This window comes from Chrysemys picta, chromosome 7, assembly GCF_011386835.1.
Source record: "Chrysemys picta bellii isolate R12L10 chromosome 7, ASM1138683v2, whole genome shotgun sequence".
Classification (NCBI taxonomy): domain Eukaryota; kingdom Metazoa; phylum Chordata; order Testudines; family Emydidae; genus Chrysemys; species Chrysemys picta.
Genome location: NC_088797.1, coordinates 59,913,852 through 59,984,997, shown reverse-complemented (window position 1 = coordinate 59,984,997; position 71,146 = coordinate 59,913,852). Strand labels below are relative to the sequence as shown.

The following is a 71,146-nucleotide window of genomic DNA, read 5'->3' as shown; positions in this document are numbered from 1 at the left end:
GATTTCCCCCCTCCCCCGGCAGAGCAGAGCGAGCGGCTGGGAGGGCTGCAGGAAAGTCCCGGGCTGGACTCCGGAGCAGCTGTAGAGGAGCTCCTCCCTGCATTCTGAGCCGGCAGCTCTCCCCTGCAGCCCGGCTCCGGCAGCACTGTGCAGGGCCAGGGACCGGGTTTTGTTGTGCTGGGGAGCGCAGCCACGTGTCCGGCTCGCACAGAGCCCAACACCCTGTTCTGAGCAGCAGGGTAAGGGGGCCAGGGGGCAGGAGAGGGGGCAGGGAGGTTCTGGAGGGGGCAGTCAAGAAACGGGGGGGGGCTTTTGGGGGGGAGTGGAGAAAGTTTTGGGCAGTCAGGGTACAGGTAGGGGGTAGGGTCCTGGGGGGCAGTTGGGGGGGTCTTAGGAGGGGGCAGTTAGGGGACAAGGAACAGGGAGTCTTAGGTAGGGGGTGGGGTTCTGGAGGGCAGTTAGGAGCAGGGGTCCCAGGAGGGGGCAGTCAGGGGACAAGGAGCGGGGGGGGGCTGGGAGTTCTGGGGGGGAGATGTCAGGGGGCAGGAGTGGGGAGAGGGATCGGAGCAGTCAGGGGACAGGGAGCAGAGGGGTTTAGATGGGTTGGGAGTTCTGGGGGGGGGCTGTCAGGGGGTGGGGAGTGGTTGGATGGGGCGTGGGAGTCCCAGGGGTCTGTCTGGGGGTGGGGGGGTGGATAAGGGTTGGGGCAGTCAGGGGACAAGAGGCAGGGAGGCTTAGATAGGGGCAGGGGTCCCGGGGGGCAGTTAGGGGCAGGGGTCCCAGGAGGGGGCAGTCAGGGGACAAGGAACGGGGGGAGGGTTGGGGGTTCTGGGGGGGCGGGAAGTGGGAGGGGCAGGGGTGGGGCTAGGGCGGGGCTCCTCCCGTCCTCTTTTTTGCTTGCTGAAATATGGTAACCCTAATGGACAGGGCCCTGGTAACTTTCTCTATGGTTGGGATGGATGATACTGTTAAGCAAGTGTGAAATCAAGACTTGAAGCCTCTATCACTCAAGGGTTTGGGAGGGGTTTAAACAAAGGAAGGGCCTAGCTTGGAGTGAGACTGGAAATGTCCTGAGGTAAAGTTCAGCTATATTTGAGCTGAGGGTGACTAAAAAAATGTAGAGTAACATTCACTTAAAATGGGGAAATGTTCTCCTCTCCTTAACTCTGAAACAGCTGGACAGTTTTGTGCTAAACTCTCTACAATAAACACACAAAATTCAACTCTGGGCTGAGAGTAAGCAGGGATGATTTCAGCCAGCAAAGAGAATTTTTCCAAAAGTTATGAGCATGTGAAAACAAGGTTATAATGCAAAAGTCTGATTCAAAACCTTTTAGTCTCTTTGCATACCCCTGGCAGGTAAAATCATCTGGGGTCTGATTTTTTTTTCAAAGTTGCTAAGTACCTGCAATCTTCTATTTATGTCATTTAGAGCTATTGGCACCCAGCACTTCTCAAATCAGGCCCCAAATATCTACTTTAAAATCAGTAGGAATGTGCAGCCACCTTTTAAAGTATGAAACACAACAACTTACCATTCTTGCAAAGTCCTTGGTCTCAAAGGAGCAGACAGCCCGTGGGAAGTCTATGTTTGCAATGTATTTATATAAACTTATATACGGTGTGAAGATAAATTGTTTGCAGTGCCAATCCTTTAGCAAACACAATGATGCAAATCGCTCTGATAGAGGTTTCTGTGAATGATTTTACAGAGGTGGACATCATTAAAATGTTTAGCCAATTATCAGTTTCGTTCCGAAATGAAAGGGAAAGATTTTTGTGCACCTGACACGGAGCTAGATGGCAGCTGTGTGGGGTTTTGAGTCAAGTGTTATCAGGACTAGCAAGTGATGATAAGGATTCATATCAGACTTTATTGCCAACACTTCCCGGGCCCCAAGGCTTGTATGAAGCACTAACCTTTCAGTCCAAGCAGCAGCAGTTGCATGCAGGAATCCAGTCATACAACGACTATGCGCAAACTGAGCCGAATGGTTAATCCTAGGAAAAGCCTTTGCGGGGGATATTAAGTGGAAAGAAGGATTACCCCACTCTGCAGGGATCACCCCAAACTGCCCTCTTCCTGGTCTGCCTGTAGCCCGGGCCGCACATTCGCAAGGCTGGTATTTCTCAGAGCGCCACAGTCTGGCACGCAGGGAACAGATTCACCTCTGGGGCCAGTGGTGGTATTTCTGTCTCTGGGCTGGTATCAGTGAGAGGGAGAGCCGCTGGAGGAATCCGGCTGTTAATGGCAGGGGTATCGTTTGGAAGTGTCTAGCACTGCAAAAGCCACGTGTCCTTTTCAACACTTGAGAACAGCTATGGCTACAGGGGACTTGTCACTAAAGCTGAGAATCCCTGCAGAGTTGGGGGGAGGGATAGCTCAGGGGTTTGAGCATTGGCCTACTAAACCCAGCGTTGTAAGTTCAATCCTTGAGGGGGCCATTTAGGGATCTGGGGCAAAAATCTGTCTGGGGCTTGGTCCTGCTTTGAGCAGGGGGTTGGACTAGATGACCTCCTGAGGTCCCTTCCAACCCTGATATTCTATGATTACAGAGTGGATTCTGCAGGCTCAGTTCACAGGGATTGGCCCTACACCCTCTTCTGTGGCAGAGGCCTTCAGCCATTGCAGAAGTCAAACTTCCAAGAAATCACCCCCCCTTCCTACCCTGTAACAGCTCCCCCTAGTGGGAAGGTGGGTCCTTGTGGAAAAGGGAAGGCCCTTGCGGATGGGGTGGGTCCTTGGAAGCCTGGATTCTGTGTATGGAACCTAGCTGTCCCCTTCCTCAGACTCCTCAGAGGGGGCCAATTGGCCATGTTCCCAGGCTTCTAGCTTTGGGAGGCTAGAAGAGTCCATCTTTTGGGAGGCTAAAAGATTCCATCTTTTACTGCAGCCCAATATGACAGGGACAAATTCTGCTGCACAAAGCTTAGCACAGTAGCTAAGGAGCCGAGTCATGTACAAGGTGACTGTCACCCAAGGCAGTGCAGTGCAATGGACCCTGCATGGGACTCAGATCCCGCTCACAGGAGCAAAAGTCCAAATAGCACCAGGGAGGCAGTGCAGCCTAGAGGGTAGGGCACTGGCCTGGGAGTCAGGAGACCAGGCTTCTATTCCTGCCTTGGCCACTGGCATGCTGGAGAGCTTGGGCAAATTGCGGTGCTTCTTATGCCTCCATTTGCCTTTCCGGCCTGTGTCTGTGTGGCATGTAAGCTCTTTGAGGCAGGGCCTGTCTCTTGCTATGTCTTTGCACAGAGCCTGGCCTGTCTCAGCTGGGGCCTCTACCATACAAAGATAACACATACTACTATTGGATTCCTGCCTATAGAAGCTAACTCGGGGCTGCTCCCCTGCCTTCCTTGGGGGAGAGACTGCTCCTGAGGTACCGTTTATAACTTGGAAGAGCTCCGGTCTGGATGGTGCCCCTCTGGCACTAAGGGAGGAACGGCCACTGCTGCAAGAGCTGACTGCCTAAGAAGACAAAGCCAGACCCAGGGTGCAGTACTGGGTTACAGCATAGCAGCAGGGAGATCGGGGTGATGGCAGCACGGGGGAGGGCATTGCCATGTCTCTGTTGGTGCAAACAGATGTTGGTTTGTATTTATTTGTCAAAGACGTTGAGGTTTTGCCAAGCGGGGGAGGGCTGTTGGGGTAAGAGGAGGGGTACAGGAAGAGGCAGGTAGAGAGAGTAGTGGGGTGAGAGAGGCTAAGCACAATGGGGAACGTGGGGTGGGGTGCAGTGGTAGGAGGGGGGTGAGATGAACAGCAGCCCAACAGCCAATAGCAATACAGCAAATCTGGGGGAGTGCGCGACACATCCAGAGCCTGAGAGTCACAGTCGCGGATGCCAGGGGACTGCCACTGCCCCTCCCAACCAGTGGCTGCTCCTTCTCTTTTGGATGGGGCTTTCCTAAGCCCGGTGACCCAGGAGGTCCCTCTGGGTTCAGCAGAGGGATTGTGGGAGATGGCAGGCCCTTATAAATGACCTCTACCCGGTGCTCTAGCTCGTGGGTGCTTGTTCTGTGTATCTGTAGGGAGAGCTTCAGCAGATGCATACAGGCATTCGACTTGCATCTGAAGAAGTGAGGTTCTTACCCACAAAAGCTTATGCTCCCAATACTTCTGTTAGTCTTAAAGGTGCCACAGGACCCTCTGTTGCTTTTTACAGATTCAGACTAACACGGCTACCCCTCTGATACTTGATACAGGCATTATACTCTCCCACAAAGGAACAGCGTAAGGAAGTCTATGGACTGGAGGGATCTGACTGGAGAGTCCATGGGGAGGTTCTGTCCCCTGGTGACCAAGCATGGACCAGAAACACACAGTTGCTGATGGACTGAACCCAGTTCTTATACATGGAGGCACGGCATCTTATACCTCCAAAATCAGCCCACAGCAAGGACGAGGACTAGCAGGGACTTCTCACCAGCCCCCATCTCACCCCTCGGGCTGTTGGTGGAGACTCCCTGTAAATCAGCACCCACCCCTCCTATCAGTGTTCCTGACCGGCCCTTGCTCGTGCAGACCTTGGCAAAAAATCAGCACTGAGCTGAATGTCAGAAAACAAATTCAGATGCAACTTTGGCAATTTAGGATTTGGAGGAATATTTTTGCATCCAAAATATATTTTGCACTCCTACCTCCACCGTGTATCTTGTATCTGTGTCCCTGTTAAAGGCATGCAGACAGGCTCAGAATTCAGGCAGCAGAAATTGAGATAAAAGAAATGGGAGCTCCATGAAAACTTGCAAAATATTTCATGGCTCCCCACTAGTGATAATGAAGGGCCAGATCCCCAGCATAGTTGAGCTAGTCTGTACCAGCTGGGGATCTGACCCCAAGACTTGCAGCCTTAGGATCTTTCACCCTCTTCTACCCCTTGGGCAGATTTGGGCAATTGTTTAACTCGGTTGCCATCACAGCACCGTACTTCTGCCAACATTAGGCCAAAAGAACCATGCATGTACATGTAGCCTTTGCTAGGAACCAGAGGGTCATTTGTAAGGTATGAGGGACTTTGGGATCTGGGAAGGCCAGCCAGGACCGAGGGAATTCTGGGAACCATCTGTCTCATTCTGTGTTCCGTAAAATGTTGCTTCTGTTTGCCTTATTGATAATTCCATTCCTCCCATTGTTCCCCTTCCTCAATAAACTTCAGTCCTTGCACATCACTTGAGCAGCTGTTCTCTATTCTGAATGTTCTCTGGAAACAATAAACCTCTATGAAGGCGATACGGCATATGTCAGCTGCATGTGGTACACACCCACTGTGTACACACTTAAGGGAATGTGCAAGACACACTCCTGACTCATGCCCTCTGGAAGTCTGGACCCTGGTAACAGACCCAGGGCCGGCTCCAGGCACCAGCCCGGGGGTTTGGGCGGCCCAGCCCAGCCCGGCGCTCTGGGGGTTTGGGTGGCACGGCGCGGCATGGCACGGCGCTCGGAGGGGTTTGGGCAGCCTGGCACGGCACTCCGGGGGTTTGGGCAGCCTGGCCCGGCGCTCGGGGGGGGCGCGGGTTTGGCCAGCCCGGCCCGGCGCTCGGAGAGGTTTGGGCAGCCCGGCACGGCACTCCGGGGTTTGGGCAGCCTGGCCCGGCGCTCGGGGGGGGGCGGGGGTTTGGCCGGCCCGGCCCGGCGCTCGGAGGGGTTTGGGCGGCTCGGCGCAGCGTTCCGGGGGTTTGGGCGGCGCGGTGCTCGGGGGGGGGGGCAGGGGTTTGGCTGGCCTGGCCCAGCCTGGACCAGCGCTCTGGGGGTTTGGGTGGCCCAGCGCGGCGCTCGGGGGGAGGGGGGCGAGGGTTTGGCCGGCCCGCCCCGGCCCGTCATGGCGCTCGGGGGCGGGGGTTTGGGTGGCCCAGTGTGGCGCTCCAGGGGTTTGGGCAGCCCGGCGAGGCGCTGAGGGGTTGGGCGGCCGGGCACGGCACTCCGGGGGTTTGGGTGGCCTGGCGAGGCGCTGAACGGGGTGGGGGGGTTTCAGCGGCGTGGCACTTGGGGGGGCGTGTTATGGCGGGGTGGCGCTCTTCTTTTTTGCCTGGGGCGGCAAAAAAAATTGGAGCCGGCCCTGAACAGACCCTTAGGCTAGGTACCACTAACTCATGAATCCAGCCTTATCACACACAGCAGGGTTACCAGGGGGGATTTCCTGGCTACAGCTTTAATTCTTATTGGTGCTCTGGGATCCTGCAGCTCATTTGAGCAGAGATGAAGATGCAGAAGGATCCTTTTGTACATAGATTGCTCAGGGCTGCAGGCTGGGTCCTTTCTGTTTTATTTTAACTACATCACAACAGAGTAGGGTGGGGGGGAAACTCCCACTGACTGAACAGGAAGTAAAGGAGAGGTGGGGCATACCTCCATTCCTTAATACCCTGGATAACCCAGTTAACCCCTATCAAGAACGACCGCTTTCCTACAGTTCTAGGGTTACCATATTTCAGCAAGCAAAAAAGAGGACGGGAGGAGCCCTGCCCTAGCCCCGCCCCTGCCCCTCCCACTTCCCGCCCCCCCAGAACCTCCAACCCTCCCCCCATTCCTTGTCCCCTGACTGCCCCCTCCTGGGACTCCTGCCCCTAACTGCCCCCCAGGACTCCACCCCCTACCAAAGCCTCTCTGCCTCTTGTCCCCTGACTGCCCCAACCCTTATCCACACTCCCACCCCCAGACAGACCCCTGGGACTCCCACGCCCCATCCAACCACTCCCCACCCCCTGACAGCCCCCCCCAGAACTCCCAACCCATCTAAACCCCTCTGCTTCCTGTCCCCTGACTGCTCCGATCCCTCTCCCCACTCCTGCCCCCTGACAGCTCCCCCCCAGAACTCCCAGCCCCCAACCCCCCCGCTCCTTGTCCCCTGACTGCCCCCTCCTGGGACCCCTGCTCCTAACTTCCCTCCAGAACCCCACCCCCTACCTGTACCCTGACTGCCCAAAACTTTCTCCACTCCCCCCAAAAAGCCCCCCCCTGAACTCCCGACCCCCCCCGTTTCTTGACTGCTCCCTCCAGAACCTCCCTACCCCTTCTCCTGTCCCCTGGCCCCCTTACCCTGCTGCTCAGAACAGGGTGTTGGGCTCTGTGCGAGCCGGACACATGGCTGCGCTCCCCAGCGCAACACAAAACCCGGTCCCTGGCCCTGCACAGTGCTGCCGGAGCGGGGCGCGGGGCTGCCGGGGAGGAGCTGCCGGCTCAGAATGCAGGGAGGGAGGAGGAGCTCCTCTACAGCTGCTCCGGAGTCCAGCCCGTGACTTTCCTGCAGCCCTCCCAGCCGCTCGCTCTGCTCTGCCGGGGAGGGGGGAAATCCCGGACATTTTGAGTGATTTACAAATTCCCCCCGGACGCTATTTTTAGCACAAAAAGGAGGACATGTCCGGGTAAATCCGGACGAATGGTAACCCTATACAGTTCTCTCTCACACACCCTGCTGGCGATAGGAAAGTCAGACTATTCTCTGAGCCCAGGAGACCTGGAAAACCACTGGCTCTACCGGGTATGTGTCTGCTGCTGCCACCCTTTGCAACGCTCTGCAAGATCGGGGAGCAGCCACCTGGAGACACTAGGAAGTACACCACTGAGTCCCCTACAGACTGGGTGTTGAGGCTACTAGGCCCTCCTTCTCAGAAGACAATTAAGGTAACCTTAGTGTGTGAGTGCAGTAAGGGAGAGGGGGCGCAGGGAGTATGGGTGGAGAAATGGGAAAGGACCATGCAAACACCTGAGCCCCGCTCTGCAAACATCCATGGACCTTCTGATCTTTTCTGCCTGTTGTGGCATTTCTGTTCTACGCCCAGTTTGGTATGTGCCTTGTGTTTATCTTTGTTCTGTATGTTGTGTGTGTTACTGTGCACATTGTGATTTGCATTACAGGCATTTCAAAGGCTTTGCTATCCTCTTCCATCGCTACAAGCCTTGTGGAATCTGTTTTGGGTGAGTGTCAGGGGGAAAGGGCTGAAACTTGGTGAACTTGTTAGTTTATGCTTGTGAAGGCAGAATGGGTTTGTTAGTCACTGTCCAAAGATAAAAAAACTAACCAGGCACCGTCTGCCTCCTCCAGCGTTCTAGACCAAGCACCTGCGCCAGCTATCTCCACTGTAGGTTCCTTCAGATGTTCTAGGTTCAAGTTTTAGAGGGGTTGGTCTTCTCCACCAACAAGTAGCTGCAGGGCTCCTTATGGAAGGTGAGTTTACATTTCTCTTCATCAAAGCCAACAGGACAAGAAGACGAGAAAAGCTAACATTGGGAAGGAAAACAAGCATTGGTGTGAGAGGTGTCAGCCTAACTCTGACAACGGCTAAACACAATCAATCACCGGGTCATAGGACAGCTTTCCAGATGTGTCCTCACTATCTTTGAACTGGCAATTTGTTTTAAACCAAAACCCCCTGTAAATAGAGAGAGCCCCTGCCTCAGAGAGTTTACAAGCTCAGTGTGAGGCTACAGATAATCAGGGGATAAAACAAATAGAACAAGGAAGTGATATTAGTCAGCAAGATAGGCAATGATGCCAGCAAACCAGCTGTCTAGCGAGTGTTGAGCATTTTGTGCATTGCAGCAGAGAAGAGTTTTACTTCAGTGGGAACTCTAAATGTCCCCCATCACCGTGGCATCTGAATACCTCACAACCACTAATATTTGGATCTTCCCAATATGAGAGTGCTACTAGCTCATCTTATGGTTAGGGAAATGAAGCTCACAGAGACTTAAGTCCAAACCCTCAAGGGTATTTAGGCTCCTAACGGCCGTTATTTCAATGGAAACTAGGTGCCTTCTAGAGAGTCTGGGCCCAAGCAACTTTGCCCAAGGTCACACATGAAATTTGTGTCAGAGCAGGGTATTGAACATGGGTTTCCCAAAGTACTACACAAGAGTGCTAACTACTGAACCATCCTGCCTCTCTGAGCACCGGTTCTATGTGTCTGCTGCTGCCACCCTTTGCAACGCTCCGTGAGATAGGGGAAGCAGCTACCTGGAGACTCTAGGAAGTGCACCAATGAATCCCCTACAGACTGGGTGGTGAGGCTACCGGGCTCTCCTCTTCAGAAGACAATTAAGGTAACCTTAGGGCACGTCTTCACTACCCGCCGGATCGGCGGGTAGCAATCGATCTATTGGGGATCGACTTATCGCGTCTAGTGACGACGCGATAAAATCGATCCCCGATGGCTCTGCCGTCAACTCCGGAAATCCACCGTGGCAAGAGGCGGAAGCGGCGTCGACGGCGGAGCAGCAGCGGTCGACTCGCCGCCATCCTCACAGCCAGGTAAGTCGACCTAAAATATGCAACTTCAGCTACGCTATTCACGTAGCTGAAGTTGCGTATCTTAGGTTGACTGCCCCCCCCCCCCCGTAGTGTAGACCTAGCCTTAGTGTGTGAGCGCAGTAAGGGAGAGGGGGCACAGGGAGTATGGGTGGAGAAGTGGGAAAGGGCCGTACAAACACCTGAGCCTCGCTCTGCAAATATTCATGGACCTGATCTTTTCTGCCTGTTGTGGCATATCTGTTCTATGCCCAGTTTGCAATGTGCCTTGTGTTTATCTTTGTTCTGTATGCTGTGGATTCACTGTGCACATTGTGATTTGCATTACAGGCATTTCACAGGCTTTGCTATCCTCTTCCACTGCTACAAGCCTTGCAGAATCTGTTTTGGATGAGTGTCGGGGGGAAAAGAGCTGAAAATTGGTGAACTTGCTAGTTTATGCTTGTGGAGGCAGAATGGGTTTGTTAGTCACTGTCAAAAGATAAAAACCTAACCAGGCACCGTCTGTCGCCTCCAGCGTTCTAGACCGAGCACCTGCGCCAGCTATCTCCACTGTAGGTTCCTTCAGATGTTCTAGATTCAAGTGGCAAACATTGCTGGGTCTGGAGAGGTGCAACTCTTGCAAGCAGCTGTGCAGGATTTGACTTTGGGGGGCTGCAAGGTGTCGTCTGACCCTGCCATTGTAGTTGTAAGCAGAGTCAGGATGAGCTCTACCCTGACATCTGGTGGTGAATTATGGCGAGTGTGGAAAAGAACTCCAGGGGCTGATCTTGTTTGCATAGGCACACCCACTCGCCTGGCATGAAACAACAGCAACTCAAAGTGGTTACTTTGGCTGGTGTGGGATCCCCAGTTTTCTCTGTTATTGGGGCAGGAAGAATAAAGTTTTGTTACTCTGATTCTGTGAATCAAGGCCAGTGGAACTGTTGTATGACAGAAGGACTGAGTGAGTCCTTCACCATTATCTAAGTAGCACTTGCTTGACAAGGGGCATGGGTTACAACTCCCAGTGAATGGAGAGAGGATGGGGATAGGTATTTGTACCTGATGGTATGGGTGCCTTCTGAGGGCTTCACACACCCCAATTGCACTACCTTTTCTCTCCACTGTTGAATGTCAGAGCTAACTTTGATTCTATTAGGAGTCTAGTTACAGGCTGCTGAGCTGAATTCACTTTGGGGCAATAGTGCACTAGCACTGGGGCTCCCCTACTATGAGCTGAAATTGCTAAGAGCTGAAATCACAAAAGTGCTAAAGTTCTTAAGAGGTGAGATCACTGAGTGCTGTGTTAACTAGTGGGGGAGCCTGAAGCTATATTGCTAAGCAGCTGGCGGAGCAATTTGTGGGGATGACTGGAGGAGCAGTGAGCAGCGTGGGGCCGGTTGGAACGGCCCAAGGAACGGCGAGCGGAGCTGTTTGCGGGGACGGCTGCAGCGGCTCACAGGTCGGTGAGCAGAGCAGCTTGTAGAGCGGAGCAGTTTGTGGGATGGCAGGAAGTGGACTGGCTCGTGGTGAAGGCTGTGGCGGAACCCCACGGAGAGACGGCCGGCCGGCCTCGGATCACGTAAGGTGCCCCTTAACACCCTGTGTGCCCCCCCCTTTTACTCTGGGGTTGCACTGACCAGAGGGTCTGCCCAGAGACTTTGGGGTCTGTTGGACTTTTGGGACTTTGGGTGGTTGCTGGACCCAAGAGACTTTGGGGGTGTTGGACTTTGGGGACTCTGGGTGATTTTTGGGTTGCTGGATTCAAGAACCCAACGGGAAAGGACACAGCCCAATTTGCTGGGGTGGGTTTTTTGCTCATGGTTTGTGTTATGAATCCTGTTTGTAGTGTTTTTCCAATTTAATGCTGATGTCGTTTACCTCATGTTATTAAACATTTTCTGTCACACTCAGACTCCGTGCTTGCGAGAGGGGAAATATTGCCTCTTAGAGGCACCCAGGGGATGGTATGTAATTGTCCCAGGTCACTGGGTGGGGGCTCGAGCCGGTTTTGCATTGCGTTATTGAAACGGAACCCCTAGATACAGAACCCGGCCCGTGTTGCTGCCAACTTAGAGGGGCAGAAGGGTTACATAGTGTACAGGAATAGGGCAGTATAACAAGATAGGCATCCTCCCAGTCCACAAAGGACCCTCGGCCATGCCCAAAGCCTCTTCTAGGCAGCTTTGATGTCCCAGTCTTAAGCAAAACAGACAGTTCCTAATCTCAGTCTGGCCTACAGTCCCTGGAGGATCTCTGGCAGTCCTGCTTTCTGCAGCTCCCTCACTGACTCAGTGTCTTATAAAACCAAATCTGGGTCAGCTGATGCAGCACATGAGCACTGGCCCTATTCCCTCATAGAGGCCTTGTCAACGTTTGACAAGAACTATTCCTTTAAATTGTTTGAGCCCTCTCATGGCGCTTACTGTGTTCTGGTTTAGAAGCTGCCAGACCCCAATCAGAGCAGTGTGTATCTAGCTGGGCCTTGCACGTTTCTGTATAGTTAGTAAACATGGTTACTTGGGACCCAAGTGGGCCGAGGTGGCTTCCTCATATTGTCCCCTTGTGGGGTAATCAGCAGTAGACACAACAGTCACATCAGGAGCCCATGTCTCTGGGCTGAAACCCTGGACCTGTTGAAATCAATGGATGTTTTGCATTGGCATCACTGGAGGCTGGGTTTCAACTCTGCTTCTTTTACAGTCAGAGCTGAACCTGACAAACAGTATCTAAGTATCATCTTCCAAAGCAGCTCAACAATTATTAAAAGCGTTCCAGGAATGCTGGTGCTCCCCTTGTCACTCCCTGTCCGTCTAATAGCAAGGAGGGAGAAGAAGGGACCCCATAATTTCTTAAGAAGGAAAAAACTCAGACGTTTTTGATGCTTTAGCTGCCTGTTTTATTTAACCATTCATCAGCCAAGATCTCTGGGCAGAGCTCAGTTACGATGACAGACGTAGAATAATATAGAAACAACGCTGATCGCCAAGATATGAGAATAAAGAAGGTTACGCAGTTGATAGGAAAAGTACAGCATGCTGGTGGCAAATCTTAAAACAGCATCTACAATTACTAGGATCCAAGAAAGGAATTCCTCCATGAGTGACTTAAACCTGGAAGGGAGGTTCTTCCAAGGAGGTTATTCCTTAACCCACCATGGCCATGAACGGACAAGTTTTAGAGGGATTGGCCTTCTGCACCAACAAGTAGCTGCATGACTCCTTATGGAAGGTGAGTTTATATTTCTCTTCATCAAAGCCAACAGGACAAGAAAAGCTAGCATTGGGAAGGAAAACAAGCATTGGTGTGAAACGTGTCAAGCTAACTGTGACAACAACTAAACACAATCAATCACCAGGTCATAGGACAGCTTTCCAGGTGTGTCCTCACTATCTTTGAACTGGCAGTTTATTTTAAACCAAAACACCCTGTAAATAGAGAGAGCCCCTGCCTCAGAGAGTTTACAAGCTCAGTGTGAGGCTACAGATAATTAGGGGATAAAACAAATAGAACAAGGAAGTGATATTAGTCAGCAAGATAGTCAAACATCCCAGCAAACCAGCTGTCTAGCGAGTCTTGAACGTTTTGTAGCCATCACAGCAGAGAAGAGTTTTACTTCAGTGGGCACTCTAGATGTCCCCACTTTGGCATCTAAAGACCTCACAACTGCTAACATTTTGATCTTCCCAATATGACAGCTGGGGAAGTGCTACTAGCCTCATCTTATAGCTAGGGAAATGGGGCTCACAGAGACTTAGGTCCAAACCCTCAAGGGTATTTAGGCTCCTAACGGCCCTTATTTCAATGAAACCTAGGTGCCTTCTTGAGGATCTGGGCCCAAGCAACTTTGCTCAAGCTTACACATGAAATTTGTGTCAGAGCAGGGTATTGAACATGAGTTTCCCAAAGTACTACACGAGAGTGCCAACTACTGGATCATCCTGCCTCTCTGAAAAATTGAGGTATTACATCCCCTCTGATCATGAAAAATCCAATGGGCATTTTTCTCAAAGGGAGCAGTACTGGGCCCAATTTCAATTAACTCCATTCTTCAATCTTAAATTCCCCATATCATTTCAGCTGGACAAATTATTTCTCATTACTTCCTGTGTGGATTTAGCCACCTGTGACCATCTTCTACCCCAATGTAAACCATGGAATTGCCAGTGTCAGGAGAAGTTCTAAAAAAGCCATGCAACATACAGCCATGCAACAAGATGAGTGCCCAGCAAGGCTGCCTCCAACACCAGTGGGTAAGATGTAAGCTGGTGTCTTTGTGGAGTGAAAACTCTTTGAGGCAGGGCCTGTCTCTTGCTATGTCTTTGCACAGAGCCTGACCCGTCTCAGCAAGGATAACACATACTACTATTGGATTGTGGCCTATAGAAACTAGCCCAGGGATGCTCCCCTGCGTTCCCTGGGGAAGGGGCTGCTCCTGAGGTACCATTTATAACTTGGCTAAACCCCAGTCAGGATCGTGCCCTTCTGGTGCTGAGGACAAGCACCAAGGGAGGAACGGCCACTACTGCAAAGACCTGACTGCCTAAGAAGACAAAGGCAGACCTACGGTGCGGCATCGGGTACAGCATAGCAGCAGGGAGATCTGGGTAATGGCAGCATGGGGGAGGGCATCCCTGGTATAAACAGGAGGGGCAGAAGTTCCCCAAGAATGGGGGGGGCCACAGAGGGCTAGGAGGGGGAGTGAGGGGAGATACTAAGCAGGGCGGTAACCAGAGTGTGCGGCTGGGCTCTTCATAGGCAAGGCGGGCGGCAGAGCTCTGAGCTGTGCCCCAAGACACTGTTGCCTTTCCCCCGAAGGAGCACAGCTGTGCAGAGGTGGCCCAGGTCGGGAAGGAGGGCAGGGAAGGCTGCTGGGCAGCCAGCCAGCACCCTGGCTCCCAGAGCACAGCGAGCCAGGGGCCCAAGCCTGCCAGGCAGACCCACCAGCTTCCAACCCACCAGCTCCTGGCAGGAGATGACAGTTTCCCCCCACATGTGCCCCTCCATGCATCGCCTCCAGGGGAACAAATATGCTTTCTTACCCCGGGCGCTAAAATAACTAGTTGTGTCTCTACTACTGAGACTCTGTTGGGGGGTGAGGGGGAACCGGCTACAGCCCAGGAAGGAAGGTCCTGGGGTTTTCTATCTGGTCCTGGGCCCATTCAAGCCCCTCTGGGTCCCACTCCCTGTGCCCCAGCCCAGTCTCAGGTGCCATGGAGACAGCTCCAGAGCCTGCTGGTCCCTTTATTGGTGTGGGGATGCTCCTCCCAGCCTGTAGCTTCTTCTCGTTTGGAGGGGGAAGGGGGGACTTGCTAGGCCCAGTGCCTCAGGAGATCCCTCTGGGTTCGGAGACTGTGGAGGCTGGAAGGCCCTGACTCACCCCCTGTAACCAGTGCTGTTGCTGGTGGATGCTTGCTCTGTGGATCTGTCAGTGGAGTTTTAGCAGTTGCATACAGGCACTATGCCTACCTGCTGAAGGAATAGCCCAGGGAAGCCTATGGACTGGGTGGATCTGACTGGAGAGTCTGTGAACAGGTACTGGTCCCTGAGACCCAGCACTGACGAGAAACACACAACCACTGATGGACTGAACTCAGCTCTTGTACATGAAGCCACGGCCCCTTTTCCCTGACTCCAAAATCAGCCAGAGGAGGGACAAGGACGATCTAAGACCTTTCATTGTTCCTACATCGCACCCATGGACTGTTGATCTAGGTCAGAGGTTCTCACAACAAATTTTTTGGTGGCCTCAGAGTGCGGCCACCAACTCTTGCTGGTGGCCACGCTGACAATTTTTCGGAAAATAATTAATTAACTTTAGGAACAACAAATAAATATTCACATATACATGTCCAAATCATTGTAATGTATTTATGTAGGTTTTTTTAAGACTCAATAATAAAAATAATTTACAGTTGTCTCTATTCTTTATTGGACCTAAACAGAATAGAAACACAAATAAGGCACTTTGCATGTTATTGTCTTTTTGTTGTTTCTTTTGCGTTTTTGGTTTTGCTTTTTTTTCTTCTAAGACTTGCTATCTGGTAAGTCTTCGGCTGTGAAAAGTGATATTTATACGTTTGTTAATACCCCTTTCACAGCAGACTAAGCCCTGGCAAACCCTGTAACAAATTAAATCCTGAATGGGGAGATGGGCAGGGAGCCTGGAACCAGAGTCTGCCACCACGTGAACGGAGCCCGAAGCCCTGTGGCTGAAACCTGCCTCCCCTACCCCTGGGGAAAGTGGGGAATTCACTGGCTGCCTGCCTGTTTGTGTCTCCAGAGGTGGGCAGGGCCCAACCTCTGCTGGCAGCCCTGGGAGAGGGGCCACTGCTTTGCCCCCCCCCCCACCCATCGAAGCCCAGATGGCTGTGGCTGCAAGAAAAGTCCCTGGTGGCTGCATGCCGCCACTGTGGCCACATTTGAAAAACACTGGTCTAGGTGCTCAGTAAGCCAGCCTCCACCCCTCCTGCCTGTGTTCATGCTGAGAAACTTACAGACCTTAGCAAAAGCCAGCTCTGAGCTGATGTCAGAAAACAAACTCAAGTGCAACTTGGCAGTTTGGGATTTGAAGGCGCATTTGTACTTCTTCAGTGTTAGGCCAAAAGAACCCTAGCACCTATATGCAGCTACCGCCAGGAACAATAGGGTCACATTCTAAGGTATAAGGTACGTTGGCATCTGGCAAGGCCAGCCAGGTCTGTGGGAAGTCAGAACTGCCCTTCTCATTTTATATTCTGTAATGTGTTTGGTATTTTGTTTGCCTTGTAGATAATTCCATTCCCCGCCCCCTTGCTCCCTTTCCTCAAACTCCGCATCACCACCACCATGTGCTTTGTGGTAGGAGTTCTGTATTCTGAACAGTTCATTGATGTCGGAGAGCATTATGGGACTTGCACTCTGTCAGTTGCACTCTTTGGCATCTATTGTAGACATACTTCCATGGGACCTGGAGACAATATGCAAAACACATCCCTGACTGATGCCCTATTGATATATCTGATCCCTGGTAACAGAGCCTGGGGTTAGGTACCACGCCAACCAATGAACCCAGACCTATCACGCACAACAATGTTACAAAGTGGGGTTCCCTGACTACAGGACTAAGCCTTATTTCATGCTGTTGGTTCCTACAGCTCATTCCAGCAGAGGATGAGGATAGAGAGGGTTTTCTCTCTCACAGACCCCGTTGAGATAGAGCAGTCAAACTACTCCCTGACCCCTGTTCCCTCGGAGACCCTGATGGATTTGCAATGGAAAGGCACTGGCTCTACTTGTCTACTGCTGCCCTCTGCAAAGCTCTCAAAGATGGGGGCAGGGGAGCAGCTACCTGGCACCTGCCAGAGGCTGGAGGAAATGGTCCACTGAGTCCTATACAGGGTAGGTGGTGAGGCTCCTGGTCCCTCCTTCTCAGAAGATACCAAAGGTAATGTTAGGGCAGTATGGAGGAGGGGGTACATGTGAAGAAGAGGGGAAGGGCTGTGAAGACTAGATCAGTCCTTCTCTGCAAACTTTCATGGATCTTTTCTGCTTGTCGTGGCATTTCTGTTCTATGCCCAGTTTGGTATGTGCCTAAAGACATCTCTGTCCTGGACATTGTGGAAGTCATGGGGCAGAGTGTGGTGTACATTACAGGGATTTCACAAGATTCACTTTCATCTGCCACAACTTGTGGAATCTCTTTGAGTGAGTGTCCAGAGGCAAAGGTGCTGAGACTTGGTGAACTTGTTAGTTTGGTTTATGCTTGTGGAGGAAGAATGGGTTTGTTAGTCACTTTCACAAGATAAAAACCTAACCAGGTGTGGTCTGTCTCTGAACGCTCCAGTTCAAACATCTGCCCCAGCTATCCACAGTCTGGGATTTGGAAAAACATTTGTGCATCCAAAATATCTTTTCTGTTCTTCTACCTCTTGTATCTGTGTGCCCATTAAAGACGTACAGCTTGGAGAGAATGAGCTTCACACAGGCTCCAAATTCAGGCAGCGGAAACTGAGATAAGAGAACCGGTGATAAATGACAACTTGTAAGCTGTTTCACTGAGCTTTATCGGAAATGAGTTTCCGCCCCCTGACTCCCCACTAGTGATAATGAAGCTCCTCAGCGTGGTTCAGTGCTGGTTTACACCAGCTGGGGATCTGACTTCCAACCTTAGGATCTTTCACTGGCTTGTTACCCCTTGGGCAGATTTGGGCTTCTGCCGGCGCTAGGCCAAAAGAACCACAGCATGTACAGGCAGCCTCTGCTAGGCCACTAGGGTCATGTTCTGAGGAATAGGGGACTTTGGCATCTGGGAAGGCCAGCCAGGACTGAGTGAGTTTGGGAGCTGTCTGTCTCATTCTTTGCTTTGTGACGTGCCTGATGGTCTGTTTGCCCTTTTAATTGTTCCTTCCCCTTCCTTGTTCCCATTCTGCAATAAACATCATCCTTTGCATTTCACAATATGTATTCAGAATGGTCTATTGATTCCAGATGGCATGATGAAAATGATACTGCATGTCAGTGCCATGGTGGCACCCACTGTGTACACACTTCCTGAGAACTGGAGATGTGTGCAAAACCAACTCCTAAGTGATGCCCGATCCCTGGTAACAGAGCCGGAGGCTAGGTACCCCACCAGCCCATGAGCCCAGACCTATCCCTCTCAGCAGGATTACAAAGTGGGGTTCCCTGGCTACAGCACAAAGCCTCATTTGGTGCCATCAGCTCCTGCACCTCATTGTAGCAGAGATGAAGATGCAGAGGGATCCTTTTGTACAGAGATCACTCAATGCAACAAAAATAAATCTACTCACAGGGCTGTAGCCAGGGAACTGTCTGGTTTTAGTTTAACTGCATCGAGTGAGGGACAAACTCTAACTGACTGACAGGAAGTAAAGGACGCATTGGACATAGCTCCACTCCATAATACTCTGGATAACCCCTAGCATGACCGATTGCTTTCCTACAGTTCCCTCTCTCACACCCCCCGTTTGGGGTAGAACACTCAGACTACTCGCTGGCATGCGTGTGCACACACACACACAAGACCCCAGCGGATTCGCTGGCTCTACCTGTCTGCTGCTATCCTTTGCAAAACTCTGGGGGTGGAGGGCTGGCACCTGCTGGAGACCCCAAGGAAGGGAGCACGGGATCCCAGACAAGGTAGGGGGCAGGTGAAGCTACAGGTCCCAACTTTTGGGAAGAAAATGAAGGTATTGTAGAAGTTTGGGAAGGCAGTATGAGAGAGGGGACACGTGTGGGTAAGATCTGGACAAACTACATCAGGCCTGTTCTGTAAACATTCATGGACCTTCTGATCTTTCCTGCCTGTTCTGTACGTTGTGGAAGTCATTATGCATGTTGTGATTTGCATCCCAGGACTTGTTTTCCTCTTCTACAGCTACAAGCCCTGTGGGGTCTGCGTGAGTGTCAAGTGTGCGGGGAGGCTGGGGCTGAAGCATGGTGAACGTGCTAGTTTGGTTTATGCTTGTGGAAGAAGAAAGGGTTCGTTAGTCACTTTCAAAGGACGAAAAAGATCTAACTTGGCACCCTCTCGGTCGCTCAGCATTCCAGACCAAGCACCTTCGCCCTGGCCTTCATTGCGGGCCCCTTCAGGTTTTCAGAGCGCAAGTTGTGAGCAGTGTTTGGTCTGGAGAGGCGCGGCTCTTGCAAGCTGCCAGGCAGGAGTTTCTTTGGAGGGCTACAGGGAGCCAGCTGACATGGCTAAATTCACAAAACTGGGGAGATTCCCCTTACATCTGGGAGCCCAGCTGGCACGTGGGAGACCCATGTTCAAATCCCCACTCCAAAGCAGGGCTGTGGATCCAGGTCTTTCATAACCCCAGGGCATTCCCTAACCCCCAGGCTACTGTGTATTCAAGGGTGGGGCTTTCTCAGTCTCTCCTGTTGACACTGTTCCACTCTGTAAATAAATAGTCATTAAAGCAGTAACTACAGTGCAGCTGCCCCCTGCTCCCAGGTGAACGCCCCATGTCACAGCCTGGAGAGTCACTCATGTGCTCTTTCTAGCCCAAGGAACAGGTAAGTATTTAACCAAAAGTGGAACAGCTTCAGCAGGAGAAATTCAGAGCGGCCACCCCCACAATAGCCTGGTGGCTAGGGCACTCACTGAGGGGTGGGGGACACGGGGTCACATTCCTGCTGCAGAGGGGGTTTTGAACCTTGATCACCCACATCCAACTGGCTGCCTGGCCCCTCACCCATGTAATATGGGATAGAAATGGGGCACCTCCTCCCTCTCCTCAGCTGTGTGAATCTAGCTCTGGGTTTCTAAATTCCATTTGCTTTTATTTTCAAAAATGCCCAGAGTGGAAGTGAAACACTACATTTGGGGTGGAGCAAATCTTTCATTTGACCCAAAATAAAATAAATCTAAGGTTTTGAGTCACTGAAAAATTCAGTTTCAGGTTGGACCTGAAATGATTTTTTCCCCCCAGGGCTTCTGGTGACCTGAAAATCAGTTACTCACAAAGCTCTGACATGGCCATTTGCAGGTGAAACAAATGAGGAAGGAGGCGAAGGCCTAGGGTTCCTGCTACTGCGTCACAGGTCACTGGAATTTCATAAGAAGCGTCCTTGTGTAACCCTTCTGCCCGTCAGAATTAGCAGTAACAAGGGCCGGGCTCAGTATCTAGGGGTTCCTTTTCAATAACACAATGCAAAACGGGCTCGAGCCCCCACCCAGTGACCTGGGACAATTACATACCACCTGTGATGTTGTGCAGTCTATATGGTTTTATAAAAACATGATAATAAGTCAATATTATGTAACTGGGATAGTTTTATAAAGATTTGATAATAAGTGAATATAATGCAACTGGGATATGCTTCGTGCAAAAGGTCTCTTGTAAGGTATCATTACAAAGCTCATAATCTACTGAGTGTGATCATCCTATTTGTAGAAATGTACCACTCTTGTATCTAAAACTAGAAATATAAAACATAACTCTGAGGGCCTATTGTAATTATGTAAAGTGTGGGCCATTAATGATGGTTTGGAATCTTGACGACTCCCATTAACAGGGACCATTGTCTGCAGATGGCTGTGTTTACCTGTTAGTCTTCCTGTATATGTGTGTGCTGGCAAGTGGGCAATAAAGTCTTGCAGTGACATGTGATCATGTCACCTGAACTGGAATCCATCTTTAACCTGGTGCTTTTCCAGTGAAGGGGGGGGTGAAAACCCAGAGGGATAAAGGGTTCCCGCCTTATGCAAAAGATATATAAAGGGGTGGAGGAGAACAAAAGGGGAGAGGAGCCATCATGAAGAATCCCCTAGCTATCACCTGAGCTACAACAAGAGCTGTACCAGGGGAAAGAATTGTGCCCAGGCCTGGAAGGTGTCCAGTCTGAAAAAAAGCTTACTAAGCATCTCTGAGGGTGAGATTATCTGTATTCAGTTTGATTAGACTTAGATTTGCGCATTTTATTTTATTTTGCTTGGTGACTTACTTTGTTCTGTCTGTTACTACTTGGAACCACTTAAATCCTACTTTCTGTATTTAATAAAATCACTTTCTACTTAGTAATTAACTCAGAGTATATATTAATAGCTGGGTGAGCAAACAACTGTGCATATCTCTCTATCAGTGTTATAGAAGGCGAACAATTTATGAGTTTACCCTGTATAAGCTTTATGCAGGGTAAAACGGATTTATCTGGGTTTAGACCCCATTGGGAGTTGGGCATCTGAGTGCTAAAGACAAGCACACTTCTGTGAGCTGTTTTCAGGTAAACTTGCAGCTTTGGGATAAGTTATTCAGACCTGGGTCTGTGTTGGAGCAGACGGGAGTGTCTGGCTCAGCAAGACAGGGTGCTGGAGTCTTGAGCTGGCAGGGAAAACAGGAGCAGGGGTAGTCTTGGTACATCAGGTGGCAGCTCTCAAGGGCGTTTCTGTGATCCAACCCATCACACCACCCCCCTGGGTGCCTCTAAGAGGCAATACTTCCCCTCTCGCAAGCACAGAGTCTGAGTGTAGCAAAAGCCTTTTAATAAAGGGGGGAAACAATGCAACATTATGTGGGGAAACACCACAAACGGGATTCATAACACAAGCCACCCACAAGTAAGCTTGGCAGTATCCTATTCCCCTCAGAGTCTTAAGTCCAGCAACCCAACAGTCACCCCACCCACAGTTTCTGTCCTTGGTCAGTGCAGCCCCAGAGTGGTTCTTGAGTCCAGCAACCCAAAAGTCACCCCCCCACACACAGTTTCTGTCCTTGGTCAGTGCAGCCCCAGTGTGGTTCTTGCGTCCAGCAACCCAAAAGTCACCCCCCACACACACAGTTTCTGTCCTTTCTCAGTGCAGCCCCAGAGTTCAGAAGTTCATCTGCAGAGTTTACCTCCCAGCCTGAGTGGAAGGGGGAAAGGTATGGGGGCATCTTACATTGGAGTTCTGCAGCAGTCTTCAGCACTAGCCATGCCTGTCCACCAGCCATCCTGCTAGCCGCTCTACTCCACTAGCCGTCCTGCTAGCCCCCCCACTTAACACCACTCTCAGTGATTTTGGCTCTTAGTAACTTCATCTGTTAGTGGGGGGCAGGCCCACATCACCTTAGTGCTGGCACACTCAGAACCACTAGCCCAAATAGGTTTAGGGCTTAAACCTAGGAAAGACTGATTTCAGCTCTTCAGCACCTAACAAGACCCCAATCACATGAAAATTAGTTGTATTATTGCACAAGGAGGTGAGGAAAAAGGGCCCAAGGAGCTATTTGTGACCCTCAGACAAAACCCAGCCTTTTCTCAATTCACTGGGCTTTGGAACCCATGTCCCTTGCCTAGCAAGTGCTACTTAGTTGAGGGCGAGTCCCTCTGTCATAAAATGCCAAGTACAGTTCTACTGTCCTTGATTCACATAACCTGGATAACAACCCTTTATTACTCCTGCCCCAATAACAAAGAGACTGGGGATCCCACAGCAGCCAAAGTGACCATTTGGACAAGTAGTCCATCATGCTAGGCAGGGTGGGTGTGCCCAGGCAAACGAAATCAGCCACTGAAGGCCTTTTCCACAGCTCACCACCAGATGTCAGCTCATTCTGACTCTACTTACACTTGCCAAGACCTCCCTGTTGCAAAGACTGGCATTAAGGGCTAACATTTCAGCACAATGAGCAGAGATTGCATGTAGGAATCCAGTTGTCTCAGTTACTCCCCACACAGTGCTGAAGGGTTAGCCCTAGGAGAAGGGATTACCTCAAGAAAGGGAATGTCTTCCAATGCCCTTGATCCTTTCCCCCAATAGTTTTTCCCTTGGTGCTTTATAATACACTATATTCCAAATGGTGCATTGATTCGTAATACTCAATGTACTTGTGTCGTCTTACCAGTGAGCAGATGATGCCCAAGCTAATGCCATACCAGTCAGTGAACAGAGGTTGATCAGCTGCAATGGCTAGCACAGCTCAGAGGTACAGCCCTTACAAAGGGTGGTAGTGCTGTGTTCCCAGCTAGCTGGGTGCTCCTGAAACTGGAGCACTGTTCCCACTGCTAGTTTGATTTCCTGCTGGTGAATGACAATGAGGAACCTGTTCAGTGTTCAAACAATCACGGGCCAGGAGGAAGCCTGGCATCTGGCATGTGCAAACAGAGTAGAATGCTAGGTCTGGGTAGCTCTTGCAGTCAATCAGGTGGTAGCTGTGTGTGAGAGAAGCATGGCTGCACTGGAAATTGAGATGGATGGATCCTTCATGAACATATATGAACCTGGACAAAGGGCACTGAGGTGGTTCAGGAAATACAGGCTGGTTCTTACTGTTTTCCTGAAAAGATTCACCCATCGCAGTTAGAAAAACTGCTGAAATCAGTGCGCTCTCCTCAAAGGAAGGAGAGGGAGCCCCATCGTTACTTAGCTCTTATTAAGAAGACACTCAGGGACTTCTGGTGCTTCATGTGAGTTTATTTTACTCTGATGATCAAAGCTCAGTTATGCTAATGCAGGGAATAACAGAAACAATATAGAATCAAGTACAGCACGTTCTCACACACTGAACTGCTACTCAACAAGGAGAAGAAAAACCAGCTGTTAGTAGTGATGCTTCAAAGACCATCATGAATCTCTGAAGAACAGACTCATTCCATTGTTGATCATTGGTAGAAGGGGAAGGAGAGGCACTATGCAGAGAAATTCTAAGTGGATTCGTAATTAACCCACCAAACCACGGACCTCGCAGGCTTTCGAGGGGTCGGCCTTCTCCACCACGCTGTAGCTGCAGGTGTCCTTGTTGAAAATGCTTTCACATTTTTCTCTGTCATAACCCGCAGGCGAATGATAGCTGTCATTGGGAGAGAAAAGAGCAAATATCAGGCTGTGAGAATGTGAAGCAAACTATCTCCAGTGATGACAGCATCTGCACTTCCAGCAGGAAGAGACTGTGTTGGGAGGCGTTAGAACTGGATGAGCTGTTTTCTAGCTAATAGTTTGATTAGCTGAGCCCCTTTTGCTGCTCATGAACAAAGTCTGACTTTTGCAGGGTGTTTCATTCTTTGTCATTCGACAAAGGGTCTGCAAACTAATTTCACCCGATGGCTTATTCTCAAAACGTGCACATTTTGTTTGTTTATTTTTCAGTTTTCATTATTCCATTGTCTGATTGGTCACTTTAGTCACATGACATTCTTTCTGTTCTCTGATTCTATGAGTGTAATGGGAGAAGATGGGAAAACTACAGTCAAGGGACTGGGCCCTTGTTTCCCTCTTGGAGAGAAGGGGAGAGCAGTCTGGGGAGTTAGGAGAACTTAGACCAGCAGCCTTAGGGAGTTTTTAAGACATTACGTCCTGAGGCAGATTACGCATTTGTGAGGCCCTGGGCCAGAGCAAGTGGGGGCCTCTCCCCACACCTTGCACCTGCAGTCCCCCTGCCCCTCCCCCCACGTTCCTGCCAGGGAGCAGAGTCGGGGCACAGGGTCTTCTCCCGCTCCCCAGCAGGAGCGCCGGACGGGCAGAACGGGACAAGTCCTCACACCCTGACCCCACTCCCCGGCAGAAGCACTAGGTGGGCGGGCGTAGCCGATCAGGGCACAGGGGTGCCCATTTTTCCAGAGTCCCCCAATTGGCCCAGTGGCTAATCCACCACTGATTACATCTTCTTCTTTCTAGCCAGTTGAGTCAGGCCTGACATCACTACTAGAAAAATGAAAATCGAACTCCAGAAATCTGAGCTCTTCTCCTAAACCTGGAGGCTGTATTTTTTAACATGAGCTAAATTTGCAAAGGAAATTTTCCTGTTCCTGGTAATCTCTCAGATAGAAGCTTCATATGCTGCTTTCTCTCTCATGGGGGGGAACAGCTTGGAGTATGTAAGCAACAAGGTGCAGGACTTCTTAGGGTATTTATCCTCCTCATGCTTCTGTGAGGTAGAGCAGTGCCATTATCCCCATTTTACAGATAGGAGACTGAGGTAGAGAGAAATGAAGTGACTTGCCTGAGATCACACATGAAATCTGTGGCAGAGCAGTGAATTTAACGCAGTTCTCCATGTCCTGGCTAAAACCTTAACCACTGGACTATCCTTCCTCTCTGATCATCAAAAATCCTATGGCACTTTTCATAAAGCTAGGGGTGTTAGTCGCAGTGACCAGATCAAATTTCAGTGAACTACTTTCCCCATACAATTACAACTGGATAAAGTATTCCCCATCACTTCCTGTCCAGTTCTGTGTGGTTTTAGACACCTGTGACCATATTCTACGCTAGGATGTATGCACACTTTCTAAAACACTTGAAGATCTTCTAACTAATGTGGAAAGGGACTGTATTAACCTTTGTTGTACAGGGCCAAGTTCAGTATCAGCACTAAACAAGGGATTTGTCAGTGTCACAAGCAGCTCTAAAGAAAGCTGTACAGCCAGACAACTTGATATGTTTCCAGCAAGGCTGCCTCTAATACCAGTGGGTTGGATGTAAGCTAAGGAGAATGCAGCCATTAACCCAGTGGGTGGAAAAGATCTCTTGGTGGAGCTGTGACTTTGGGAGTGTGTTTATTCGAAGTGTGGTTGGCGAGAGCATCATGTGGCTTTCACGCTGGAAAGATGCTACAGGTTCTGTTGAACTTACGTGGAGCAACAGCGTATTCCATTCCGGCTGCAGTGACATCTGTTGCAATTTGCAGTCCAAGTGGTACCAAAGTTATACACCTTTTCATCTTGACTACAACCTACAATAGAACAAAAACCCAAACCCTTCCCTTAAACACTGACAGATGACTAACAATTTAAATATCTCTATGCATCTTGTAAATGATTGATGGGCATGTGTTGGTAGGGTTCAGCTGAAATGTAGTTCCCTTCACTCTTGTGTTCACCTGAGTTACATTTCAGCCTCGTTTACTACTTTGAGAACACGAGCTGATTTTCTCTTCGTTTTCTGCACTCGTGGGACAAATCTTTTGTGACACTGAGCAGTAAATAACTGGGGCCGTATCCTGCCAGAATAACGCATTTAAAACTAACAGAGGGTCCTGTGGCACCTTTAAGAACCTCACTTCTTCAGATGCATCTTACCCACGAAAGCTTATGCTCCCAATACTTCTGTTAGCCACAGGACCCTCTGTTGCTTTTTACAGATTCAGACTAACACGGCTACCCCTCTGATACTTGGCATTTAAAACTGCCATCAACTCCAGTGGGCGTCTGCTTGAACAAAATGATGGCCTGCAAACCCATTAGAAAACCTACACGTGTGGAATCGCCGTACTGGGGCTTCTCTGTCAGTCGCTTACATAGAGAAAGTTTTGTGTCCCTTATTTAGAGTTTGGATTCATGTTATTCTTTGATTCTTTGGGATAGAACAGAAAGGGAAAGGGATCCAGCTAGAATGGACACTGTCGCTACACAGCATCAGAACACACAAAAGCTATTGCTTGAATCAAATCCATTGGATGTCTGCCGTCTGTGATGCTTTGTGTGCACGCCTCTTGCCCACTGCCTCCCACTCTAAGTATATAATTTGGAAGGTCTCCTATATTCCCCTCTTAATCCCTCTTTCATACCTTTCCTGGCTATTCTCAATGGCGATCAGCTAACATAGACCAATTCAGAGAGAGTGTCTGTGGTTCTTACCTTCGGTAGATTTCAATGGGTCATTTCGTTGATAAAAACAGAATGCATCGCATAGTGTCACCAAGATGCCAAAGGCAAAAAGGATACCCAGAAAGCACTTCTGTAAGTGGGAGACATGGCAAGAATGAGGTGTCTTTTCAATGCTTACGAGCTAAAAACAATTCATTTGTATGGAGTCAGACAGAAGAAATCTTGATATGCATAAAAACAAAAATCAAGAAGAAATAATTCCAAAGAACAACACAAATTTTCCTTAGGGTATGTCTTCACTACCGGCCGGATTGGCGGGCAGCGATCAATCCAGCGGGGATCGATTTATCCTGTTTAGTCTAGTCTCACCATAGCGAAGACACCGTGGTAAGTAGATCTAAGTACGTCGACTTCAGCTACGTTATTCACGTAGCTGAAGTTGAGTAACTTAGATCAATCTCCCCCCAGTGTAGACCAGGCCTTAATCTATGTGACTTATTTCTGAGTAGGAAAACCCAAACAAAAAAAGAAACAACCAGTATAGACCTGAGTGAGAAAGTGCATAGAGTGTTACTATGAATAGACTGCAGCTGTGACCTCTACTTCCCAGCAGATACGCAGCAAGACTCATGATGTTGAAAGGCGCAATATGCAGAAAACTGATTCATATCACCTCCTCTTCATTTACAAATCTATATACACCAGGGAAACTGCCACCTATTCTGCAAATCTTGCACTCATCAAGAGACTGTCAAATTCTGCCTTTGGTTACACCTGTAATTATCATGGGGTTGCATGGGTGTAAACCAGAACAGAGTTTGGCTTCTGTTCTCTTCCCGTCTTTTGAGGGATGCCTAAGTGGTCGGCTTTTGCAATCTCTTCAGGAAGCTAACAGTGTGCTGGAGAGGACACCTCCTGGTATCTCAGAATAAAGGGACTATATAAATTTTATAAAATTTGTATTTTCCATCTAGAACTTTGGATTACATGGTTCTAAACAGCTCGAGAATCAGAAAAGGCTTTTTACAAAGGGGCTGACTTTTCCCAGGATTAAAATATCAATAGGCAAAAGAGCCACAGAATTACATGTGCAGCTCCTAGCAAACAGTTTAACAAAATCCATTGTTTTCATAAAATTATGGCCATGATCTTAATTTCCTTAGAGACTCCTGCAGGTATTCAGTCAAATAGAGGCAAATCAAACTCCTCTCTAGTCAGGGATTTCTCTCTAATAGCAAATTCAAAACAAATAGCTTTATCAGGCACTATCAGCTTTTAAAATCTGAAACTGACTTACCATTGTAAAATTGGTTGCTCCCAGTCTGTGGGAAGTTTTCTGCAGTGAAATTATACACTGCATGAAAACAAGTATTGTGCAAGGCCTTGTATTGAGCAATTTGAATGTATTCCCATTCCAGAGAAGTCATGCTGAACGTTTCTGCAGAAGTTACTGAAATTTGACCAGTTGGCAACAGGAGGTTTTGTCTCGGCGAGGCACAAAATTAAGCAAAAGGCTGTATTGGAGCTCTCTGTTCAATGTTTCACATCCACACTCATAACAAAAGCCTTTTCTTGTGATAGACCAGGAGTGACAGGCCTTCAAGAAGAGCTTGCATAAGAGAAACAAAGACAGACACGGTGTAATGCTAAGAAAAGTGGCAGCATTCCACTGCTCATACTGCTCTGCTGTCTCAAAGCAGAGTCTAGAGACTTCTCATGAGGCATTGGTGCTAGGCATTGCCTCTTTCAAAGGGTTAATGTAGAATTAAGGGATGGATTGTGGCCTGCTGGATAGAGCATGAAACTGGGAGTGAGGCGTTCTGAGTTCTATTGCCAGCTCTTTAACTGATCCATGTCAGTGCTTAGATGCTATAGTGACGAGTGCTATAGAAAATCCTAAGATAGTTCGACCTAGTGGATGTTAAGGGCAAACCTCCCTTACATCTAGGAGCCTGGAGGAAAGAGCTCAACTTTCAGGTCTCCGTCAAAGCTGGAAAACTCTATAAACGTCTTTTCCAAATTCTCTTCCTTTCCTCAAACTACCTGGAAACCCAGCAGAAGCAACATTTCCACCCTGATTCTAACGCCAGTTCTGGAGTTCCTCTAGTCCTGCAGGAAGGGAGTGTCTAATTTTACAGAAACTCTGGGCTATTGATTGGAATCCAGTCTTCTTCAATTGAATTCAGTGCAAATGCAAACCAGGGGAGACTTCAAATGAAAGTGTTCAAGTAAAGCTACCAAAGTAGGTCTGGAGCAACTACATCAAATTAGTCTTAACTAAAGATTCACAAAGAATGAAGCAGGATGGTGATTAAAGAGTCTTTTTAAGTGGTGAACATGCCTAGTGTTGATTAATTGTACTGTCCGTTGCCTGACCACATTTTGGTTCATTAGGAAGTTTATCCAGAAACCAAATAACCAAGATCAGTCAGGTTTATTGCTAAGAGCCAATAATAATGTAGTACAGGAAATAAGGCTCCATCTGATACCAGTTCCCAGGAAGCTGTCTTGTGCAGTGTTGTTAAATTCACCTTACAAAGAAGATGTAAACATTTCAGCTAGGAGTATTTATAGGATGATTTCTCGGATGATTTTACAAAACTCTTTACACATCACTAAAATACAACCCTTCATTTCGTCCCAGTTCCTTAACTTATCGTTTTGCGCCTTTGCCTTCCTTATTTTTGTTTTGAGTACTAGCATTCCCGGTTCTGGTCCATAAAGCTACCTCCCTAGCTTGTATTAAGGCATAGAACAATTATATTTTGATGTTGACATGTTTCCTATCTGCTTATGCCAAGTGCTGAGTTGTACTATTGCAGGGTATTGCAGGACGTAGTTTAGCATGAGTGAACAGAACTCTGGGGAAAACATAGGCCAATTCATCTCTTATAATTGCCAGGCATTCATATAATGTGACATATGCTAACCTACCATATATGCACTGGCTAACACTGGTAACCATGCTCAGCTGCCAACCGTGACAAATCCCACCCAACAAGTTACTGTCAAATCCATCCTTCAGCTACTGTAACAAATGGCATCTCCATTGTGCTAAACACAGTAGAAATACACAGTAGAGACAGTACCTGCCCTGAAAAGGTTACAACATAATTAGACAAGACAGGCAAAAAAATCATTATTATTCCCATTTTACAGATGGGGAACTGAGGTATCAAGAGAGCTACTGACTTGCTGTAACGGGCTCTACAAACCCCATCCTGAGCATAGACAGTGGGGAGAGGAGAGCCTCCCCTGTTTACAAGCAAGCAGCTTGACCACACCCCCAGGCAGCTGCCAATCGTGGAGGCAGGCATCCACAGCTGCAGCCAAGAGAAGAAACAAGGCCTGCAATAAAGGGGAGAGCACAGAGAAGGAAAGGGAGGCAGAAAAGCCTGGGCCAGCACAGTGGTGACAGCCCCACATCAAGCTGCCTCGAAGAAAACAGCCAGGAGACTCAAAGAAACTACAAGCCCAAAGAGTGAAGGGTTGGCGGGCTTAATTGGAGGTGAGGGTCCAGGAACCAACCTGACTGAAAGCAAACTAAAGAGGGTCAGTCTGGAGAAGCTGAGGTCCCTTGAGAGACCACACCGAGAGACGGTGACAACGTAGTACCACAAGTGGGCTTGCAGTTAACCATCCCTGCAGAAAAGGGAAACAAACCAACAAAACAACCTTCCCTCCTTTTTTTTCTGTATGGACAAGGGAACTCTGGAAGTGCATCCACTCCTGCAGTGGCTGGCCGACTCACAAGCACAACAACAACAGCTGTTCAAATAGCTGGCAGCCTGTCAGCAACAGTTGTTGCAATGGGTAGGAGAACTAGTACCTGCCGCTATCCCTCAGAGTCCCGCCCCTATAGGGAATGCGTCCCCCATGATTCAGGGCAACAGTCTGACCCAGACGCTCCCAAAGATGACCACAGACAATGAGCCTGCATCGTTCCTTATAACCTTTGACAGGTAACCACGGCTTTCCAGTGGGCAATCTGGCTCCCCCCACTCCTCATCGGGAAGCCCCAGGCAACATACCAGGGGCAAAGAAGTGAGGAGTCCTATGTTGAGCCTTAGAACAAGTAGCCACGATAGAGGACAACGAAGTGAATTCCCTAAAGGCAATACCCCTACTTTGCCCTAAAATGGGCTTGTTATATTGTGCAGATCAAGACAAGCAGACACAAGAGATATAGACAAAACTGCTAATAACGTGGGTAAATTGCTGCGAATTACTGCAGCTGGTGCACGCTACCCCATGTGCAGGACATCTTGGGGAAGACAAGATGCAGTTAGGATCCTGGCCTGACACTTTTGGTCAGGAGTCTTTAAGGAAGTGGAGAATTTCTGTGCTTCATGTCCAATGCCAATTGACAGCCCCTAAGGGAATCCTGCAGGCTCCACTAGTACCCCTGCCTTTGAAAGAATAGGAATTGACCTTATAGACCCTCTAGAGAAGAGTGACACTGAACATCAGCATATATTTGTCATCGTGGACTATACCCAGAAGCAATACCACTCCAGTCTATAATGGCTAAGACTATCACTAATGAACTGATGAAGGTCTTCGCGTGGGTAGGGTTGCCTGAAGAAATCCTGACCAACCAGGGGACAAATTTCACATCCTGGCTGATGAAAGAAATATGGGAACTATTAAAAATCAAAGCATTAGGCACATGTGTGTGTCACCTGCAGATGGACGGTCTAACAGAAAGATTCAATCAGACACTCCAATATGCTCAAGAAAATTCATTGCTCAGGATCTCTGACACTGGGACCAACTTCTCCCAGCCTTACTCTTTTCTCTAAGCCACACCAGGGTTTTCACTCTTTGAATGGTTATATGGATCACAACCAAGGGGTATACTCGACCTGGTATGCGAAATCTGGGAAAGCCAAGCACCAAGAGCTGAAAACCTAGTGCATTATGTTTTAAAGTTACATGAGAGACTGGAGGCTATGGGCACATACACTACAGAAAATCTCAAGGAAACACAGGAACAGCAACAATGATAAAGGAGCAAGGGTGTGCGTCTTTCAGCCGGGCACCAGAGTGCTGTTACTTCTTCCAAGCTCGGAATCAAAGTTAATGGCCAAGTGGCAAGGCCCTTTCAAGGTGATAAAGGTGATAAAGAAAGTGGGGACCATGGGCTATGTGGTCAAACAACAAGGGGGGGAAAAGGAACACTAAGTTTACTGAAGCCCTGGAAAGCCAAGGAAAACCTTATCTGGAGGGATGAGAACTAAGACCTGAAGTTAATGACTGCCTAAAAGAAAGCTCAGTACCCCTCAGAAAGAACCTAAACCATAAGCAAAAGCAAGGGCACCTCAACTGATGGCCACTTTTCCACATATTCTCAGCTGTCCTCAGGAAAATGATCCTGGCACAACATCGCATTAATACAAAACCAGGTAAGGTAATACAGAAGGGCTCCAACCAATCCCCAACAAGTTGAGGGGGGCCATCGAGAAATGGATCAGGACCATGTTACAACTTGAGGTGACAGAGTCCCGGAGTGATTGAAGGAGTCCTATCATGGTGGTCTCAAAGCCAGGTGGCTCACTACATTTTGCATAGATTTCAGAAAAGTGAAGCAATTTATAAATTTGATGCCGACTCCATGCCGCGAGCGGATGAACTCCTAGTCCTACTGGCAGAAGCTCAATACATCGCCACTTTGGATTTGAAAAAGGGATATTGGCAGGTCCTTTTAATGCCAGATTCCCAGAAGACGGCTTTTTCTACACCACTTGGTGCTATTTCATTTTAAGACCATACCCTTCGGGTTACACAGGACAGGAGCCACTTTCCAACATTTTATGGACCGACTACTCCAGCAGGGCAGTCAGTATGCAGCAACATACTTGGACGATGCAGTCATCTATAGCACAGATTGGGACTCCCAGTCTGAACAAAGTAGCCACCATTCTCTGATCACTGAGAGAAGCTGGGTTAACAGCACACCCCGCTAAATGAGCAATAGTGAAGGAAGAAGCCCGTTATCTGGGACACAGAGTCAGTGGAGGGCAAGTCCATCCTTTGGTGGATAAAGTTCATGCCTTACAGGCATATAAGATCCATGACCAAAAGGCAAGTGCATGCCTCGCTAGCTGGCTACTACTGACAGTTCATACTCCATTTCACCACCATAACGGCCCCACTACCTGACTTAAATAGAATGCTGCCCCAAGACAGGTGCAAAAAATGCTATTCAAAAACTCAAGGCTATACTCTGCAAACACCCACTGCTGTATAGCCCACATTTTGAAAAGGAATTTGTGCAACAAACAGATGCATTGGACATTGGACTAGCGGCAGTCCTTTCTCAAGAGGTAGATGGAGAAGGATACCAAATGGACCAAGACAAATACCTCATTTCACACAGACCGAACAACCATGAGATGATACATTTCGGTCACCAATACCTAAGCCAGGGGTCCTCAAACTTCATTGCTTCACAACCCCCTTCTGACAAGAGAAATTACTACACCACTTCAGGAGGGGTGGCTGAAGTTCGAGCCTGCCTAAGCCCCACCACCCTGCATGGGGGGGCCAAAGCCTGAGCCACCACCACCTGGGCCACAGGGGCCAAAGCAGAAGCTCAAGGGCTTCATCCCCAGGCGGGGCCCTGCAACCTGAGCCCCACCAGAGCTAAAGCTCTCAGGCTTCGGCTTCAGCCCCAGATGCCAGCAAGTCTAATGCAAGCCCTGGTAACCCCATTAAAATGAGGTTACGACCCACTTTGGGGTCCTGATCCACAGTTTGAGAACCGCAGACCTAAGCTAAACTTAAACCAATAACCTGAATGTGAAAGGCTCTGCAATAATTAGTTAAGAGGAGAGAAGACTGTGAAGTATTACAGAAGAACCTAGCTAAGCTTAGTGATTGGACAACTCTACAGCAGATGAAATTCAATGTATGTAAATACAAGAATTTGAATTAATCATACATACTAAATTAACTACTTGGGGAAAAGATCTAGGCATTGTTCTAGACTAGAGCTCTGTGAATAACTGATTTTGTGGCTTATTGCAATTCAAAAAAATAAATGTAAAAAAATTGTTTCGGGTCAAACTAAAAATGTTTTTTTTAAATTTCAGCTAATCTAATAGTTGAAACAAATTGTTTGGGGTTGAACAAAATATTCAAAATATTGTGAATTTTTTTGGAATTTTTAATTTTTTTAAACTGAAACAATCTGGCAAAGCAGACATGAAGTCACCAGATATTTTGATGTTGCCAAATCTGCATTATTTATTTATTTATTTGCAAAAAAACACAAAATTTTTGGGTGAAACATTTTGCCCAGCTCTATTCTAGATATCTCATTAAAAACATCCACTCAAAGTTTGGTGACTTTAAATAAAGCAAAACTAGATATTAGGTTTCATAAAGTAATAGCTACAAAATAATTCTGACAATATTAATACTGTTATATAAATTAATATACCTCCTCACCTTTAATACTGTACAGTTCTGGTCATGCTGTCTCCAAAATAGTATAGCAAAGATAGAAAAAGCTCTGGGAAAGGAAGATGGATAAAAACAGGGAAAGGCTTCCATATGGGTGGAGAGAAAAGATAAGGACTATTTAGTTTAGAGGAGAGAAAATGGATTGTGATAGTTATGTAAAATGAGAAATGATGTAGGGAACTGAGAGCAAGTGCTCCTCTTTGCCCTTTCATAATGCAAGAGCTAGGGATCACACGATTAATTAGAAAAGCAACAAATTTAAAACTGATTAAAGAGAATATGTTTACGCAATGAATAATTACAGTAGACCTCACTGCCACAAGACCTTGAGGCAAAACATTTAGTCAGATTCTATAAAGGATTAGATGCTGACACAAATAATAAAAATATTTGGAGTTACACTAACAAAGTTAGACATGTATATGGGATATAAGCCATCACGATGTAGGGCATAAGTCAGACACTAATTAATGAAGTTGAGAAGATGCTTCCCCTATGGGCAGGTTATTCCATAATTGTCCATATCTGTGTTTCTTGCACCTTCCTCTGAAGCAGCTTGTACTGGTCACTATCAGAGACAGGATGTCGAAGTAGATAGTTCATTGATTTGATTCAGTCTGGCTATTCCTATGTGCCAGAGTAAAATATGCTCTATTTTGAAATGGATTAAACTCCCAGGAGGTAACTTGAAATCTGCCCCTTTATGTCAATTAGAACAGTGCAATTCTCAATGTCTTTAGAGTCAGTGGTGCTTTTACAATGACCATTTCTCCCACCACCGAAAGAAGACGTTCAGCCCTGTGAGTAACATAGATAAGCACCATCTAGCAAATGTTCATTGGTGTTCTCATAGAATTACCCTCAACCTTTCATTCTCTTTATGGACCCCTCCAGGTATTCTTTAAAATGTATGTAAATCAGATTTGTGCATAGTTGGGCAGCTGTCACTAGCCCAAAGAGTAACTAAAAGAAAGTAAATAGGAATATAGACTGCATCCTTTTAAAGCGTGAGATACACACTCTGACTTACCATTGTGAAAGCTTTCCCTGCCGGAGATCACACAGCCTGTGGGCACTTGTGTTTTTGGCAGATTTATAAACCAGATAAAAACAAGTTTTTTGCAATGCCTAATGCTGAGAAATTTGAATGTACATAAATAACTCAAATATTTGCTCAGAAATCACATCAGTGGGTATGACTGAAGTCTAGGTCAGTTGGCAGGGGAAACGTTGACTCTGGTAGATAAGTGAGCCGATCCAAAGTCCACTGAAATCAATGGAATGATTCCTAATGACTTCAGCAGTTTTTGGATCATCCCCTAGGGCAGGGGTGGGCAAACTTTTTGGCCCAAGGGCCACATATGGGTGGGGAAACTGCATGCAGGACCATGAGTGTAGGTCTGGGGCACAAGATTGGGGTTTGGGAGGGAGTGCAGGGTGTGGGAGGGGGTGCAGTGTGCAGGAAGGGCCTCAGGCCAAGGGGTTGGGATGCAGGAGGGGGTGCGGAGTGCGGGAGGGGGCTCAGGACAGGGAGTTGGGGTGCGGCGTGCAGGAGGAGTTCAGGCTCCGGCCCGGCACTGCTTACCTTGAGCGGCTCCGGGGTGGCAGCAGCTCGCAGAGAGGCTAACGCAGGCTCCCCGCTTGCCCTGGCCCCATGCCGCTCCCAGAAGCGTCCGGCACCACGTCCCTGCGACCCCTGGGGGAGGGGGGACAGAGGGCTCCGTATTCTGCCCTCGCCTGTGGGCACCACCCCCCGCAGCTCCCATTGGCCGCAGTTCCCTTAGCATTAGCCCCAGGGGTGGCAATCCCGTGGGCCGGATCCAAAGCCCTAATGGGCTGGATCTGGCCTGCGGGCCATAGTTTGCCCACCCCGCCCTAGGGCCCTGATCCAGTAAAGCCCTGAAATACAAACTTAGCTTTAAGCATATGAGTAGTTCCGTTGTCTCCATGGAAACTACACCATGTGCTTAAGGTGAAGCACATACTTGAGGGCTTTGCTGGATTAAGGCGTAAATAAGTTTAAAACATGAACTGGCAGCCATCTTGGCCCAGTATCTTCCCATGATAAGTATATATCATATGCTTTTTGGGGTGGTGGGGAAGCAGCATGGTCCAGGGGCAAGGGTGCAGAACTGGGACTCGGAAGACCTGGGATCTGTCCCTGACTGTGCCGTGGACCTTGCTTGGACAAGTCACTTCATGTCTTGGTATCTCTGTCAAGCAGGTGAGATTCCCCAGCCATGGCAGGACATCCATGCAGGAGAAGGAAAGCTCCAATTGCAAACCAAGAATGTCAGCCCTGGCCAGCTGGTCTGTAAAAGTTGTGTCAGTCACACACGCTCTCCAGCTAACAGGACACACCAAAGCAATCAAGCCTCTTTGGATAGTCTTCTAGACATGATTGCTTACAAAAGGGGGAGCAGACGTCATGCTCAGAAGAATGGCAATGCTCTACAGTCCCACCGCTATGTGTCAAGGGCCCTAGAGATTTATAGGGAATAAATGAATATAGGCAAACAACACAGGAATGCAGGGGCAAGATTAGAAAGGCAAAGGCACAAAATGAGCTCAAACTAGCTACAGGAATAAAGGGAAACAAGAAGACTTTTTATCAATACATTAGAAGCAAGAGGAAGACCAGGGACAGGGTAGGCCCACTGCTCAGTGAAGAGGGAGAAACAGTAACAGGAAACTTGGAAATGGCAGAGATGCTTAATGACTTCTTTGTTTCGGTCTTCACCGAGAAGTCTGAAGGAATGCCTAACATAGTGAATGCTAATGGGAAGGGGGTAGGTTTAACAGATAAAATAAAAAAAGAACAAGTTAAAAATCACTTAGAAAAGTTAGATGCTTGCAAGTCACCAGGGCCTGATGAAATGCATCCTAGAATACACAAGGAGCTAATAGAGGAGGTATCTGAGCCTTTAGCTATTATTTTTGGAAAATCATGGGAGACAGGAGAGATTCCAGAAGACTGGAAAAGGGCAAATATAGTGCCCATCTATAAAAAGGGAAATAAAAACAACTCAGGAAACTACAGACCAGTTAGTTTAACTTCTGTGCCAGGGAAGATAATGGAGCAAGTAATTAAGGAAATCATCTGCAAATACTTGAAAGGTGGTAAGGTGATAGGGAATAGCCAGCATGGATTTGTAAAGAACAAATCGTGTCAAACCACTCTGATAGCTTTCTTTGATAGGATAACGAGTCTTGTGGATAAGGGAGAAGCTGTGGATGTGGTATACCTAGACTTTAGTAAGGCATTTGATACGGTCTCGCACAATATTCTTATCGATAAACTAGGCAAATACAATTTAGATGGGGCTACTATAAGGTGGGTGCATAACTAGCTGGATAACCGTACTCAGAGAGTTGTTATTAATGGTTCCCAATCCTGCTGGAAAGACATAACGAGTGGGGTACCGCAGGGGTCTGTTTTGGGACTGGCTCTGTTCAATATCTTCATTAACGACTTAGATATTGGCATAGAAAGTACACTTATTAAGTTTGCAGATGATACCAAACTGGGAGGGATTGCAACTGCTTTGGAGGACAGGGTCATAATTCAAAATGATCTGGACAAATTGGAGAAATGGTCTGAGGTAAACAGGATGAAGTTTAACAAAGACAAATGCAAAGTGCTCCACTTAGGAAGGAAAAATCAGTTTCACACATACAGAATGGGAAGAGACTGTCTAGGAAGGAGTACAGCAGAAAGGGATCTAGGAGTTATAGTGGACCATAAGCTAAATATGAGTCAATAGTGTGATGCTGTTGCAAAAAAAGCAAACATGATTCTGGGATGTATTAACAGGTGTGTTGTGAACAAGACACGAGAAGTCATTCTTCCGCTCTACTCTGAGCTGGTTAGGCCTCAACTGGAGTATTGTGTCCAGTTCTGGGCACTGCATTTCAAGAAAGATGTGGAGAAATTGGAGAGGGTCCAGAGAAGAGCAACAAGAATGATTAAAGGTCTTGAGAACATGACCTATGAAGGAAGGCTGAAAGAATTGGGTTTGTTTAGTTTGGAAAAGAGAAGACTGAGAGGGGACATGATAGCAGTTTTCAGGTATCTAAAAGGGTGTCATAAGGAGGAGGGAGAAAACTTGTTCACTTTAGCCTCTAAGGATAGAACAAGAAGCAATGGGCTTAAACTGCAGCAAGGGAGGTTTAGGTTGGACATTAGGAAAAAGTTGCTAACTGTCAGGGTGATTAAACACTGGAATAAAATGCCTAGGGAGGTTGTGGAATCTCCATCACTGGAGATATTTAAGAGTAGGTTAGATAAGTGTCTATCAGGGATGGTCTAGACAGTATTTGGTCCTGCCATGAAGGCAGGGGATTGGACTCGATGACCTCTCGAGGTCCCTTCCAGTCCTAGAATCTATGAATCTATGAATATTGGCAGGAGTTTCTTGTTCCAAAGTTTGCTAATAAATTAAGGGAGAGTACATAGGACCTTTCCTGGCTCTGACATTGACTTTCTGTGTGACCTTGGGCCAGTCCCTCACTTACAATTACTTACATACCTTTCAGGGGTGTTGTGAGGTTTAATTAAAGATTGAGCTGCGGTAGAAGTGCAGTGTATTATTTCCCATACATGCAGTGTTAGCTTCTGCGTCAAAGTATTAATCTAATAGTCACCTTTACAGATTCTTTTAAAATGTATAACTCTTATTTTACTCTAGATTCAACAGATTCCAGGCCAGGTTTTGTTCCATGAGGCTATGGTTTTACAGTGATGTGGGTACTTGTGATCTAGAGCAGACAGAGCCAAAACAGTTTCATAGTTCAGGAGGCAATGGTGATTCAACAAAGTGGGCATCAGCTGGGTAAGAGTCTTGGTGGTGGTGATCATTTTAAAGTCTTCCACTGGAAAGCAGGGCAAGTGGAATATGTACTATAGGATTTAGATTCCTTGAGGGTCCTTAATAGCCTGGAATGTGTGTTATACATACGGAAAAGGAAATAGACTGGTCTGTCAGTTGCCACTGAAAGCTATTTTTCCTGCAATCGTCTGGACATATAAGGAACAGTGATGTGTTTAATGAGTCTTGATGCATGGGGGCATTTTTAATTGATATTGTCTAATCAAAATCTGCCTGTCCATGACACCTAGGTCAAATAAAAAAACCCAATGTACATAATTTTGAATTCCTTTCTGCTGAGCATGATATTAGACCAACAGGTGATAGTTCATGTTATTGCTTCTTTTTGCATGATGCAACAGACAGACATAAAAGAAAACACAGTCTTAAATCAAACAGAAAGAGGCCTTTGTGCTGACCTTCTGAAAGTTCTGTCCCCAAATAGGGCAATGGCGAGTAGTGGAAAAGTTTCAAAGGCTCTGCTTTTCCCTTCAGTGGGCATGAAGTTGGCCTACTGTGTTAGCAAATTTTTACACTTTGTGCCTTCAGAGTGAACCAGTTTGCACCAAGCATCAGGTATTTTAAAAAGCATATCCATGGGAGGACAGGGCTGATTTCTTCTCCACTGGAAAACAACCAGCAAGGCCCCCAAATCTGCAGCTACATGGCAAAGGGATGACGCTATTGTTCAGGAACAAAGTATGTGACGGTGTCCCCCATAAGGCTGTATGAAATATGCTTATGAATGTATATATGACATAACTAGAATATGTTTTATGCTACATATGCCATGTAACACATCTATGTAAAGGTTATGATCTATGGAATACATTCCTCCTATTTGTACGCATGTATCATTTTTGTACTTGAAGTTAGGAATATTGGCTGTATACTTGCTTGATTTCTATTGAGAAAGGAATGTGCAAATGAAATGCCCAATCAAGAACCACTTAAGCCAACGATGAATTCGAAGATGCCAATCCACATCAGGGCTTTCCCAGGAATGTGGCTTGGCTGGTAAGAAACTCAGTCATGCATGGATATGTGACTGGCCCATGTGACTCCAAAACTCCATCTTGGAGCTGGATTTTGCATAGGAGAGAGGAGGGGGTCTCCACCCATAAGAGAAAGTCTACTAAAACCCCTGGGAGACCCCTCCATTTTGTCTTCAGCAGGCCTCTCCACCCCCAAGGATACCTGAAAGAAACTGGAACAAAGGACAGTAACTACAGGGGGTGTGAGTGATTGCTGGACCCAGGCTAGCAGGAGACTAGTCTGTAAAAGGAAGCTTACTGGAACTGGTGAGGTTTTATTTGTATTCAGTTTCTTAAACATAAACTTGCGTGTTCTATTCTATTTTACTTGGTAATTCACTTTGTTCTGTCTGTTACTACTTGGAACCACTTAAATCCTACTTTCTGTATGTAATAAAATCACTTTTTACTTATTAATTAACCCAGAGTGTGTATAAATACCAGGGGGGGGGGAGTAAACAGCTGTGCATATCTCTCTATTAGCGTTATAGAGGGCGAACAATTTTTGAGTTTACCCTGTATAAACTCAATTAAAGCGCTTTATACAGGGTAAAACAGATTTATTTGGAGTTTAGACCCCATTGGGAGTTGGGCATCTGAGTGTTAAAGACAGGAACACTTCTGTAAGCTGCTTTCAGTTAAGTCTGCAGTTTTGGGGCAAGTAATTCAGACCCTGGGTCTGTGTTGGAGCAGATGGGCGTGTCTGGCTCAGCAAGACAGGGTGCTGGAGTCCTAAGCTGCCAGGGCAGGAAAGCAGGGGCAGAAGTAGTCTTGGCACATCAGTTGACAGTTCCCCCTTCAACACCCCAACCCCCTGAGCCAGCTCAGTGAAAATGAGTGAGTGAATGAGGGTGGGGAGAGTGAGCAACAGAGGGAGGGGGGATGGAGTGAATGGGGGGTGGGGCTTTGGAGAAGGGGCAGGGCCTCAGGGAAGGGGCGGGGTGGCGGAGGAGGGGCAGGGCAGAGGGCGTTTAGTTTTCTGCGAGTAGAAACTTGGCAACCCTAAACAGACGTGCACCTTGCAAGGGAGAGTGTGGACACTGCTGCTGTGGAATTGCACCTCTCTGCCACTCAGCTGAGTGTGTTTTCTCTCTCTGAGTGCTTAGTCCTGGGGAAGGTTTGTTCGGGGTGGTTTGTTCTACGTGCTGTCATAATTGGGCCTACAAATTTACCCTTGTAAGCTCAACTGTAAAAAGTGAGTGAAAGTTCATAAGTTGTCACACTGACTGGTTATGTAAAATTGTTTAAGAAAAGCTGTATGAAGGAGTCAGGAAGACTAACTTAATTTAAACAGAAAAGGTAATTCAAGGACTCTGTTAAGATCATGCCTAGCAAACAAGAACAGCGTGAGATCAGAAGTCAAAATTAGTGTGTCAGAAATTAGGCCTAACCCATGGACAAAGTAATGAGAGGATGGCCTATTCTACCCATCACTTCCTTTGGGGTCCTACAAGAAAGGCTCTGGGGAGCAGGCTGGCTACCATGAGCCTGGCTGACTGAAAGACAAAAGGGGAGGAAGTGAGCATCACTTTATGGTTGCCACCCCCACTGTCTCCTGGGACTGCAGACCGTCTTCATCCTGATTGTGAGAGATGTCCTGACCAGACTGGGAGAGAGAGAGGGACCCAGGTGACACCATCACCTCCACTAAATCCTGGCTAAATCCTGAACACTGTCTTTGCTGTTCTTTCCTCTCCCCTTTTGTGTGGGTTCATCTTAAAGGAAGCAGGATCAGACTTTGACAACAGCAGCTCCAGTCCATCTCAACTAACTTCTTCTCAATTCCCATGAAGGACAGTTTTTACCACCTAAAAGACTGTCAAACAAGGAAATTTTCTGTATAAAATCTTTCTCCAGCTAAATGGAAAGAGAACAAGGGATGTTGTTAAAATGAAACCCTTTATGTAACTCTTTACATTCCAAATGCTTGAACTGTTTATCCTTCTTTTCTGTATCTGTAAGAAAAAGTTAAAAAAAAAATTCAAGGTGCATTTGCCATGTATACCAAACTCTGAAACTTGTTTCACACTATTTAATGTTGGATAGTTTTGGGTCATGTTAAGACCTTTTACGCTTTGGGCCCCTTTATTCCATCTAAATTAATACAACAGCCAGCACACCTAAGCCAGATTTTCAAAAGAGATCAGTATGCTGTTTCCAGATTTGCCCGTTCCTTTGGCGTATGCTCATTTATTAGGGTTACTCTTCTGGGGGGTGGGTTTCTGTAATTCTATAAACGTACTGCTTGTGTCACGTGTGTTTTCATATGGAGCTCTACTTCTCCCTTCTGCAAGTCCCCTCCCAATGGAGCTAGCCTGCAGGACCTATGTTCCCTAAGGCTGGGTTCCTCCAGACACACACACGCACTAACAGAGCAAGTCTGAGCGGACCGGGTCAATCAGCACTTTCAAGCTGCCCCCTTCCCACCCCCCCGCGCCTTATGTGCCCCTGGGCTCAATAGGCTGGGCCGAACAGCACTTTCAAGCTGTCACCCTTATATGTCACAAGTTCAGCACATCCCTATCCCCACTTTCACATTACAATTGTACTGGTAATAGCCCACTTGATGAGCAAACCCCACTGTATTTTTGGGCACTGCAGGGATCTTTAGCTTACGTAAAAGAAGCATTGCTGCAGAGTAAATGGGGAAGCTAGAAACACAAAAGAGTAAAGTTGAGAGAGAGAGAGAAAGAGAGAGAGAGAAGCAACCAGCTCAACCATAAAAGTTATTTATTGAATAATAATGATAACTACACAAGGAGGACTAAACAAACATAACAGTTACATTTTTAAAAGTTAATACCTGAGGTAGAAAAGAAAATAGAGAGAGGGATGGAGGGATCTCACCCACTCCATGAGGCTTGAACTGGTCAGGGTTCCCAGGTCATGGTGGTAGCTCAGGGTCCCGAGTGCTGGAGACAGGCAGAGCCCCCAGCACGATCAGTCAGGAGATGGAGTCCTAGTGAAACTGAAGCAGAGTTTGAGTCCATGCATCAGAACACTTACTTGAACATAGGTAGGGGGTTTTGTAGAGAAACAACAATGGTTCAAGGGAGAACACTAGATTTCTTTGTGGGTAAACTGATGAGTCAAGGGTTTTCTTTAGGCTAGACAATAGGAACTGATCACTCTTGGCTATGGGTGGTGTTTTCTTCCAGGGAGCTCACAGTGCAATTAGGCTGCTTCAGTATTTTGAATATCAATGGAGGATTCATTACTAGAATTGGTAAGCTGGGTGTGTGCAGATGTAGGTTCATTAACATCTGGAGCAGAGATCCCCCGTGATGCAGTGCTTCCCTGCTTTTCTGGTCCCAGAGTTCAGTGCAGTTCTCTGTTCTCCATTCTGTATGCTAATGGAGATGTCTCCCTGTCCCATCTTTCATGCAGATGAGGCTAGGGGAGTTGTCTCTGTTCTCCATTCTGTATGCTAATTGAGATGTCTTAATCTTGTCACCCTTGTCAGGAGGGGTCTAGGTGTGTGTCCCAACGCCCTTCACTGCTCTCTGCAAGCCTTTTCTCTGACCGATTTTGGTTCAAGCAGAGACTGGTGGTGGGGGGGGGTGTCTTTCATGAGTCAGACAGGCTGGATACTGCGCCCTGGTTCCCCAAGAACACAGAGCTGACTGGTATCAATACTGAGCTACTTTACAGATCTGGCCATTAATTTTGGTCCCTAAATGGGAGCTGAGTGTTTAGGAACCTCTGGCTCTAATTCTAGTCTAGGTACTGAGCACTTCTACTGGCTGTTTTCTAAATAGTTGCAGTTCTGTGGCAGGCAAAGCAGCCAAGAATCTCCACGCTGAGTCTCCTCAGTCTCTCAAAGCTCAAAGCTGTAAGGAAGCCCAGCAGATCACTATGTGGCGGGACATGGGTCTGCTGTTGGCTAATATAGAAGTGTTGCCAGGCTTGGAGTCTTGGAATGAAATGGGATCACCTTGTTCAATGTGTGTTAAACATCCCCACCCAGTGGCTGGATCACACAGGACATGAGTCTAGTGCAGCTGCCAGCTATTGACTGATGCAAAGGCCATGATGATCAATGGGAGTCTTTCTTTCCTGTGATTTCAAGGGTTTTTGGGATAGGCCATAGATTCTGTATGCTGCAGACTACCATCCTGGCCTGGGGATAAGGTGGGGACGACAGGCTGCAGGACACCAAACAGGGCTCTGGCTCCCCTTGCCATTAACAAAACCACTAGCTGCTGAATCTGCCTGAACACTCACCTGGTGCCTGGTCTCCCTGCTGCCCCTGTGTCCCTCTAGTAGGATGAGAGAGCCCTGGACGGGCTGTAGGGTGACCAGGTGTCTGGTTTTTGACCGGAACACCTGGTCGAAAAGGGATCCTGGCATCTCCAGTCTGCACCACTAACCGGGCCGTTAAAAGTCCAATCTGCAGTGCTGCGGTGCTAAGGCAGACGAGTCCCTACCGGTCCTGGCTGGCATCGCGCTGCGCCCCGGTAGCAGCCAGCAGACCAGCTCCTAGGTGGGGAGGCACGGGACTTCGCGTGCTGCCCCCACCCTGAGCACCCTCCCGCACCCTTAACCAGTCATTTCTGGCCCCACCCTAGAGCCTGCACCCCCAGTTAGAGCCTCCCTCTCCCGCACCCCAACCCCCTGCCCCAGTCCAGTGAAAGTGAGTGAGAGCGAGCCATTGAGGGAGGGGGAATATAGTGAGTGAGGGGGTGGGGCCTTGGGGAAGGGGCGGGGCTAGGGTTGGTAACCCTAAGGGGCTGAGATGTGCCAGGTGAAAGAGCCCTGGTGAGTGAGCCCCAGTGGGAGGTGAATGCAGGAGGTGATGAAGCAGGGGAGGGTGAGTGAGTGTTTGGGGGCTTGTGATCCCTTGGCGGGGGGAGAGGGAGAATCAGCCCTGGAGGGTCTGGGGTGGATAAGCCCCTATGGGAGGGGAGGGCAGGGTGGGTGCAGTGAGCCCGGCAGGGGGAGGGGCGGGGTCAGTGATCCCAGGGGCGGGGCTGAGCTGAAGGGCATCCATCCAGTATCCATCCATCTGTGGATGCAGACAGATGTTGGTTTGTATTTATCTGTCAAGGACATTGGGGTTTTGCCAGGTGGGGGAGGTTGGGAGGGCTGTTAGGGTAAGAGGAGGGTTAGAGGAAGAGGCAGGTAGAGAGAGAGTAGTGGGGTATGAGAGACTAAGCACAATGGGGAGCGTGGCGAGGGGTGCAGTGGTAGGAGTGGCTGGGGTGAACAGCATCCCAACAGCCAATGGCAATACAATGTTGTATGAATGCTGGTGCTCCCCTTGTCCCTCCCTGGCCATCTAATAGCAAGGAGGGAGACGGGACCCCATCATTTCTTTAGTAGGAAAAAACTCAGACGTTTTTGATGCTTTATCTGCCTATTTTATTTAATCATTCATCAGTCAAGATCTCTGGGCAGAGCTCAGTTACTATGACAGACCTAGAATAATATAGAAACAATGCTGATCGCCAAGATACGAGAATAAAGAAGGTTACGCAGTTGATAGGGAAAGTACAGCATGCTGGTGGCAAATCTTAAAACAGCATCTACAATTACTAGGATCCAAGAAAGGAATTCCTTCATGAGTGACTTAAACCTGGAAGGGAGGTTCTTCCAAGGAGGTTATTCCTTAACCCACCATGGCCATGAACGGACAAGTTTTAGAGGGGTTGGCCTTCTGCACCAACAAGTAGCTGCATGACTCCTTATAGAAGGTGAGTTTACATTTCTCTTCATCAAAGCCAAGAGGACAAGAAAAGCTAACATTGGGAAGGAAAACAAGCATTGGTGTGAGATGTGTCAGGCTAACTCTGACAACAGCTAAACACAATCAATCACCAGGTCATGGGGCAGCTTTCCAGGTGTGTCCTCACTATCTTTGAACTGGCAATTTGTTTTAAACCAAAACACCCTGTAAATAGAGACAGCCCCTGCCTCAGAGAGTTTACAAGCTCAGTGTGAGGCTACAGATAATCAGGAGATAAAACAAATAGAATAAGGAAGTGATATTAGTCAGCAAAATAGACAATGAGCCCAGCAAACCAGCTGTCTAGCGAGTGTTGAGCATTTCGTAGACATCACAGCAGAGAAGAGTTTTACTTCAGTGGGAACTCTAGATGTCCCCCATCACCGTGACATCTGAAAACTTCACAACTGCTAACATTTGGATCTTCCCAACACCCCTGAGAGCTGGGGAAGTGCTACTAGCCTCATCTTAAGGCTAGGGAAATGAGGCTCTCAGAGACTTAGGTCCAAACCCTGAAGAGTATTTAGGCTCCTAATGTCCATTATTTCAATGGAAATTAGGTGCCTTCTTGAGGATCTGGTCCCAGGCAACTTTGCCCAAAGTTACACATGAAATTTGTGTCAGAGCAGGGTATTGAACGTGGTTTTCCCAAAGTACTACATGAAAGTGCTAACTACTGGACCATCCTGCCTCTCTGAAAAATTGAGGTATTACATCCCCTCTGATCCTCAAAAATCCGATGGGCATTTTTTCCAAAGGGAGCAGTACTAGACCCAATTTCAATTAACTGCATTCTTCAGTCTTATATCAGCCCATATAATTTCAACTGGACAAATTAGTTCTCATTACTTTCTATGTGGTTTTAGTCACCTGTGACCATCTTCTACCCCAATGTAAACCAGAGATTTGCCAGTGTCACGAGAAGTTCTAAAACAGCCATGCAATATATAGCCATGCAACAAGATGAGTGCCCAGCGAGGCTGCCTCTGACAGATGTAAGCCAGTGTAAGATGTAAGCCGGTGTCTTTGTGGCGTGTAAGCTCTTTGAGGCAGGGCCTGTCTCTCGCTATGTCTTTGTACAAAGCCTGAGCAGTCTCAGCAAGGATAACACATACTACTATTGCATTCCTGCCTAGAGAAACTAACCCAGGGACACTCCCCTGCCTTCCCTGGGGAAGGGGCTGCTCCTGATTTACCATTTAATACTTGGCTAAACCCCAGTCAGGATCATGCCCCTCTGGTGCTGGGGACAAACACCGAGGGAGGAGCGGCCACTGCTGCGAAGAGCTGACTGCCTAAGAAGACAAAGGCAGACCCAGGATGCGGCATCGGGTACAGCATTGCAGCAGGGAGATCCGGGTGATGGCAGCATGGGGGAAGGCATCTCTGGTACAAATAAAAGGGGCAGAAGTTCCCGAAGAATGGGGCGGGCGCAGAGGGCTTGAAGGGGAAGTGAGGGGAGGTACTGAGCAGGGCTGTAACCAGGATGGGATAAGTGGGGCCAGCGTCCAGGGCATAAAGCTGCGGGGGCAGAGAAATAAGGCGGAGGGGGGAGAGGCATATGGCACTCCACCGCTGATTTCTGCTTTCCATTTAGCATAGAGGTTTTCAAAGTGTGGGACATGGCTCTCAGTTTGAAAACTCTCACCTCCTGCCAGGAGCCGGAGGATCAGAAACTGGTGGGAGCTGCCCAGCCTGCTTGGGCCCCTGTCTGTCCACGCATCTCAGCTGTCCACAGGCAAGGCGGGCGGCAGAGCTCTGAGCTGTGCCCCAACACACTGTTGCCTTTCTCCCGAAGGAGAGCCCAGCTGCCATAAGATGCTGAATGCATCTGTTGTGCAGCTCAGAGCTGAGCCGCACGCCCTGCCTGGGGAGTGCTCAGGTTGGGAAGGAGGGCAGGGAGGGCTGCTGGGCCCAGGCTCCCATAGCACGGAAAACCAGGGGCTCGAGCCTGCCGGGCAGCCCCAGCAGCTTCCGACCCGCCAGCTCCTGGCAGGAGATGAGTTTCCCCCACACGTGCCCCTCCATGCGTCGCCTTCAGGGGGCACAAATATGCTATACACTGCTATTTGTAGCTGACCCGGGCTCTGAGACAGGCCACGTTGGCTCTTTGTGCTGTGCAGACATACCCAAATATACGTCCAGAGCTTTGGGGGTGGGGGCGGGGGGCAGTGATTGTGCCGGGAGGCTTCTCCCAGCCTGTAGCTTCTCCTTCTCATTTGAAGGGGGAAGCAGGGAGTTGCTAGGCCCACTACCCCAGGAGATCCCTCTGGGTTCGGGGACTGTGGAGGCTGGAAGGCCCTGACTCACCCCCTGTAACCAGTGCTGTTGCTGGTGGATGCTTGCTCTGTGGATCTGTCAGTGGAGCTTTAGCAGATGCATACAGGCACTATTCCTACCTGCTGAAGGAACAGCCCAGGGAAGCCTATGGACTGGGTGGGTCTGATTGGAGATACTGTGAGCAGGTACTGGTCCCTGAGACCCAGCACTGACCAGAAACACACAACCGCTGATGGACTGAACTCAGCTCTTGTACATGGAGCCACGGCCCCTTTTCCCTGACTCCAAAAATCAGATATAGGAGGGACAAGGACAATCTAAGACCTTTCACCATTCCTACATCACACCCATGGATTGTTGGTCTAGGTGCTCAGTAAGCCAGCACCCACCCCTTCTGCCTGTGTTCAAGACGAGGCACTTACAGACCTTAGCAAAAGCCAGCTCTGAGCTGAATATCAGGAAACAAACTCAAGTGCAACTTGGCAGTTTGGGATTTGAAGAAGCATTTGTACTTCTTCAGTGTTAGGCCAAAAGAACCCTAGCACCTACATGCAGCTACTGCTAGGAACAATAGGGTCACATTCTAAGGTATAAGGGACGTTGGCATCTGGGAAGGCCAGTCAGGGCTGTGGGAAATCTGAGAACTGTCCTCGTTTTATACTCTGTAACGTGTCTGGTATTTTGTTTGCCTTGTTGATAATTCCATCCTCCGCCCCCTTGCTCCCTTTCCTCAAACTCCGCACCACCACCACCATGTGCTTTGTGGTAGGAGCTCTGTATTCTGAACAGATCAGTGATGTCGGAGAGCATTATGAGACTCGTGCTCTGTCTGTTGTACTCTGTGGCATCTATTGTAGACATACTTCTGTCATGGAATCACAGGTCATGCCCAGTCTTGGCCCCGTGCGGTCCCTGGGGGGAACCCCCTTCAGTGTGTTAAGATTCTTCTTGGGGGTCCACTCTCTCCCGGGGGTTAAGCCACTCAGCCTCATGGAACCACTCCTCTCTGAGCCTTAGCACGCCTGTCTCTCGCCATGGGCCCCCTCAGGGAGTCCACTCGCTCTGGACCCCCAGGGCCTTCACTCCCAGAAGGAATAATGAAACCTGTTCTTTAGATCGGAGTGACTCTCAGCCAGCATAAAACAAGAGGGTTTATTGAGCATCTGAACACAGCATAGGAAACTCTCAGGGCCCTCTGGCCAGCCTCCCTCAGCACAGTACATCTAAGTCTCTCCTGCATCCAGGTTGGCTCTGCCTGTTGTGACAAAGTTCCTCCTCTATCGTGGTGGGTCCCGCGCTTATTGGCAGATTTTCTTGCCTCAGAGATTCACCATGTGGGTTGGGGAACAGCCCAGAGACCTTCCCCTCTGGAAGAACCCATAGTCCAGGTCAATTGAGAGGTTTGGGGGGAACCCGGGCCCTCCCTCTACTCCGGGTTCCAGCCCAGGGCCCTGTGGACTGCAGCTGTCTATAGTGCCTCCTGTAACAGCTGCATGACAGCTACAACTCCCTGGGCTACTTCCCCATGGCCTCCTCCAAACACCTTCCTTATTCTCATCACAGGACCTTCCCCCTGGTGTCTGATAACGCTTGTGCTCCTCAGTCCTCCAGCAGCACACCCTCTGACTCTCAGCTCCTTGCGCCTCTTGCTCCCAGCTCCTCACACTCCCACCACAAACTGAAGTGAGCTCCTTTTAAAACCCAGGTGCCCTGATTAGCCTGCTTTAATTGATTCTAGCACCTTCTTCTTAATTGGCTCCAGGTGTCCTAATTAGCCTGCCTGCCTTATCTGGTTCTAGCAGGTTCCTGATTACTCTAGTGCAGCTCCTGCTCTGGTCACTCAGGGAACAGAAAACTACTCATCCAGTGACCAGTATATTTGCCCTCTACCAGAATCCTGTACCCCACTGGTCTGGGTCTGTCACATATCCCTCCCCCCTGCTCAACGCCAAGGGGTTGGGCAGCTTGGGACGCCAGACAGTGCACACGTGACAAGCCATCGGCGTTGCCATGACGGCTCCCTGCTCTGTGTTGCACATGATACTGGAAAGCTTGGCAGGATAAGAACCATCTGGTCACCCTTGTGTTCTTCTCCTTGTTCTACTGCATCCATTGAAGAGGGGCATGGTCGGTCACAAGGACAAGTCTGTGCCCAAGCAGGTAGTAGTGCAATGTTTCCATGGCCCATTTTACAGCGAGGCATTCTCTCTCTACCACTGCATATTTTTGTTCCCTTGGAAGGAGTTTCCGACTGAGGTATAGAACTGGGTGTTCCTCCTCCCCGACCATCTGTGATAGAATGGCCCCCAACCCTATTTCCAATGCATCCGTCTGCAGGATAAACTCCTTGGTGAAATCCGGGGCTATCAGTACGGGGTTACTGCAGAGGGCAGTCCGTAGGGCTGTGAATGCTTCCTCTGCTGCGTCAGACCATCTCACCAGATCAGGTCCACGGGCTTTCACTAGGTCTGTCGGGGGCTTGCCCTTGTGGCAAAGTGGGGGATAAATCGTCCATAATACCCCACCACACCTAGGAACGCCCGGACTTGTTTCTTGCGACTTGGTCGGGGCCAATTTTGGATGGCCTCTAATTTGTTCACTTGGGGTTTTACCAGACCTTTTTCCACAATGTAGCCAAGATATTTGGCCTCTGTAAACCCTACAGCGTACTTGGCAGGGTTTGCTGTAAGGCTAGCTCACCTGAAGGTATCGAGGACTGCCTCCACCTTCTCCAGGTGGGTTTCCCAGTCTGGGGTACGAATGACCACATCGTCCAAGTAGGCAGCAGCATAACTGTTATGCGGGCGTAATAGCTTGTCCATGAGGCGGTGGAAAGTAGCTGGGGCCCCATGTAGTCCAAAAGGGAGGACAGTATATTGAAAAAGACCCTCTGGTGTAGAGAACGCAGTCTTTTCCTTTGCGTCTTCTGCAAGGGGAATCTGCTAGTACCCCTTTGTCAAGTCTAGGGTAGTCAAGTACTGGGCATTACCCAGACGGTCCACTAGCTCATCTATGCAAGGTATGGGGTACGCGTCGAACTGGGATACTTCGTTTAGTCGCCGGAAGTTGTTGCAAAATCTTGTGGTGCCATCAGGTTTGGGCACCAGCACGATTGGGCTGGACCACTGACTGTGGGATTCTTTGATGATCCCCAACTCCAGCATTTTTTTTACTTCTGCTTTTATTTCCTCCCTTTTTGCTGCTGGCACCCGATAGGGCCTCATTGTTACTCTGGCCCCAGGGTTCATGACGATGTGGTGATTGTTTGGGGTTGTTCGACCTGGTTTTGTCGAGAACACATCTTGGTTCCGGAAGATCATGTCAGACACCTCATTCTTCTGGTCTAGTGTTAAATCGGGAGACACTCTCACCTGTTTGGAAGGCTTGTTTTCCTGGGTTAGGTCTTTTTGGACCGTTGTGCATGCCTCTTGTGCATGCCAGGTTTTCAGAAGGTTAACGTGATACATCTGTTCTTGTTTTCTGCGTCCTGGCTGCCGCACCTTGTAGGTTACTTCCCCCACGGGTTCAACCACCTCATAGGGCCCCTGCCATTGGGCCAGAAGCTTGCTTGCTGCCATGGGTACCAACGCCATAACCTGATCCCCTAGTTGGAACTGTCGCACTTTTGCCTGGCAATTGTAATGGGTTCGCTGGGCCTCCTGTGCCTTCTCCAAATGTTCCCGTACAATAGAGGTAACCCGGGCTATCCGGTCTCGCATCTGCATTACATGCTCTATTATATTTCTCCCCTCATTGGGTTCCTCTTCCCAGATCTCTTTGGCGATATCTAGTATGCCACGGGGGTGACGCCTGTATAATAACTCGAAGGGGGAAAACCCAGTTGAGGCCTGTGGTACCTCCTGGATAGCGAACATAAGGTAGGGTAGTAGGGTGTCCCAATCCTTCCCGTCCCGACTTACCACCTTCCTTATCATAGCCATGAGGATTCGGTCAAACCTTTCTACCAACCCATCAGTCTGCGGGTGGTAGACCGAAGCTCTCAGGGTATATATATGGAGCAGCGTACAGAGGTCCTTCATTAGCTTCGACATAAATGGGGTTCCTTGGTCGGTTAATATCTCCTTCGGTAGCCCCATTCGGGCAAAGATCCGCACCAGCTCTTTGGCTATAGTTTTAGATGCCGTGTTCCGCAGAGGGAAGGCTTCTGGGTAGCGAATAGCATAGTCCAAAACAACGAGTATATATTGGTGGCCTCGAGCCATCTTCTCCAGGGGTCCCACTAGGTCCATGGCTATTCACTCGAAGGGGACCTCTATGATGGGAAGGGGTACTAAAGGTGCCCTCAAGTGGGGACGGGGACTGTGCAGCTGACACTCCGGGCAGGAGGCACAGTACCTCCGCACTTCTTCATGTACTCCGGGCCAGAAGAACCGTCGTAGGACTCGTGCAAGGGTCTTCTCTAGCCTCAAATGCCCCCCAAAAAGATGACTATGAGCAAGACTTAATACAGCGTTCTGGTGTTTTTGAGGTACTAGGATCTGCTGTACCTTCTGCCCCTGTACTGGTGCAACCCGGTATAAGAGATCCTTCTTCATTATGAAGTAGGGTCCTGGTCCCTGGGTTTTCCCTTCCACGGGGAACCCATCTATTTCAGTCACCTCCTTCCTAATGTTGTCATACCTTGGGTCTTCTGCCTGGTCCCGTCCAAAATTTCCTCTCCCGGAGCTAATCTGCCCAACATCTAGGGGCCCAGTCTCTGTTGCCTCTACTGGTTCAGAAGCATTAGGGTGGGGGTCAGACTCAGGTGCTTCTCCCTCCTGCGTGGCCTCCTTTTCAGCTGCGCGGGTCCGCCTACCTACAAGAGCGACCCTCTGGCTTTGGGTCAGTATTCGGGTTCCCAAGGCCTTAGCTGCCCTTCTTTCCCTTTTTGTCTTTCTACCCTGTCTGGGAGTGGAGAACAAATCTGGGGATATTTCAGAGAAGATTGGAGGTTGACAGTCTGCTGTGGATGCCTCATTAATTTTAGGGTCCCCATCTTTCTCCAATCCCCCTACTGGGAGTAAGTTTCCAAACCCTGGGAAGTCCCTCCCTATAAGTACCGGGTATGGGAGTTTAGGGACTACACCTGCTGCTACTTCAGTAGTGTTCCCTTGGATCTAAATTTTTACTGGGATGGTGGGGTAGTAACTAACTGTCCCATGGACACATGTTATCCCCGTACGTTTAGCCTGCAGCAGCTGACTACGCTTCACGAGCTTCCCTGAGATAAGCCTGATAGCACTCCCCGAATCAACCAGTGCCGTGGTCCCTACCCCATTTCGTTTCACTGGTCTGGTATACATATGTGGGGTTAGTGAGACCCCCACAAGGTGGATTAAGGAGCATGGATCTGCCCAGTTCCCCAGGTTACACTGCATAGGCTCCTCAGCATTGGGACACGTGCAGCTATGTGTCCCCACTCCCCTCAGGCAGAACATCTGTATGGAGCCCTAGGCGTTCCCCGGTTTCTTGGTTTGGGCAATCTAACATCACAATTCTCTTCTCCCTCAGTGCTCCGACTCTTTGTGGCCTCTGATGGGCCTTCAGCCTCTCTCTTTTTCCACCTGGGCCCTCCTGGTGGCCCAGTCACCCGAACTTTAGGGCTTGGTGCTGCTAGTTTAACCCAAGGTGCCTCTTCCTTAACTGGTCGGGTCAGCTCCCTCGCTGTCCTTCGCCTCTCTACCAGGGCGAAAACCTTGTCATAGGCAGAGGGTTCGTTCTGGCTTACCGAGGCACGAAGGTCTGGTGGTAGTGCCCTCATGTATCGGTCGATGACCAGAACTGCTTGTATCTCTTCCGGACTCCAGGACTCTGTTTGCAACCACTTTCGTGTGAGATGGATGAGGTCATACAATTGGGACCGCGGGGTTTTGTCTTCCTGGTACCTCCAACCGTGATACTGCTGGGCCCGCACTGCTGTCATTACCCCAGATCTGGCCAGGATCTCTGCATTCAGCTGAGGGTAGTCTGCCTCAGCCTCTTCAGGCAGATCATGGTAGGCCTTCTGGGCCTCCCCACACAGGAATGGGGCAAGGATGCCAGACCACTGATCTCGAGGCCAGGCCTCCCGTAGGGCTGTCCTCTCAAAGGCCAGGAGGTATGCCTCTACATCATCCTCCCATCTCATTTTCTGCAGCCAATGGCTGACCTGTATGAGCCGCGTGCCGTCAAGGCCACGATTCAGGTCATTAAGGGACTTTACCTGGTTTACCAGTTCCCGCAACATAGCTCGGTCTTGAGCAACCTGGTCCATCAGCAGGCGATTAGTCTCTTGCTGCAGCCGCACTGCCTCCTGTTGGGCGGCTGCCTGGACACAGGTAGCCTCCTGCTGGGCAGCCATAGCTTGTATCAGTGCCCTCACTATGTCATCCATTGTGATGAAAAAAATAAACCCTCTCCCTGTTTTTGTTTTGTTTTTGTTGTCGTTGTTTTCTTTTTAAATCACCCTCCTTCTTCCGCTGCACTGTGCACCCCAAGATCCCACTCCTGACACCGTGTGACAAAGTTCCTCCTCTATCTTGGTGGGTCCTGCGCTTATTGTCGGATTTTCTTGCCTCAGAGATTCACCATGTGGGTTGGGGAACAGCCCAGAGACCTTCCCCTCTGGAAGAACCCACAGTCCAGGTCAATTGGGAGGTTTGGGGGGAACCCGGGCCCGCCCTCTACTCCGGGTTCCAGCCCAGGGCCCTGTGGACTGCAGCTGTCTATAGTGCCTCCTGTAACAGCTGCATGACAGCTACAACTCCCTGGGCTACTTCCCCATGGCCTCCTCCAAACACCTTCCTTATTCTCACCACAGGACCTTCCTCCTGGTGTCTGATAACACTTGTGCTCCTCAGTCCTCCAGCAGCACACTCTCACTCTCAGCTCCTTGCGCCTCTTGCTCCCAGCTCCTCACACTCCCACCACAAACTGAAGTGAGCTCCTTTTAAAACCCAGGTGCCCTGATTAGCCTGCCTTAATTGATTCTAGCAGCTTCTTCTTAATTGGCTTCAGGTGTCCTAATTAGCCTGCCTGCCTTAGCTGGTTCTAGCAGGTTCCTGATTACTCTAGTGCAGCCCCTCCTCTGGTCACTCAGGGAACAGAAAACTATTCATCCAGTGACCAGTATATTTGCCCTCTCCCAGACTCCTGTACCCCACTGGTCTGGATCTGTCACACTGTTCTCTCTCTCCAGTCCTGAGCCCCAGTGCTTTCCTGCTGGGCATCTGATATCACCTGCCCCCAAGCCCCGTTGCTGTCCATTGTCTTCTATCCAGGTAAACAGTGTCGCCTGGGCGTCCTCTCCTCCCAGCCGTCCTTTGTTCCCCTCTGGTTGGAACCGGCTGGTCAGGTCACCGGGGTCCTCTCTTCGCAGCCCATTGTCCTCCCACTGGCCAGAATCAGCTGTGACTCCCGAGCTGGGCCTCCCGGTCACCAGGTCACCAGTCGCTGGGGTATCCATTCTCTAGGCCATTGGCTGGGGTCCCAAGTTCCATCACAGGTCCTCTGTAATAACAAACTACCTCTCCCATCACCTTGTTAAACCAGTAACAACCAGGGAAACTGCATCCCACCCCCTCTGCATGCAAACCATTGAAAAAAACAAGAAAATCCCTCACTCCATCACAACTTCCTTGGGACCTGGAGACAATATGCAAAACACACCCCTGACTGATGCCCTATTGATATATCTGATCCCTGGTAACAGAGCCTAGGGTTAGGTACCACGCCAACCAATGAACCCAGGCCTATCACACACAACAAGGTTACAAAGTGGGGTTCCCTGACTACAGCACTAAGCCTTATGTCATGCTGTCAGTTCCAACAGCTCATTCCAGCAGAGGATGAGGATGAAGAGGGTTTCCTCTCTCACAGACCCCGTTGAGATAGATCGTCAAACTACTCCCTGACCCCCATTCCTTCGGAGACCCTGATGGATTTGCAATGGAAAGGCACTGGCTCTACTTGTCTGCTGCTGCCCTCTGCAAAGCTCTCAAAGATGGGGGCGGGGGAGCAGCTACCTGGCACCTGCTGCAGAGGAGATGGTCCACTGGGTCCTGAACAGGGTTGGTGGTGAGGCGCCTGGTCTCTCCTTCTCAGAAGAGACCAAAGGTAATGTTAGGTCAGTATGGGGGTGGGGGGAGGGCATGTGGAGAAAAGGGGAAGGGCTGTGGAGACTAGATCAGCCCCACTCTGCAAACTTTCATGGATCTTTTCTGCTTGTCGTGGCTTTTCTGTTCTATGCCCAGTTTGGTATGTGCTTAGAGACATCTCTGTCCTGGACACTGTGGAAGTCATCGGGCGGAGTGTGGTGTGCATTACGGGGATTTCACAGGATTTGCTTTCATCTGCCACAATTTGTGGAATCTCTTTGGGTGAGTGTCCAGAGGCAAAAGGTGCTGAGCCTTTGTGAACGTGCTAGTTTGGTTTATGCTTGTGGAGGAAGAATGGGTTTGTTAGTCACTTTCACAAGATAAAAACCTAACCAGGTGCTGCCTGCCTGTCTGTCTCTGAACACTCCAGCCCAAACATCTACCCCAGCTATCTGCAGTCTGGGACTTAGAAAAGCATTTGTGCATCCAAAATATCTTTTCTGTTCTTCTACCTCTTGTATCTGTGTGCCCATTAAAGACGTACAGCTTGGAGAGAATGAGCTTCACACAGGCTCCAAATTCAGGCAGCGGAAACTGAGATAAGAGAACCGGTGATAAATGACAACTTGTAAGCTGTTTCACTGAGCTTTATCGGAAATGAGTTTCCGCCCCCTGACTCCCCACTAGTGATAATGAAGCTCCTCAGCATCGTTCTGTGCTGGTTTACACCAGCTGGGGATCTGACTTCCAACCTTAGGATCTTTCACTGGCTTGTTACCCCTTGGGCAGATTTGGGCTTCTGCCGGCGCTAGGCCAAAAGAACCACAGCATGTACAGGCAGCCTCTGCTAGACCACTAGGGTCATGTTCTGAGGAATAGGGGACTTTGGCATCTGGGAAGGCCAGCCAGGACTGAGTGAGTTTGGGGAGCTGTCTGTCTCATTCTTTGCTTTGTGACATGCCTGATGGTCTGTTTGCCCTTTTAATTGTTCCTTCCCTTTCCTTGTTCTCATTCCGCAATAAACGTCATCCTTTGCATTTCACAATAGGCGCTGTTATGTATTCAAAATGGTTTATTGATTCCAGAGGGAATGATGGAAATTATACTGCATGTCAGTGCCATGGTGGCATCCACTGTGTACACACTTTCTGGGTACTGGAGACTGTATGCAAAACCAACTCCTAAGAGATGCCCGATCCCTGGTAACAGAGCCGGAGGCTAGGTATCATACCAACTCATGAGCCCAGGCCTATCACTCTCAGACCTGATCTACACTACGAATTTAGGTCGAATTTAGCAGCGTTACCTCGATTTAAGCCTGGACCCGTCCACACGACAAAGCCCTTTTTTTCGACTTAAAGAGCTCTTTACATTGATTTCTTTACTCCACCTCCGATGAGGGGATTAGCACTGAAATCGGCCTTGCCAGGTCGATTTTGGGGTAGTGTGGACACAATTCAACGGTATTGGTCTCCGGGAGCTATCCCAGAGTGCTCCATTGTGACCGCTCTGGACAGTGCTCTCAACTCAGATGCACTGGCCAGGTAGACAGAAAAAGGCCCGTGAACTTTTGAATCTCATTTCCTGTTTGGTTAGTGTGGCAAAGTGCAGGTGAGTGCAGATCTCATCAGCGGAGGTGACCATGATGGAGTCCCAGGATCGCAAAAGAGCTCCATCATGGACCGAACGGGAGGTACGGGATCTCATCGCCGTATGGGGAGACTAATCCATGTTAGCTGAACTCCATTCCAGTAAATGAAATGCCAAAACATTTGAAAAAGTCTCCAAGGGCATGAAGGACAGAGGCTATAACAGAGACGCAAAGCAGTGCCATGTGAAAATTAAAGAACTAAGGCAAGCCTACCAGAAAACCAGAGAGGCAAACAGCTGCTCCGGATCAGAGCCCTGAACATGCCACATGGATGAGCTGCATGCCATGCTAGGGGGTGCAGCCACCACTACCCCAACCCCGTGCTTTGACTCCGTCAATGGAGAAGCACGCAACAAGGAAGCGGGTTTTGGGAACGAGGAAGATGATGATGAAGAGATTGAAGATAGCGCACAGCAAGGAAGCAGAGAAACCAGTTTCCCCAACAGCCAGGATATGTTTTTCACCCTGGACCTGGAGCCAGTAGTCCCCGAACCCACCCAAGGTGGGCTCCCGGACCCTGAAGGCGGAGAAGGGACCTCTGGTGAGTGTACCTTTGTAAATATTAGACATGGTTTAAAACAAGCATGTTTAATGATTAATTTGCCCTGGCATTCGCGGCCAGTACAGCTACTGGAAAAGTCTGTTAACGTGTATGGGGATGGAGCGGAAATCCTCCAGGGACATCTCCATAAAGCTCTCCTGGATGTACTCCCAAAGCCTTTGCAAAAGGTTTCTGGGGAGGGCGGCCTTATTTCGTCCGCTATAGTAGGACACTTTACCATGCCAGGCCTGTAGCACGTAGTCTGGAATCATTGCATAACAAAGCATGGCAGCGTATGGTCCCGGTGTTTGCTGGCATTCAAACAACATCCATTCCTTATCTCTCTGTGTTATCTTCAGGAGAGTGATATCATTCATGGTCACCTGGTTGAAATAGGGTGATTTTATTAAGGGGACATTCAGAGGTGCCCATTCCTGCTCGGCTGTTTGGCTGTGGCTGAACAGAAATGTTCCCCGCTGTTAGTCACGTGGTGCGGGGGGAGGGGTGAAGCGATAATCCCAGAGAATTGGGTATGTGTGTGGGGGGGTATTTGGGTTTGTACTGAATGCTAACCCGCAAACCGCAGCCCCTCCTTTTAAATTGCCAACCTATTTTAAATGGCCAACCCAACGGCCACTTGGTATGGGAAATGAGGGCACGGCAGTTTGAAACCATTTCCAAACATTATGAAGGTTAAAGAAGCCAAAAGACTGTGGCTTACCATAGCTGCCTGCAAGCCGAATTCTGTTTCCTGGAACTGCGTGAGTGATCTCTCACACCAAACCGGCAGACCCTCAATATAAGAGGCAAAATGCGACCTTGTAATGAAAGCACATGTGCTATGTAATGTGAACAGCAAGGTTTAACGTGAAAGAGTCTACCCATTGTTCTCTAAAATGTGTCTTTTTAACTACCACTCTCCCTTTTCCTCCACCAGCTGCAAACTTTTCTCCTTCGCAGAGGCTAGCGAAGATTAGAAGGTGAAAAAAACACACTTGGGATGAAATGTTCGCTGAGCTCATGCTGTCCTCCCACACTGACAGAGCACAGCAGAATGTGTGCAGGCAGACAATGGCAGAGTGCAGGAGAGCACAATATGAACGTGAGGAGAGGTGGCGGGCTGAAGAGAGTAAGTGGCGGGCTGAAGATGATAGGTGGCGTCAGCTTGCTGACAGAAGGCAAGAGTCAATGCTCCGGCTGCTGGAGCATCAAACTGATATGCTCCAGCGTATGGTTGAGCTGCAGGAAAGGCAGCAGGAGCACAGACCGCCACTACGGCCCCTGTGTAACCAACAGCCCTCCTCCCCAAGTTCCATAGCCTCCTCAACCAGACGCCCAAGAACGCGGTGGGGGGGCCTCTGGCAACCCAGCCACTCCACCCCAGAGGATTGCCCAAGCAACAGAAGGCTGGCCTTCAATAAGTTTTAAAGTTTTTAAGTTTTAAAGTGCAGTGTGGCCTTGTCCTTCCCTCCTCCTCCACCTCTGCCCCCGGGCTACCTTGGCAGTTATCCCCCTATTTGTGTGATGAATTAATAAAGAATGCATGAATGTGAAGCAACAATGACTTTATTGTCTCTGCAAGTGGTGATCGAAGGGGGGAGGGGAGGGTGGCTAGCTTACAGGGAAGTAGAGTGAACCAAGTGTGGGGGGGGTGTTTCATCAAGGATAAACAAACAGAACTTTCACACCATAGCCTGGCCAGTCATGAAACTGGTTTTCAAAGCTTCTCTGATGCGCACCGCGCCCTCCTGTACTCTTCTAACCACCCTGGTGTTTGGTTGCACGTAATCAGGGGCCAGGCGATTTGCCTCAACCTCCCACCCTACCATAAATGTCTCCCCCTTACTCTCACAGATATTGTGGAGCACACAGCAAGCAGTAATAACAATGGAATATTGGTTTCGCTGAGGTCTATCCGAGTCAGTAAATGCTTTTAAACATCCAAATGCACATTCTACCACCATTCTGCACTTGCTCAGCCTACAGTTGAACAGCTCCTGACTACTGTCCAGGCTGCCTGTGTATGGCTTCATGAGCTATGGCATTAAGGGGTAGGCTGGGTCCCCAAGGATAACTATAGGCATTTCAACATCCCCGATGGTTATTTTCTGGTCTGGGAAGAAAGTCCCTTCCTGCAGCTTTTGAAACAGACCAGAGTTCCTGAAGATCCGAGCGTCATGTACCTTTCCCGGCCATCCCATGTTGATGTTGGTGAAACATCTCTTGTGATCCACCAGTGCTTGCAGCAGCATTAAAAAGTACCCCGTTCGGTTTATGTACTTGCTGGCTTGCTGCTCCGGTGCCAAGATAGGGATATGGGTTCCGTCTATCGCCCCACCACAGTTAGGGAATCCCATTTCAGCAAAGCCATCCACTATGACCTGCACTTTTCCCAGAGTCACTACCCTTGATATCAGCAGCTCTTTGATTGTGTTGGCTACTTGGATCACAGCAGCCCCCACAGTAGATTTGCCCACTCCAAATTGATGCCCGACTGACCGGTAGCTGTCTGGCATTGCAAGCTTCCACAAGGCTATCGCCACTCGCTTCTCAACTGTGAGGGCTGCTCTCACCTTGGTATTCTTGCGCTTCAGAGCAGGGGAAAGCAAGTCACAAAGTTCCATGAAAATGCCCTTACGCTTGTGAAAGTTTCGCAGCCACTGGGAATCGTCCAAGACCTGCAACACTATGCGGTCCCACTAGGCTGTGCTTGTTTCCCAGGCCCAGAATCGGCGTTCCACGGCATGAACCTGCCGCATTAACACCATGATGTGCACATTGCCGGGGCCCGTACTTTGTGAGAAGTCTATGTCCATATCTATGTCCCCATCACTCTTGTCACTGCGCTGCCATCGCCTCCTCGCCTGGTTTTGCTTTGGAAGGTTCTGGTTCTGCATATACTCCAGGATAATGCACGTGGTGTTTAAAGTGCTCATAATTGCCACAGTGATCTGAGCAGGCTCCATGATCCCAGTGCTATGGCATCTGGGCTGAAAAAAGGCGCGAAACAATTGTCTGACGTTGCTCTAACGTACGGTGATGGTGAGCTGAGCAGGCTCCATGCTTGCCGTGGTATGGCGTCTGCACAGGTAACCCAGGAAAAAAGGCGCAAAACGATTGTCTGCCGTTACTTTCACGGGGGGGGGGAGAGGGCTGACGACATGTACCCAGAATCACCTGCGACACTGTTTTTTTGCCCCATCAGGCATTGGGATCTCAATCCAGAATTCCAATGGGCGGCGGAGAGTGAGGGAACTGTGGGATAGCTATCCACAGCTACCCACAGTGCAACACTCTGGAAGTCAATGCTAGCCTCGGTACTGTGGACGCAGTCCGCCGACTTAATGCACTTAGAGCATTTTGTGTGGGGACACACAATGGACTGTATAAAAACGATTTCTAAAAATCTATAAATTCGACCTAATTTCGTAGTGTAGACTTACCCTCAGCAGAGTTACAAAGTGGGGTTCCCTGGCTATAGCACAAAGCCTTATTTGGTGCCGTCAGCTCCTGCAGCTCATTGTAGCAGAGATAAAGATGCAGAGGGATCCTTTTGTACAGAGATCACTCAATGCAACAAAAATAAATCTACTCACAGGGCTGCAGCCAGGGAGCTGTCTGGTTTTAGTTTAACTGCATCGAGTGAGGGGCAAACTCTCACTGACTGACAGGAAGTAAAGGAGGCATTGGGCATAGATCCATTCCATAATCTCTGGATAACCTGATTAACCCCTATCATGACCAACAGCTTTCCTACAGTTCCCTCTTTCACACATCCCGTTTGGGGTAGAACACTCAGACTACTCGCTGGCATGCGTGTGCACACACACACACAAGACCCCAGCAGATTCGCTGGCTCTACCTGTCTGCTGCTATCCTTTGCAAAGCTCTGGGGGTGGAGGGCTGGCATCTGGCACCTGCTGGAGACCCCAAGGAAGGGAGCACAGGATCCCAGGCAAGGTAGGGAACAGATGAAGCTATAGGTCCCAACTTCTGGGAAGAAAATTAAGGTACTGTAGGAGTTTGGGCAGACAGTATGGGAGAGGGGGCATGTGTGGGTAAGAGCCGGACAAACTACATCAGGCCTGTTCTGTAAACATTCGTGGACCTTTTGATCTTTCCTGCCTGTTTCGTATGTTGTGGAAGTCATCATGCACGTTGTGATTTGCATCCCAGGACTTGTTTTGCTCTTCCACAGCTACAAGCCCTGTGGGATCTGCGTGAGTGTCAGGTATGCGGGGAGGACGGGGCTGAAGCGTAGTGAACGTGCTAGTTTGGTTTATGCTTGTGGAGGAAGAATGGGTTCGTTAGTCACTTTCAAAAGATGAAAAAGATCTAACTCAGTGCCCTCAGTCGCTCAGCATTCCAAACCAAGCACCTGCCCCGGCCATCGTCACACAGCCCCTCACTAGTCTGGACTGCACTCTGGTATGGCACAGTGGGGTCAGCGCTTCTCTCCTGGACCAGGCATCTGCCACCGTGTTTTGTTTTCCCTTTATATGGAAAAGTTTGGAATTCAAGCCTTTAGGTTTGTGCAACCAGATCAGTGAAGAATGATCCGTTAATACCCTGAACTTTCTGTTGAAAAGATAGGGCTGTAACTGCTTTATTGCCCACACAATTGCATAGCATTCTTTCTCTATGACAGAATAACTTTGTTCCGTGGGTGTCAATTTCTTGCTTAAGAAAGCAATGGGGCATTTGTTGTCCTCCCTTGACTGCATTAATACAGCCCCTAAAACAGTGGCTCGTATATCTGTACACAGCTCAATCTGAACAAGCTTGAAGAGGCTTTTCAGACAAGATTTTCTCCTCCCCCCCTACTGTTTTTAGCTGCTGTAGGAGCTGTGAGAACCCTCCCCCATGGAGTAGAATGCAATCGTTCATAGAACGTCATAAAGGTAATACAAAAGACACCAAAAACACTGCCTGGGGTTGCAATATCTGTCACAGCCCTTGCATGGAAATAGGGCAGCTGGGTCATGAGGTCCCAGGTTCCAAAGACCAGCGCTGACACCCCGCCCTCCCCAAGATTCCACAGTAGCTTAAAGACACCTTCTCCCAGAGCTCCAAGCCTGTGGGTGCTGTGGGTTTACAGTTCACCATCCTCTTCACAAACTGTGATAGTGGAAGGAAAAAGACACACCTGCTTTGCAAAGGTACCAACATACAATCATTCTACTGTCGTTAGCACAAGAAACATAGAGCTCTAGACAAAATAATAACACACTGCCTACATTTCCCTGCCTCCGTTTTCTTGCCACCCTTGGGGCTTAGGCCATTTGCAGCTGAAACAAATGAGTAGGAAGGAGGCGAAGACCTAGGGTTCCTGCTACTGTGTCACAGGTCCAGTGGCGGATTAACAAATTTGCTGCCCCAAGCCCCTCAAAAAATTGCCGTCCCGCCCCCCTCCCCTCCCCCGCCAGATCACCTCCGCTCCCCCACAGCAAGCCTGGGAAGGAGGGGGGAGAAGGGGAGTTGTGGCGCGCTCGGGGGATGGCGGAGGTGGAGTGAAGGTGAGCTGGGGCAGAGAGCAGTTTCCTGACCCCCCCCAAGAGTTACTCCCCACACTCGCCAGCCCCAGCTCAACTCCGCTATCCCCCAAGCGTGCCGCTACTCACTTCTCCTCCCTCCCTCCCATCGCTTTCGCGCGGAAAGCCTGGGAGGGAGGGGGGAGAAGGGGAGTTGCTGCACACTCGGGGGATGGAGGCGGTGGAGCAGAGGTGAGCTGGGGCGGGGAACGGTTCCCAGCCCCCCAGGTTACTCCCCACACCCGCGGGCCCCAGCTCACCTCTGCTCCGCCTCCTCTGAGCGTGCCGCTACTTGCCTCTCCCTCCCTCCCAGCACTTTCGCGCAGCAAGCCTGGGAGGGAGGTGGAAGGAGGGAAGTGCGGAGCACCTGGGGGAAGAGGCGGGCTGGGGATTTGGGGAAGGGGCGGAGTTGGGGAGGGGGTGTGAGCAAATTTGCTGCCCCTGCAAATTTGCCACCCTAGGCCTAGGTCTTGTTGGCCTAGGCGATAATACGCTGCTGCACAGATCACTGGAGTTTCATAAGAAGTGTCTTTGCCAAGACCTCTCTGTTGCCAAGGCTGGCATTAACAAAGAGACTGGGGATCCCACAGCAGCCAAAGTGACCATTTGGACAAGCAGTCCCATCATGCTAGGCAGGGTGGGTGTGCCCAGGCAAACGAGATCAGCCACTGAAGGCCTTTTCCACAGCTCACCACCAGATGTCAGGGTAGAGCTCATTCTGACTCTGCTTACACTTGCCAAGACCTCCCTGTTGCAAAGACTGGCATTAAGGGCTAACAGTTCAGCACAATGAGCAGAGATTGCATGTAGGAATCCAGTTGTCCCAGTCACTCCACACACAGTGCTTACAGGTTAGCCCTAGGAGAAAGCTTGAGTTAAAGAAGGGATTACCTCAAGAATGGGAATGTCTTCCAGTGCCCTTGATCCTTTCCACCAGTACTTTTTCCCTTGCTGCTTTACAATACACTGTATTCCAAATGGTGCATTGATTCCTAACACTCGATGTACTTGCGTTGTGTTACCGGTGAGCAGATGATGCCAAGCTAATGCCAAGCCAGTCAGCGAACAGAGGTTGCTCAGCTTCAATGGCTAGCATGGCTCAGAGGTACAGCCCTTACCAAGGCTGGTAGTGCTGTATTTCCAGCTAGCTGAGTGCTCCTGAAACCGGAGCACTGTTCCCACTGCTGACGCTTGCTACTTTGGTTTCCTGCTAGTGAATGACAATGAGGAACCCTATGATAAATGAAGGGGGGGTTGTAGCTCCCTTTTATGATCACCCCGCCAGCTAGTTAGCTGTAAAATCCCTTTTGGTAGCTGTTCTCTGCTTGCTTTACCTGTAAAGGGTTAAAAGTCCCCCAGGTAAAGAAAGGGAAGTGGGCACCTGACCAAAAGAGCCAATGGGAAGGCAGAACTTTTTAAAATTGAGAAAGAAACTTTCTCTTTGTCTGTTGTTCTCTCTGGGCTGCAAGGACAGGGAGCAGCAGTGCTATAAGCAGGAATGCTGTGTAAGGTGTGAACCAGGTATGAAAAATTGTCTTCCATATGTAGAAGAAATCATTGGGACAGGGAATGTTTAGATAGATGCGATCAGGTTTATTTCTTTATTTTGGCTTGTGGGTCTCGTCTGTGCTAACCCCAGATGCTTTTGTCTGCTTGTAACCTTTCAGCTGAATCCCCAGGGAAGCTATTTTGAGTGCTTAATTTTTGGAATTCTCTTTTAATATCTAGCAAAAGCCTAAGTTCCAAATGTATTTTCTTCCTTTTTGTTTTTAATAAAATTTACCTTTTTTAAGAACAGGATTGGATTTTTGGTGTCCTAAGAGGTTGTGCATGTTGTTTAATTAACTGGTGGCAACAGCTAATTTCCTTTGTTTTCTTTCTCAGCTCTTCCCCGGAGGGGGCGAAACGGCTTGAGGGTACTGCACAGGGAGGAATTCCCAAGTGCTCCTTCCTGGGTTCAAGGGGTTTTTTGCATTTGGGTGGTAGCAGTGTTTACCAAGCCAAGGTCAGAGAAAAGCTGTAACCTTGGGAGTGTAATACAAGCCCAGAGTGGCCAGTATTAATTTTTAAAATCCATGCGGGCCCCCACCTTCTGCACTCAAAGTGCCAGAGGAGGGATTCAACCTTGACAAACCCGTTCAGTGTTCAAAGAACCGTGGGCCAGGAGGAAACCTGGCATCTGGCATGTGCAAGCCAAGTAGAATGCTGGGTCTGGGTACCTGCCGGCTCTTGCAGTCAATCAAGTGGTAGGTGTGTGTGAGAGAAGCATGGCCACACTGGAAATTGAGATGGATGGATCCTTATGAACATATATGAACCTGGACAAAGGGCACAGAGGTGGTTCAGGAAATACAGACTGATTCTTACTGTTTTCCTGAACTGATTCACCCATCGCAGTTAGAAAAACTGTCGAAATCAGTGCGCTCTCCTCAAAGGAAGGAGAGGGAGCCCCATCGTTACTTAGCTCTTATTAGGAAGACACTCAGGGACTTCTGGTGCTTCATGTGAGTTTATTTTACTCTGGTGATCAAAGCTCAGTTATGCTAATGCAGGGAATAAGAGAAACAATATAGAATCAAATACAGCGCGTTCTCGCACACTGAACTGCTACTCAACAAGGAGAAGAAAAAACAGCTGTTAGTAGCGATGCTTCAAAGACCATCATGAATCTCGGAAGAACAGACTCATTCCGTTGTTGATCATTGGTAGAAGGGGAAGGAGAGGCACTATGCAGAGAATTCTAAATGGATTTGTAATTAACGCACCCAACCACGGACCTCGCAGGTAGGGTGACCGGATGTCCCGATTTTATAGGGACAGTCCCAATTTTGGGGTCTTTTTCTTATATAGCCTCCTATTACCCCCCACCCCCATCCTGATTTTTCACATTTGCTGTCTTTCGAGGGGTCGGCCTTCTCCACCACGCTGTAGCTGCAGGTGTCCTTGTTGAAAATGCTTTCACATTTTTCTCTGTCATAACCCGCAGGCGAATGATAGCTGTCATTGGGAGAGAAAAGAGCAAATATCAGGCTGTGAGAATGGGAAGCAAACTATCTCCAGTGATGACAGCATCCGCACTTCTAGCAGGAAGAGACTGTGTTGGGAGGCGTTAGAGCTGGCTGAGCTGTTTTCTAGCTAATAGTTTGATTAGCTGAGTCCCTTTTGCTGCTCATGAACAAAGTCTGACTTTTGCAGGGTGTTGCATTCTTTGTCATTCGACAAAGGGTCTGCAAACTAATTTCACCCGATGGCTTATTCTCAAAACGTGCACATTTTGTTTGTTTATTTTTCAGTTTTAATTATCCCATTGTCTGATTGGTCACTTTAGTCACATGGCATTCTTTCTCTTCTCTAATTGGATGAGTGTAATGGGAGAAGATGGGAAAACTACAGTCAAGGCACTGGCCCTTGTTTCCCTCTTGGAGAGAAGGGGAGAGCAGTCTGGGGAGTTAGGAGAACTTAGACCAGCAGCCTTAGGGAGGTTTTAAGACATTACGTCCAGAGGCAGATTACGTATTTTGTGGGGCCCTGGGCCAGAGCAAGTGGGGGCCCTTCCCCACACCTTGCACCTGCAGTCCCCCTGCCCCTCCCCCGATGCTCCTGTCAGGGAGCAGAGTCGGGGCACAGGGTCTTCCCCCGCTCCCCAGCAGGAGCACCAGATGGGTGGAGCAGGACAAGTCCCTGCACCCCGACCCCACTCCCCAGCAGAAGCACTGGGTGGGCAGGTGTAGTAGGTCAGGGCACAGGGTGCCCATTTTTCCAGGGTCCCCCAATTGGCCCAGTGGCTAATCCACCACTGATTACATCTTCTCCTTTCTAGCCAGTTGAGTCAGGCCTGGCCTGAGACATCACTGCTAGAAAAATGAAAATCGAACTCCAGAAATCTGAGCTCCTTTCCTAAACCTGGAGGCCGTTAACATTTTTTAACATGAGCTAAATTTGCAAATGAAATTTTCCCATTCCTGCTAATATCTCAGGTAGAAGCTCCATATGCTGCTTTCTCTCTCATGTGGGGAAGAGCTTGGAGTATGTAAGCAACAAGGTGCAGGACATCTTAGGGTATTTACCCTCCTCATGCTTCTGTGAGGTAGAGCAGTGCCATTATCCCCATTTTACAGATAGGAGACTGAGGCAGAGAGAAACAAAGTGACTTGCCTGAGGTCACACATGAAATCTGTGGCAGAGCAGTGAATTTAACGCAGTTCTCCATGTCCCAGCTAAAACTGTAACCACTGGACTATCCTTCCTCTCTGATCATCAGAAATCTTGTGGCATTTTTCATAAAGCTAGGGGTGTTAGTCGCAGTGACCAGATCAAATTTCAGTGAACTTCATTCCCCATACAATTACAGCAGGATAAAATATTCCCCATCACCTCCTGTCCAACTAGAATGGACACTGTCATCACACAGCACCAGAACACACAAAAGCTACTTGCTTGAGTCAAATCCATTGGATGTCTGCTGTCTGTGATGCTTTCTGTGCACGCCTCTTGCCCACTGCCTGCCACTCTAAATATATAATTTGGGGGGTCTCCTACATTCCCCTCTTGATCCCTCTTTCATACCTTTCCTGGCTAACATAGACCAAGTCAGAGAGAGTGTTTGTGATTCTTACCTTTGGTAGATTTCAATGGGTCATTTCGTTCATTAAAAAAGAACGCATCGCATAGTGTCATCAAGATGCCAAAGGCAAGAAGTATATTCAGTAAGCACTTTTGTAAGTGGTAGACATAGCAAGAGTGAGGTGTCTTTTCAACGGTTACGAGCTAAAAACAATTCATTTGTACGGAGTCAGACAGAAGAAATCTTGATATGCATAAAAACAAAAATCAAGAAGAAATAATTCCAAAGAACAACACAAATTTTCCTTAGGGTATGTGTTCACTACCAGCCAGATCAGCAGGCAGCGATCAATCCAGTGGGGATGCATTTATCGCGTCTAGTCTAGACACGATAAATTGATCCCCAAGCACTCTTCTGTCGATTCCTGTAGTCCACCTCGGCGAGAGGCGCAGGCAGAGTCAACGGGGGAGTGGCAGCAGTAAGTAGATGTAAGTACGTCGACTTCAGCTACGTTATTCACGATAGACGACAGCAAAGTTGATCCCCTAAAGGCAATACCCCCACTTTGCCCTTAAATGGACTTGTTATATTGTGCAGATCAAGACAAGCAGACACAAGAGATACAGACACAATTGCTAATACCATGGGTAATTTGCTGCGAATTACTGCAGTTGGTGCACGCTACCCCATGTGCAGGACATCTTGGGGAAGACAAGATGCAGTTAGGATCCTGGCCTGATACTTTTGGCCAGAGTCTTTAAGGAAGTGGAGAATTTCTGTGCTTCTTGTCCTGAATGCCAGTTGACAGCCCCCAAGGGAATCCTGCAGGCTCCACTAGTACCCCTCCCTTTGAAAGAATAGGAATTGACCTTATAGGCCCTCTAGAGAAGAGTGGCTCTGAACATCAGCATATATTTGTCATCGTGGACTATACCCCAAAGCAATACCACTCCAGTCTACAACTGCTAAGACTATCGCTAATGAACTGATGAAGGTCTTCGTGCGAGTAGGGTTGCCTGAAGAGATCCTGACCAACCAGGGGACAAATTTCACATCCTGGCTGATGAAAGAAATATGGGAACTATTAAAAATCAAAGCATTTGCCACATGTGTGTATCATCTGCAGACAGACGGTCTAATCGAAAGATTCAATCAGACACTCCAGCATGCTCAAGAAAATTCATTGCTCAGGATCTCTGACACTGGGACCAACTTCTCCCAGCCTTACTCTTTTCCCCAAGCTGCGACAGGGTTTTCACCCTTTGAATGGTTATATGAATGACAACCAAGGGGTATACTCGACCTGGTATGCGAAATCTGGGAAAGCCAAGCACCAAGAGCTGAAAACCTAGTGCATTATGTTTTAAAGTTACATGAGAGACTGGAGGCTATGGGCACATACACTACAGAAAGTCTCAAGGAAACACAGGAACAGCAACAATGATAAAGGAGCAAGGGTGTTCGTCTTTCAGCCGGGCACCAGAGTGCTGTTACTTCTTCCAAGCTCGGAATCAAAGTTAATGGCCAAGTGGCAAGGTCCTTTCAAGGTGATAAAGAAAGTGGGGACCATGGGCTACATGGTCAAACAACAAAGGAAGAAAAAAGGAACTCTGAGTTTACTGAAGCCCTGGAAAGCCAAGGAAAACCTTATCTGGAGGGATGAGAACTAGGACCTGAAGTTGATGACTGCCTAAAAGAAAGCTCAGTACCCCTCGGAAAGAAACTAAACCATAAGCAAAAGCAAGAGCACTCCAACATATTCTCAGTTGTCCCCAGGAAAATGTTTCTGGCACAACATCGCATTAATACAAAACCAGGTAAAGTAATGCAGAAGGGTTCCAACCAATCCCCAATAAGTTATGGGGGGGCATCGAGAAATGGATGAAGAAGGACACCCAATAACATATATCAGCCGGAAACTCTTCCCCCGCAAGAAAGTAGACTCAGTGATAGAAAAAGAGTGATTGACTACCAAATGGGCCAAGACAAATACCTCATTTCACACAGACCAAACAACCATGAGGGGAGGGGTAGCTCAGTGGTTTGAGCATTGGCCTGCCAAACCCAGGGTTGTGAGCTCAATCCTTGAGGGGGCCATTTAGGGACCTGGGGCAAAAATCTGTCTGGGGCTTGGCCCTGCTTTGAGCAGGGGGTTGGACTAGATGACCTCCTGAGGTCCCTTCCAACCCTGATATTCTATGATTCTATGGTATGTTTCTGTCACCAATTACCTAAGCCAGGGGTTCTCAAACTTCATTGCTTCGCAACCCCCTTCTGACAAGAGAAATTACTACACCACTTCAGGAGCGGTGACTGAAGCCCAAGCCTGCCTAAGCCCCCCCCCCCCCCCCTAGAGGGGCCAAAGCCTGAGCCCCACCGCCTAGGTCATGGGGGCCAAAGCAGAAGCCCAAGGGCTTCAGCCCCAGACGGGGCCCTGTAACCTGAGTCCCACTAGGGCTAAAGGTCTCAGGCTTCGGCCCCAGACCCCAGCAAGTCTCATGCAAGCCCTGGTAACCCCATTAAAATGAGGTTGTGACCCACTTTGGGGTCCTGAGCCGCAGTTTGAGAACCGCAGACCTAAGCTAAACCAATAACTGAAATGTGAAAGGCTCTGCAATAATTAGTTAAGAGGAGAGAAGACGGTGAGGAATTACAGAAGAACTTAGCTAAGCTTAGTGATTGGACAACTCTACAGCAGATGAAATTCAATGTATGTAAATACAAGAATTTGAACTAATCATACATACTAAATTAACTACTTGGGGAAAAGATCTAGGCATTGTTCTAGACTAGAGCTGTGTGAATAACTGATTTTTTGGCTTATTGCAATTCAAAAAAATAAATTTAAAAAAAATTATTTCCGGTCAAACAAAATATTCAAAATATTGTGATTTTTTTTGGAATTTTTAATTTGTTTTAAACTGAAACAATCTGACAAAGCAGACATGAATTCACCGTATATTTTGATGTTGCCAAATCTGCAGTATTTATTTGTTTGTTTGCAAAAAAACCCAAAAGTTTCGGGTGAAAAATTTTGCCTAGCTCTATTCTAGATATCTCATTAAAGACATCACTCAAAGCTTGGTGACTTTAAATAAAGCAAAACTAGATATTAGGTTTCATAAAGTAATAGATAGAAAATA

General features: G+C 48.8%; 1 protein-coding gene and 1 long non-coding RNA gene across 3 annotated transcripts; both read right to left on the bottom strand.

Annotated features, from left to right (window-relative positions):
• Positions 1-21,208: 21,208 nt before the first annotated feature.
• LOC135972880 (uncharacterized) lies at positions 21,209-66,218 on the bottom strand. Its single transcript, XR_010589470.1, has 2 exons — positions 65,659-66,218; positions 21,209-22,850 (listed from the first exon to the last, which is right to left on the bottom strand). It is a non-coding gene; the product is annotated as an uncharacterized LOC135972880 (long non-coding RNA).
• On the bottom strand, positions 23,116-34,917 carry MSMB (microseminoprotein beta). 2 transcript variants are annotated; one of them, XM_005311366.4, is made up of 4 exons: positions 27,565-27,642; positions 26,298-26,397; positions 25,294-25,393; positions 23,116-23,512 (listed from the first exon to the last, which is right to left on the bottom strand). In XM_005311366.4, the coding sequence occupies exons 1-4, from the start codon at positions 27,625-27,627 to the stop codon at positions 23,383-23,385; spliced, it is 393 nt and encodes a 130-aa protein (XP_005311423.3). In that variant the 5' UTR covers positions 27,628-27,642; the 3' UTR covers positions 23,116-23,382. The 2 variants fall into 2 exon arrangements, 1 of the variants encoding a protein (XP_005311423.3); XR_010589466.1 differs by lacking the exons at positions 23,116-23,512; positions 27,565-27,642 and adding an exon at positions 34,765-34,917 and having other exon boundaries at positions 25,329-25,393.
• Positions 66,219-71,146: the final 4,928 nt, after the last annotated feature.

Coding starts and splice junctions, on each gene's coding strand:
- MSMB (XM_005311366.4), bottom strand. CDS start 27,627: ATGCAGTGTATAATTTCACTGCAGAAAACTTCCCACAGACTGGGAGCA. Junction 26,398..27,564: donor GAGCAACCAATTTTACAATG/GTAAGTCAGTTT, acceptor TCCCACTTACAG/AAGTGCTTTCTGGGTATCCT. Junction 23,513..25,293: donor GGAATACGCTGTTGCTCCAC/GTAAGTTCAACA, acceptor TCCCAATGACAG/CTATCATTCGCCTGCGGGTT.